We start from the raw sequence: 67,500 nt of genomic DNA, 5'->3' as shown, positions 1-67,500 counted from the left end.
GGGTGGGGGCAGGAGGAAAGAGGAGTGATTGGTGGAATGATGAAGTAAAAGGTGTGATAAAAGAGAAAAAGGTAGCTTACGAGAGGTTTTTACAAAGCAGAAGAGTTATAAGAAGAGCAGAGTATATGGAGAGTAAAAGAAAGGTATTAGTATTAAATAAAGGTTTAGTATTAAATTATTGTAAACAAATATAAAATATATATAGTAGGGTTAGGCTAAAATAAATTGTTCTAGTTATGAAAAGGTTAGGTAAGTTTTCTAAGATTATTTTGGTGCAAAATTAAAAATTTTTGCATTAACATTAATGAAAAAAATATATCTTTAAATGTATAAAAGAAAATTTTAGAAAGGACTTAATTTTAAATGAGTTCTTGCTAATTGACCAGTTTTACATATTCGGCACGACATATTTATATATATTTATATATATATTTATATATATATATATATATATATATATATATATATATATATATATATATATATATATATATATATATATATATATATATATATATATATATATATATATGTCGTGCCGAATAGGCAGAACTTGCGATCTTGGCTTAAATAGCAACGCTCATCTTGCCATATAGGACAAGCGGAAATTTGTGTATGCAATAATTTCGTCAAAATCATTCTAAACCTAACGAAAACAAAATATTTCACTGTGTTTGTTTAGTATTAAATTATTGTAAACAAATCTAAAATATATTTAGTTGGGTTAGGCTAAAATAAATTATTCTTGTTATAATAAGGTTAGGTAAGTTTTCTAAGATTCTTTTGGAGCAAAATTAAAATTTTTACATTAACATTAATGAAAAAAATATATCTTTAAACGTATAAGAGAAAATTTTAGAAAGAACTTAATTTTAAACGAGTTCTTGCTAATTGACCAGTTTTACATATTTGGCACGACACACACACACACACATGTATATATATATATAATATATATATATATATATATATATATATATATATATATATATATATATATATATACACCAAGATACTTACATGGAGAACTTATCAGGAAAGAGCTTAAAGTGGCTTGTGAGGATGAGTCCTTGACGAGGGGACCAGGAAGCAATTCTTAGTGCCTGGGTATGCTGGGTGCTGTACGGAAAGTGTACATATACGCTGCACCTATGAACGTGCAAGAAAACTTAACAACGAGTTAATGAACATGCGCAACACTTGGGTACCTTTAATGAGGAAGTGTTTCGCCACACAGTGGCTTCATCAGTCCATACATAAGAGAACGGTGAAGAACAGGAGGAGTTTGAGATAATCAGTCCCTCAGCCTTGAGTGAAGGCTGAGGGACTGATGACCTCAAATTCCTCCTGTTCTTCACCGTTCTCCTTTGTATGGACTGAGGAAGCTAATGTGTGGCGAAACGTTTCCTCATTAAAGATACCCAAGTGTTGCACATGTGTCTAATTTATCAACTAGTCGGTTCTCTGAACCATCCATCTACATACCAGTTAACGTAAAAAGTCTGGAAGGTCTTCCTGAATATAGATGAGACACGAAACAGAATATTTCGGTCCCTACTTTGGGATCATCTGCAATAAAGAATAATGAAAAAAAAAAGTATAATGGGAAGAATTTAGTAACGTAAGAATAGCAGCGTAGGGGTCTGAGCGTTCAAAGTTTTATTCTTGTTTATTTTCCAAGCAAGTGTTATCTAAGTACTTTACATATATGAATTGTTTTTGCTAAAGACCTAAGGATAAAAGTATTAAAATTTTGGCTACTTAATGCACAAAATTTACATCATGCAGCAATGGAGTTACCGAAACGATCGCAATGAATTGTCTGCAACAAGCAACATGGAGTTGGTCATGGAGAAGGTCTTGCGGAGTTGGTGCAGCTGCGGGAGGGGTTGGTTGGTGACAGCGAGGAGTCTTGTCGACCACACCAGGAGGCGGCCCTTGACGGAACACTCAGCGAAGGTGGCGAGGAAGTCTGTGTCATCACTCACCACCACCACCGTTACACTCCATGACTGTTGACGCAGCTGCTGATGCCAACAGTACGTGAAAGATAAAAACACTTTATTTTACTAATCTAAGCATTTATAGGCATCAAGATTATTTGCGATTTAGCATTTTTGTTAATTACAAACAAGTGACATTTGGACAGATATTAATTTTCGTAACCTACCGTTCGAGCGTCACTGATCATCTTAGATACAGCCTCCTGCGTCTTGTTAGTGAGGTCTGCACTATGCACTTTCACCTCCAGTATACAAACTCCCCACGGGAGTTGCAGCAGACCTGTCTGCTGAACCAGCGTATATAAAGCAAATTATAACAATATTTGTTGAACCATATGAATAGTGTCAGTAAATGTTGCATAAAATGGGTTTCTAGCGATCTACTTTTAACTAACATACAAGAGTAACATATACATCCTAAAATAGAGATAAGCCAAATTTAGCGCATATACACCCAGAGCCAAACCTCATGTTGCATATATCCTGTAATGGAAAGTGTAAATACACACCTTGAAGAGAGTAGCGGCAGAGGTGCTACCGTCTGTGAGCAGAATAATTATGCTGGAGGGATAAGAAACTGTTGCAAGCACATCACTTACAGCCATCCCAGCTACTGCTAAAGTTTGTGTGCTGTCTGCTGAAGAAAGGTTCTACTTGTCTTAATATTAATTCAGAAATATATATGTATATATGCATATATACATACATACATAAAGGAATAAATAATATTGAAATAATCCGAACCACTTAGCTGCCAACTTGCCAAATTGAGGGAAGGGGCGCTTGGCTGCGGCCAGGAACACCATCAGCAGCAGTAGCAACAGAGTTGTGGTCACCTTCATTCTTATTCGATTCTCACCGACTTGTCATTTAAGAGAGAACATGGTAAAAGCGGATTATTTACGTTATATATAATTTTTTAAGTGCGCTTACTTTGATGTACTTCGCACAATTACTACAAATATTTTTGTTTTTATTGTCGTTTAATGAAACTATGATTGATGGAAATGTCATTAGATTGTTAGGACGCAGCATTTGTTCTCAATACTAATGATTTCTTGAGTCATGTTGACGGCAGTGATGGGACTTGAGCTAGAGTTCGTCACGGCCACGCTAGCTGGAGATTCGTCTGTAAAAACTTGCATTTGTGGTCACAGTGGTGCCTGTGCTAACCTTCCTATGGTGTAGAAATATATCTAGTTGGATGAATCTTATTGTGGCTAGCTGGTCTAGTGGCTAACGCGACGGGCTGGAGTTTTGAGACTATGACCGCGGGTTCAATCCCGGCCGGGGGTATGATTTACTAATGATCAGATTACATAATGTGTCTTAGGGAAAAGTGAGGATTTTCAAAATATAAATCTTACATTCTAAATAAATATATAAGATTTAGATATCGTTGGCGATCGTTGTTTCTGTGATATTTCATTGTTAGATAAGTCACGTGAGGTGAACATTCAGTTTCTCTCTCAGTTCATCTAACACCTTCGTCCCTGGTGGCGAAGGACTCTCTATTCTAGGAACCGAAGCTTTCTTCCTCTATCATGAATGTCTCCCATTTCCCAGGCGCCGTATGACTAATTTCATGCATTCCACAAATTAAATATCTCCAAAGCTTCGTTTCTTTGTTTTTCTCTGCTATTACTGGTACAAAGATACCAGTTGTTTTGTACATCATACTGGAATTTATTCAAGTTCTTCTATATGAATAAGCCTATTAAATGTTTTGTATTCTGTAAGGACTGCTGAGGATTCCTCTCTGTCTAATGACACACAATTAACCCGCACATAGAAGAGAGGAGTTAACGACGACGTTTCGGTCCGACTTGGAGCATTTACAAAGTCACACGACGTCGTAAGCTCCTCTCTTGTATGTTCGGGTTATTTGTGTATCGTTCCAGTTACGGTATTGTGCCTTTTTTTGTTATTTGTTGCCTAATGACATTAGAATTGGTAGGCGAATCGAAATGACGCCCACGTACATTAAGCACATTCCTGTGTTTCATAATAGACCCTATTAGAACAATTATACTTTAAATTACCCTGTTTAAGAAATGTTTTCTTTCATCTATGTGTATCGTTGATGGGTACTTAAATGTCTGGATCAATGGGCGGGACACTCCTCTTCAGTGTAAACTTTGGTTGTGTCACTGTGCATTGATGTACAACGGATCGCAGAATAGATGAGGAACAGAAAGTATAAATCATATTACGGAATATGTGGTAAGATGAATTTGGCCACTTTGGCCTTAACTTTATCTATGTTTACATGCCAAAACTAAAAATGCTTCAGAGTATCGTGAAACAATATTTTTATCGATGTAAGACACTGTCTTTGCTGTAGCTAGGAGGCTACCTGGAGTCTACCTGGAGGTTATTCCGGGGATCAACGCCCTCGCGGCTCGGTCTACGACCAGGCTTCCCGGTGGATCAAGGCCTGATCAACTAGGCTGTTACTGCTGGCCGCACGTAGTCCAACGTATGAACCACAGCCCGGCTGATCCGGCACTGACTTTAGGTATCTATCCAGCTCCCTCTTGAAGGCAGCCAGGGGCCTATTGATAATTCCCCTTATGCTTGGTGGGAGGCTGTTGAACAGTCTTGGGCCCCGGACACTTATGGTGTTTTCTCTTAGTGTATCAATGGCGCCCCTACTTTTAATTGGGGGTATTTTGCATCGCCTGCCCAGACTTACTTTCGTAGGGAGGGATTTCTGTGTGCCGATTCGGGACCATTCCTTCTAGGATTTTCCAAGTGTAGATTATGATATATATATCTCTCCTGCGTTCCAACGAGTACAAGTGCTTCCAGGCGTTCCCAGTAGTTCAGGTGCTTGATACAACTTATACGTGCAGTAAAAGATCTCTGTACACTCTAGATCTGCAATTTCACCTACTTTAAACGGAGATGTTAATGTACAGCAGTGTTCCAGCCTAAAGAGAACAAGTGATTTAAAAAGGATCATCATTGGCTTGGCATTTCTCGTTCTGAACGTTCTCATTATCCATCCTATCATTTTCTTTGCACTTGTGATCGTGGCACTGTTGTGACCCTTGAAAGTGAGATAGTGGAGGTAGCAGAATTGTATCTGAGATCTGTATGTCGTGAACTGTGTGAGAATTATAAGGTATGAGAGGTAAAGTCTAATGAATGAGAGAGAGACTGGTGTGATTGTTTGATAGTGTAAATTGGATGTAATAAACAATGTTGAATAAGGTATATCCATTTACGATGGACAAAATAAGATGAAAGACATATTAAACGATGTAAAACTTGTGTAATGTTGGGTTCGCTAATCTTCTTAATGTAAAGCGAATAATACAGTTGCAAAAAATCCGTAAGCGAAAAAATAAAGTATAGCGGCTTGTTTTAGACTTTACTCTTGCCACAGACCACATTATACACAACTCTCATTACCAGTAGTGATGCCTCATAACATGTGCTAATATCATCTGTAACCTGGTGGACTAAACTATGTAAAAGTTACGAATTCTGTAAATACTGTGATATAAGGATAGTGTGCAATGTATTGTAATAAATACTAACACGTAAAATTGAAGTTTTATATTTATTTAGTGATATTTAAGCAATAGGAACCACCACAGTCAGCAGAGAGCCAGAAAATATATTAAAATAATTACTAAAACAATTCTAAAATAATTTCAACAAATCTGAAAGAAGCATGAAATACAACATTTATTTTTTTTTTTATTATCACACCGGCCGATTCCCACCAAGGCAGGGTGGCCCGAAAAAGAAAAACTTTCACCATCATTCACTCCATCACTGTCTTGCCAGAAGGGTGCTTTACACTACAGTTTTTAAACTGCAACATTAACACCCCTCCTTCAGAGTGCAGGCACTGTACTTCCCATCTCCAGGACTCAAGTCCGGCCTGCCGGTTTCCCTGAATCCCTTCATAAATGTTACTTTGCTCACACTCCAACAGCACGTCAAGTATTAAAAACCATTTGTCTCCATTCACTCCTATCAAACACGCTCACGCATGCCTGCTGGAAGTCCAAGCCCCTCGCACACAAAACCTCCTTTACCCCCTCCCTCCAACCCTTCCTAGGCCGACCCCTACCCCGCCTTCCTTCCACTACAGACTGATACACTCTTGAAGTCATTCTGTTTCGCTCCATTCTCTCTACATGTCCGAACCACCTCAACAACCCTCATACAACATATCAGTCAAAAATACTGTCGATTCATTTTAAGTCAAGAGGATAGACATAGATATTTAGTTTATAGTAATCCTAATAAGCTCATATATGTGATTAGGTGTTCTTGACTAGTAACGAACAGGTGACATGCAGGCTAAATATTAAGGCCCATGTTTGCCGAGAGGCTTTAAACCCAAGTAAATAACCTTTTTTGGTAATACTTTTTTAAATGAAGTAAAATATGGGCAAGAGATCTTTATTTAAAATACAATACATGAAGTTATATTTCTTCACCATTAATACATGAGTGGGTGTGGGTGGGTGTGAGTTGGACCTGGCTAGCTTGTGCTACCAGGTCTAATGTGCTCATTCCTTAAATGGAAGTGACCTGACTAGGTGGTCATTGTTCTAAGCTGGGGATGGCATGGACCTGCTTCGCATGGGTCAGTAGGCCTGTTGCAGTGTCCCTTCTTTTTTATGTTCTTATTAATGTAAATTTTAATCTGATTTAAATACAACTTCCAATTTTTCAATGATTTTTAGAGAGGATCTTAATCTTAAGTGTTTAAATATCTATTTATAATTCAGTTATTGACTGACATTCTTCTCTTATTTACATATTCAGACCTTTCAATTTAAAAAAAAAACATTCCCAATATACTTAGCACTTCAGGTATACCAGGTTATTAAGTAATTAAATAATTTTTTCCAGGTATACACAAATGCAGTTACATAGATTATCATACATAGAAGCATATGTGTAGAGAATCTAGGATAACCCAAAAATGTCAGAAAGTGACTTAGTGACAGGTACTAGAACATAATTTTAAAAATAATATCCAGAGTATAAGATGGTATTTTCTCTTCTGGATCAAATACAGCTACAAAAACGTGTTTTACACTTGACTGGATCGTGTAAATCATATATTCAGTAAACTTCTTTGGAAAATTGCCTTTCATAGCATATTAAAATGTAAACGCAAGAACATACAGTCGTTCAAGATTTTTAAATAAGCGTTTTTTGTTTGATTAATACATTTTAGAGGACTGATGTAAATTTGTCACATGACCACGGTGTAAACTGAGGAAACGAAGATTCTCATATGCCATGGGGAACTGACAACTGGCGAGTGGATTTCTCAACTCATCGTGGATTGAAGATGCTTTGCGCTTTCGTTGTTTTGTGTTGACATTTCCCTCCTGTTGCCAGCGTCTTACCCATCGACATACGGTAGTGACGCTTGTCTTTGTCTCTTGCGCTATGATACGTACTGGTACGCCTTCCACCCACAACCACACCAACTTCACGCGATCAGCCAGAGTAGTGGGCCGGAGCCTTTGACGCCGCCCCATTATCCTGTTTGGAAATGAAAAATCTTCGATATACTAGAGTCTGTAAAGGCATAGCGGTGGACCATGAAGGTATCCTGAATTATATTAGCTATATTTATGTCGCATTCACTGTACAGTAAATGCATTAAATTTGCGAGAGCTTTTTATCATTTTTACCATTTTTACGAGAATATGTTATCTTGAAAGTTTCTAAAGTCAGCAGAGTAAATCCGTATACAGCTGTTTTTATTTGGCATAAGCGACAAGTCGTTCATTAGCCTTTAGTTAATGCCACTAGAGTTGCGTCAGCTGTTGATGGACAATTTCTGCATTTTTAGGATTTTGTACCTCGTGGCTTCTATAAACCACAGTAACTGGAGTGTTACTACGTTACCAAATCTATGGTACCAAGAATTTCTTATTCAGGTGCTAGATTCTAAGCGCTGTTTGATTCTTAAGACGTTTGACAAAACACAACATAATAAGGAGAGTTGTGATGAATGGTTTGAAAAACCGACAAGTTGAAGATTGAGACACTTATGCAGCATATGGGAATCTTTATTCAGGAAACGTTTCGCCACACAGTGGCTTCATCAGTCCAATACAAAGAGGAAGGCGTAAGGAGAGGAGGAGAATGAGGTAATCAGTCCCTCAACCTGGAGTCGATGTGTCGATGGACTGAACACATCGACTCCAGGTTGAGGGACTGATTACCTCATTCTCCTCCTCTCCTTACGCCTTCCTCTTTGTATTGGACTGATGAAGCCACTGTGTGGCGAAACGTTTCCTGAATAAAGATTCCCATATGCTGCATAAGTGTCTCAATCTTCATAATAAGGAGAGAAAAGAATGTTATTATTTGTCCAGTACAATGAAATCTATTGTAATTCAGTGCTTACTTAGAAGAGATTAACGAGAAATAACTATATTCAAAACAACCTTAAAAAATATTAACACCTGAGTAGTAAAAATTATTATTGACATGTTTTAAACCTTTACCCTCATTACATACAATTAAAAAGCGCTATAATGCTCATTTGTTTAAATCTCGTTTATTATATGTTTCCCGTAGAACATAAAAAGAATAGTGACAGGCTGCATCAGTTTAAAATAATGTTTATAAACCTGCATGCTACATATATATACATGACAGTAAACCAAGAATTTTTGAGCAATGTTGACTGAAGTCGCTTTTGGGGCTCCCTCCAGGATTAAGGGATAAGAGACATATGCTTCATTAGTTTCATAGTATATGTAAAATTTATGTAGTAAATAACATTCTTAAATATGAGAAAGAAATTCATCGGTTTGCTTTTACAACTGACTGTCGGATATCTTGTTAACGAATATATTATGATTATATTGATTTCTAGGGATCGGGTTGATAAATGGGGTTTAAAGCTTGTCGACTACACGAGGGTCATTAATGCTGCGTATTATCTGTTCACCAACAGTCTAGAAGACATTAGTCCCTAAAGTAGAAGGAAGTAAACCTTCAATAGATATTCATTGAGTTATATATACATTTCATGGTGAATATATCCTGAAAACATAAAAACTGAAAGCAAGTACAGGTATATCATTAAGGCGATATTTTCTTTGTCAGGTGAAATGAAAAGAAATATTTTGACACCTGCTTTGTGAAGCTATGTCATTTTGATATTTGACACTACAATAAATGGATTTTTTTTGCCACTGACAAGCTCCTCTACGATAGAGCAAATATTCCGACGCTAAATGTCTACTGGAAAATGGGAAGCCCAAAAAATCATAAAAAAACATTCCACCATCTTGACGTTCCTCCACATACGTACATAGCGACACATACATTCATATGCCTGGAAAATAAGTTACGAGTACATGAAACCGAAGCTTTGTAGAAGGAAGTGGAAGATAACTTACCGATGTGACGACGATTGTCACCGATTAACAAGAGAGATGAGCTGACTCCTCACACGACCACTGGTGAAGTGAGTCACGTCGAGCAGAACACCGCTATTTATCCGCCAACCCTGCTAGTATGGATTGCTTGTCAATGGCAGGGATAATTTTTATACGGACAATGATTTGTTGTTCACACACCTTAGATATCATTATAAATTTGACATATCTAATGAACAGCGCTGAATGAGTCGTCAAATGAATGAGTTAAATCCATTAGCTTCAAGGGTTTACTAAAGTTATACCTTCTTATTTTTTAATTACTGAAAACGTATTGTATTTAATCAGGTTGAAGGAAAAAAGTATTGAGATAATATGCATATAGCTTTTGTTACTCTTATGTGAGACATAGTTCTGACAAAGAATAGCCGCCCAGTGACTCGTATCCTACGTGTATTATAAGGATTATGGAAAATGCTGAATATAAAACTAAATACTGAGTGTTCATAGACATTCATTTTTAATTTTTTTTCCTCCAGTCATGCATTCCTTCAAGACCAAAGACGAGGAGAGAGAGAGAGAGAGAGAGAGAGAGAGAGAGAGAGATCGTAGCCGCCGACCAGGAGTATACCTGGAGAGGGTTTTGGCCCGGTCGGTCGAACATTCCCAGCAATGAAAACCAGAGAGGGATTTTAAAATATGTAGCTATAAAAAATTTACATATAATATGTTTATTAGTATTGAGCATAATCCTCGAGGATTTTATTAAACACATTATTCTATACAAATTTGTATAATACATTTATACTTTGGGTTTATGAGAAGAAACTACATGTCACCATTGCACTTGTTAGAAATTATATAGATGATTTTCCCACCCACACACTGGGGAGAACTCTTGACACACGACAAATGATATTTTGAAGACTTGTGGGATTTTAGGAACACTGGGGTAGCAGACAATGTCCCTCCTTCAATGCCCTCCGTTTCAGCTCCCCAACTAACTCTGGAACCCTGGATTAGGAATATGTGGTTCCTGTATATTTTTGATAAAAATTTACGGCAGTAAAACTGGCTATTACGTGGGCTGTGTAATTATAAAGAATTTGAGTGGACTTGGCGGTTTTTAGTATTTTCTTGATCTACTGTTTTTCAATTAAGTACATTATTTACACGAGTGAAGAACATATTTCGTTACGAAGTTATTACCATGGTGATATATCCTAACGCCTTCCACAAGAAAAGCAATTAGAAAACTAGCCAGCATCTTGCTAACTTACTTGTTTGCTGTTCATAATACACAATGGGGGTCAATATGTCATCTCATTTATCTACCGCGTCCCGTTTTCCAACAAAACATTTTTATTCTGTTGTTTTATTTATCTGGACCCTTCCAGGTGAATTATACTTTATTCTTACAACAAAGTAAGCTAGAAAAAAAGAAATGTTATCAAGGAAATCATAAGGAAGAGAAAATGCATTTACAGTACTGCACTGTAGTTACTGATACCGTAAGTTTACGTCATTTATTTATAAGATAAATCATCTGTGTCAGTACCTACATTAATATTGCCTTACATGATATAAAACACTGTTAATGTTATATGTATTACTAACACTAGGCATCAGAAATGAAAAGATAATGTGAAGAAGAAACTCATATTTATTTATGACTATTGCATCTTTACGTTTGTTACATTTCTCTCCACTGCGAATCGAACATTTACGATCTGTAGTAATAATAAATTATTATTATTATTAACTGAGAATTATTACGGAGGTGAGGTCGGGCCACGACGTTACGTATCATTAGCTACGATATCATAATTTGAGGGTATTCAGATATTCACTTGTTATGGGGCGATAATTTCTAAACCCAAGACGATCAGGCTGAGGGTAAGTCCACCAAGCAAGACTACGAACATGCCCTGAAATACACAAAGTTAGATATGGGAAAGATATAGAATCAATGTATTAATTCATTTAGATATGTATCAAGTTTCTTTATATATATATATATATAAGTTTCATTAAAGATTACTTTTGTGTAATGATATTTTACCCAGAGGTTGCGGAAGCCGAGGTAAGTGTTGACAGTCATCTTGGTTGGTGGAAATGCACAAGATGTGGCGTTGGGCATGTTTGCTTGCGCCCAGTAGTCGTACAGTCCACTCTGAGTTACTGCCTTTATATTACATGGAAAATACAATACTTTGTATAAGCCTTCCTCAGATTAACAGCAATGCATCAGAGCATTGACGTAAAAAACATCAAAGAGATGGGGAGAAGAGGTAAGGGGTGACGTACTGTGTATCCATCTAACAATAATGTAGGTGTTACAACAAAAAACGAATTTGCAGATGGAAATTGAAATTTAGGATCAAAATATTTATGAAGTATGTCGACTTGATGTAAAACAAATCTATTTTAAAATTATAGGTAAACTGTTAATGACACTGCCAGTGGAAAAATGATTCTGCTTTCTTTTGCTTTTGGCCACTAAGGAGATTCCATAAAATCTAAACTCTGTCAGTGAAAAGATAAGTGTACTAGTATTATTTATTTATGATCTAAGCATTTTTGCCCTAGAAAATATTTGCAAAATTTTTCAGAAATATGCTAAAGAGGACGTTTCTCACATTTTAAATATACTACAATAGTTACGCATATTCTTGGGCTAACACCAAGGATGATGCATGATGCTTCACCATGCAGGTTACAACGACAAGTAAACTCAGAAGCACAGTCGAATACCTCTTACTGATGACGGGAATCAGAGGACTGTCTTTTGGGCCAATCATCGAAGACATGAATGGAAGGAACCTCGCTGCTGACGAGTAGAAGTCACATCGCCCTACCAAGGAGGAAATTCTTTATAACCTCAAAAAACGATGAAATATTACGAAAAATTAATGTTCTTATATTTAATTACATTAAATTTACCATTAAAAATTGCAAAAATATTGAACGCTTTAATTCTCAGTATTAATAACGGATATGCATACTTAAAAGTAAGTAAAGTCTTTCAAGATTTGATAAATATGAAGGAAGATGTCATAACAGTACTAAATGTACAAGTGTCAAGAACGGAGCAAAAGTACGGAGGAACGGAACAGAAGTGTAAGCAATGCAACACAAGTTTAGCGAAAGCACAACAAATGTGAAAAAAATGCAACACATGCGCGTACAACACTAAAGAGAAGACGACAACCCAAGTGGTACTTAAGTGATAGATTGTACAAGTGATTCTTATTCGTTGGTAAATATTCTATTAGGTTTGAGGGAATTATGAACATAAGTGAATTAAATAATACTTCACGATAGCTAACTCGCACAAGAGCCACCAGATGGTAAAATAATTAAAAAGGAAAATGAAGGACAATTCACTTTATATAAATGTAGATAATACCAAATGGTCGACGTAAATCGCAGTCAAGTCCCTTCAAACAAGAACAATGAGTATCTTGAAGCAGGTGAACGACTATTGTTCTAAGGAATTAGAGGTACCTAATTTCCCATGCACTGAACACTATTGTATACAGGTTTGGCGGTTCTTTATGTATATAATAATAATAATAATAAAAACAGCAATAATAGTAATAATACTAGTAATCAAGTTATAACATTACAGAGCGGAAGAAAAAAGGGTTGATTTTACGTGAACGTGAGAAATCTTGAGCCATTAAAACTTTCTCATAGCGATCTTCCGCTATCAGTACGTGGTGACCTCGACGCACTAAGACATCTATAACGGTGGGGAACTCCGTACCCCTCACGTACATGATGCGTCCTTTCTTCTCAGAGTCGGCAATCTCTTTGAATATTCCAGATTGTGCAGACTTGGAAAATCGAATCTAGTTAAACATATGTCGTACGACTTAAATTAAGCATGGAAAATAGGAAAAAGAAAAAGTTTGGTACCGTAAATTTGATTCATCGAACAAGTGACGTATATTAAGAAATGGACTCACGGCCTTGAACTGAAGTGAATATAGACCAGATTATATACAAGGAATAGTCTGCAGTTCATTCTTTCTAGTTATTTAATGAATGTAACAGTATAATATACTCTATGTTGCGGTATACTTCACAATACATATATGAAATGAAACGGCAACTTGAATTCCATTAAAAATAAAAGGCTTTATTTATTAATTTCACTGATCCTTACAAAAGATGTGTAGTATTATGCATCATATAAGTAAACAGGAATTAAAAAAAAATATATAACTAACAATCAATGTGTTAAACTTACAACGTCATTTTTCAGTCAATATTTATAATATATAGATCGTATTATCACTTCTGGGACGAATACAGTTAAAAGAATGCATGTTTTACACGTCACTGGACCGTGGTCTTACTTTATCAGTAACCATCTTAAAAATGTCAACGCAAGAACATTAAATGAACATTTTTTCTTTGATCAAATCATTTTAGAGGACTGATGTAAATTTGTCACATGAACACGGTGAAAACTGAGGAATCGAGAAAAGATTCCCATATGCCATGGGGAATTGACTGACGAGTGCATTTCTCAACTCATCGTGGATTGAAGATGCTTTGTGTTTCCGTTGTTTTGTGGTGACATTTCCCTCCTGTTGCCAGCGTCTTACCCATCGACATACGGTAGTGACGCTTGTCTGTCTCTTGCGCTATGATACGTACTGGTACGCCTTCCACCCACAACCACACCAACTTCACGCGATCAGCCAGAGTAGTGGGCCGGAGCCTTTGACGCGGCCCCATTATGCTGTTTGGAAATGAAAAGTGTTCACTAGTATACTAGATTCAGTAATGGTATAGTGGTGGACCATGAAGATAGGCTGATTTATATTATCCATATTTATGCCCCATTCACTGTACTGTAAATACATTGAATGTTTTAGATCTTTTTTCATCTTCACTACTTTTGCGAATTTTATGAAATCTTGAGAATTTCTAAAATCACCAGAGTAAATCCGTATATATTTTTTTTATATTCACATAAGCGATAATCCATTCATTAACTCTTCGTTAATGCCATTAGAATTGCTTCAGCTGTTGATGGGAAATTACTCGTTTTTAGGTTTTGTATCACGTGACTATAAACTACACAGTAACTAGTGTTACTACGTAACCAAATCTACGGCACAAAGAATTTCTTATTCAGGTGCTAGATTCTAAGCGTTATTTGATTCCCAAGACGTTTGATAAGACATAACACAACAGGGAGAGAATAGAATGTTATTGTTTGTCGAGTACAATGAAATAAGTTGCAGTTCATTGCCTACCTAGAACAAATTAACGAGAAATAACTACAGAACAATCTTGAAAAACATTAACATTTTAGTAGTAAGTATGTTATTTACACGTTTTAAATCTTTTGTCGCATTACATACAATGAATTAAAGCTATAATCCTCATTTGTTTTAATCTCGTTTATTTTACGTATGTTTCATGTAGAACATTAAAAGAACAGTGACAGGCTGCACCAATTAAAAATAACATGTGGCTGTGTGAGAGGATGTGGTGATGCAGTTATATAATGTGTTATAGCTATCTTATGTCAGAGTATACTGCTTGCTTTCTTTGTTGAAGTACTTGATTTACCTTTAGGCTTTGCCCTGGCAAACGGGATTTTACGTGATTGTACCGAGCATTTTATTGCTATATTATATAATGTGTATAGCCTATAGATGTGTGCGGAATGCTTATGACTTTTCTAGTTTTGTGACTCACTCTTAAGACTTGTGGTGAGGTGAGTATGTGTGACTGTAGGGAACTTAATGCACTGGGGAGTTAGTTGGGTAAGAATATGTACTTTGTTTTATCACGAGATTGTGATGTAGGTCTTTTCATTTATTGATTATTTGTGTAGGTTGTGAGTAACCGATATATTTATCGTAATATTCTTCTTATTGTATTGTGCCTTGATAGTATGTCACATTAATATTATGTAAATAGTGTATACCTGGTGGGATTATGGCTTTGTGTTATTTTTTTACATTATATTATTGACCAAGTTACAGGGGTCACCTGTATATTATGTCCTTGTTGTTGTTCTTGTGTAAATAGGATTAAGATTACCCATCTTTCTTAATGCTATGTTCTGTCATTAGCGATATTTTCTAGTGTATTTGTGTAACCTCTTTGTGTCTGTTAATATTGTGTTTGTTATTTTGCTATTGTATGTCCTGAGGGATTGTGATTCATAATGTTTTTATATTAAATGTATATCAACCCTTGTTTAAGGGGTTTTATGTTAAGCTATGTATTGTGTTTTAAATATATATATATATATATATATATATATATATATATATATATATATATATATATATATTAACAAGTCGGCCGTCTCCCACCGAGGCAGGGTGACCCAAAAAAGAAAGTAAATCCCCAAAAAGAAAATGCTTTCATCATCATTCAACACTTTCACCACACTCACACATAATCACTGTTTTTGCAGAGGTGCTCAGAGTACAACAGTTTAGTAGCATATACGTAGAAAGATACACAACATATCCCTCCAAACTGCCAATATCCCAAACTCCTCCTTTAAAGTGCAGGCATTGTACTTCCCATTTCCAGGACTCAAGTCCGACTATATGAAAATAACCGGTTTCCCTGAATCCCTTCACTAAATATTACCCTGCTCACACTCCAACAGATCGTCAGGTCCCAAGTACCATTCGTCTCCATTCACTCCTATCTAACACGCTCACGCACGCTTGCTGGAAGTCCAAGCCCCTTGCCCACAAAACATCCTTTACCCCCTCTCTCCAACCCTTTCGAGGACGACCCCTACCTCGCCTTCCTTCTCCTATAGATTTATATGCTTTCCATGTCATTCTACTTTGATCCATTCTCTCTAAATGACCAAACCACCTCAACAACCCCTCTTCTGCCCTCTGACTAATACTTTTATTAACTCCACACCTTTTCCTAATTTCCACACTCCGAATTTTCTGCATAATATTTACACCACACATTGCCCTTAGACAGGACATCTCCACTGCCTCCAACCGTCTCCTCGCTGCTGCATTTACCACCCAAGCTTCACACCCATATAAGAGTGTTGGTACTACTATACTTTCATACGTTCCCTTCTTTGCCTCCATAGATAACGTTTTTTGACTCCACATATACCTCAATGCACCACTCACCTTTTTTCCCTCATCAATTCTATGATTAACCTCATCCTTCATAAATCCATCCGCCGACACGTCAACTCCCAAGTATCTGAAAACATTCACTTCTTCCATACTACTACTCCCCAATTTGATATCCAATTTTTCTTTATCTAAATCATTTGATACTCTCATAACCGTACTCTTTTCTATGTTCACTTTCAACTTTCTACCTTTACACACATTCCCAAACTCATCCACTAACCTGTGCAATTTTTCTTTAGAATCTCCCATAAGCACAGTATCATCAGCAAAAAGTAACTGTGTTAATTCCCATTTTGAATTTGATTCCCCATAATTTAATCCCACCCCTCTCCCGAACACCCTAGTATTTACTTCTTTTACAACCCCATCTATAAATATATTAAACAACCATGGTGACATTACACATCCCTGTCTAAGACCTACTTTTACCGGGAAGTATTCTCCCTCTCTTCTACACACCCTAACCTGAGCCTCACTATCCTTTTAAAAACTCTTTACAGCATTTAATAACTTACCACCTATTCCATATACTTGCAACATCTGCCACATTGCTCCCCTATCCACTATCATATGCCTTTTCTAAATCTATAAATGCAATAAAAACTTCCCTACCTTTATCTAAATACTGTTCACATATATGCTTCAATGTAAACACTTGATCTACACATCCCCTACCCACTCTGAAACAACCTTGCTCATCCGCAATCCTACATTCTGTCTTACCTCTAATTCTTTCAGTTATAACCCTACCGTACACTTTTCCTGGTATACTCAATAAACTTATTCCTCTAATTTTTACAGTCTCTTTTGTCCCCTTTCCCTTTATATAAAGGGACTATACATGCTCTCCGCCAGTCCCTAGGTACCTTCCCCTCTTTCATACATTTATTAAACAAAAGTACCAACCACTCCAACACTATATCCCCCCCTGCTTTTAGCATTTCTGTCATGATCCCATCAGTTCCAGCTGCTTTACCCCCTTTCATTCTACGTAATGCCTCGCGTACCTCCCCCACACTTACATTCTGCTCTTCTTCACTCCTAAAAGTTGGTATACCTCCCTGACCAGTGCATGAAATTACCGCCTCCCTTTCTTCCTCAACATTTAAAAGTTCCTCAAAATATTCTCGCCATCTACCTAATACCTCCATCTCCCCATCTACTAACTCCCCTACTCTGTTTTTAACTGACAAATCCATACTTTCCCTAGGCTTTCTTAACTTGTTTAACTCACTCCAAATTTTTTTCTTATTTTCATTAAAATTTCTTGACAGTGCCTCTCCCACTATCATCTGCTCTCCTTTTACACTCTCTCACCACTCTCTTCACCTTTCTTTTACTCTCCATATACTCTGCTTTTCTTATAACACTTCTGCTTTGTAAAAACCTCTCATAAGCTAACTTTTTCTCTTTTATCACACCCTTTACTTCATCATTCCACCAATCACTCCTCTTTCCATCTGCCCCCACCCTCCTATAACCACAAACTTCTGCCCCACATTCTAATACTGCATTTTTAAAACTATTCCAACCCTCTTCAACCCCCCCACTACTCATCTTTGCATAAGCCTGCCTAATACCGTACTTAGTCTAAAAACATTATAAAGCCTTGATATTAACAAGTGAAGCAAGTTTATTCTTTTCTCTGAGGATGAGGGTCCCCAGTCCAGAGATGGTATGTCCCAATTATTTATATATATATATATATATATATATATATATATATATATATATATATATATATATATATATATGGATCGGGTTGATAAATAGGGTTTAAAGCTTGTCGACTACACGAGGGTCATTGCCACTGCGTATTACCTGTTCAGCAACAGTCTAAAATACATTATTTCCTAAACTATAAGGAAGTAAACTTTCAACAGATATTCGTAGAGTTATATATAAATTTCATTGTAAATACATCCTGAAAACAAAAACTGAAAGCAAGTACAGGTATATCATTAGGGCGATATTTTCTTTGTCAGGTGAAATGAAAGGAAATATTTTGACACCTGCTTTGTGAAGCTATAAGTCATTTTGATATTTGACACTACAACACATGGATTTTTTTTTTTTTTTTTTTTTTTGCCACTCGCAAGCTCCTCCACGATAGAGCAAGTATTCCGACGCTAAATATCTACTGGAAAATGGGAAGCCCAGAAAATCATAAAAAAACATTCTTGACGTTCCTCCACCTAGCCCTACGTACATAGCGACACGTATATTCATATTCCTGGAAAGTAAGTTACGAGTACATGAAACCAAAGCTTTGTAGAAGGAAGTGGACGATAACTTATCCATGTGACGACGATTGTCAGCTATTAACAAAAAAGAAGAGCTGACTGCTCACACGACCACTGATGAAGTGAGTCACGTCGAGCAGAACACGGCTATTTTTCTGCCAACCCTGCTAGTATGGATTGCTTGCCATTGACAAGAATTATTATTTTATACGGGTAATGATTTGTTGTTCACACACCTAGGATATCATTATAAACTTGACGGATCTAATAAATAGCGCTTAATGAGTCGTCAAATGAATGAGGGTTTCTAAACCCATTAGCTTCAAGGGTTTACTAAAGTTATACCTTATTTTTTAATTACTGAAAACGCATTGTATTTAATCCGGTTGAAAGAACAAAATTTATGATAATATACGAATAGATTTTGTTCCAGATGAGTTCTGAAGAATAGCTGCGCAGTAACTCGTTTTCTACGTGTATTATATAATTATGGAAAACGTTGAATATGAAACTAAATACTGAATGTTCATGGTCATTTATTTTTAGTACGTTTTCCTCCAGTCAAGCATTCTTTCGTGACTGAAGACGAGGATAGGGAGATCGTAGCCGCCGACCAGAAGTATACCTGGAGAGGGTTTCGGGGGTCAACGCCCCCGCGGCCCGGTCGGTCGAATATTCCCTACAGTGGAAGCCAGTGATGTATTTTAAAAAATGTTCTAAAAAATTTTCATATAATAATAATAATAATAATGATTATTATTATTACTGAGCATAAACCTCTAGGTTTTTATTATGCACATTATCTTATACAAAGTTTGTGCAATACAGTTATACTTTGGGTTTATGGGAGGAAACTATATCTGTCACCATTACACTTGTTAGAAATTATGTAGGATTGTTTACAAGAACACAATCTCGAATTAATCTTCCACCCACACATTAGGGAAAATTCTTAAGAACATAAGAAAGAAGGAAAACTGCAACAGACCTACTGGCCTATGCGAGGCAGGCCCAGTTCTCCCACCGGCTTAAGCCAATGCCTTCTTGACCCACAACAAATGATAACTTACTGATGCTGATGTATCTTGAAGAGTTGTGGGGCTTCAGGAACACTGGAGTCACAGTGTCCCTCCTTCATTGTCCTCAGTTTCAGCTCCCCAACTACGGAACCCTGGATTAGGAACATATGGTTTCTGTATATTAATAAAATTTATGGCAGTAAAACTGGCTGTTATGTGGACTGTATAATAATAAAGAATTTGAGTGGATATGACGGATTTTAATATTTTTTGATCTACTATTTTTCCATTTAAGTACATTATTTACATAAGTGGAGAACTTATTTCGCTACGAAGTTATTAACTTGGTGATACTTAACGCCTCCCGCAAGAAAAGCAACTAGAAAACTAGCCAGCATCTAGCAAACTTACATGTCTTGCGGTTCATAATACACACTGGGAGGCATACATTAATTATTGCACGATACATGCAGTAGATAATATTTCTCATTCTGCTACTGTGTACCATTTTCCAACAAAAACATTCTTATTCTGTTGTTTTATTATATATCTGGACCCTTCAGGTGAATTATACTGTATTCTTACAATAAAGTAAGCTAGAGAAAAGAAAATGTTATCAAGAAAATCAGAAGGAAGAGAAAATGTATTTACAGTAGTGTACTGTAGTTATTGATACCGTAAGTTTACGTCATTTGTTTACAAGATAATTCGTCCGTGTGTTAGTACCTACATCAATATTGTCTTATATGATACAAAACACTGTTAATGTTATATGTATGGCTAATACTAGGCATCAGAAATGAAAAGATAATGTGAAGGAGAAATGCGCATTTATGAGTAACTATTGTATCTTTACGTTTGTTGACAGATCTCTCGACTGCCAATGGAACATTTACGATCTAATAATATATTACTATTATTAATATAAAGTGTGAGAATAATTGTGAAGGTGAGGTCGGGCCACTACGTTTCGTATCATTATCTACGATATCATAATCTGAGGGTATTCAGATATTCACTTGTTATGCGGCGATAATTTCTAAACCCAAGACGATCAGGCTGAGGGAAAGTCCACCAAGCAAGACTACGAACATGCCCTGAAATACACAAGTTAGATATGGGAAAGATATAGAATCATTGTTTTAATTTATGTAGATATATATCAAGCTTCTTTTTTCATATAAGTTTTGTTAAAGGTTTTTGTTGTATAAAGATATTTTACCCAGAGGTTGTGGAAACCGAGGGAGGTGTTGACAGTAATCTTGGTTGGTGGAAATGCACAAGATGTGGCGTTGGGCATGTATGCTTGTGTCCAGTAGTCGTACAGCCCATTCTGAGTTACTGCCTTTATACTACATGGAAAATACAATACTTTGTGTAAGCCTTCCCCAAAATAACAGCAATACGTCAGAGCACTGATGTTAAAAATAACATTCAAAAAGGTGGGGAGAAGAGGTAATGGGAAGACGCACCGTGTATCCATCTAACAATACTGTAAATGTTACAACCAAAAAAAAAATTGCAGATGGAAATTAACATTAAGGATCAAAATATTATTGAAGTGTGTTTACCTGTTGTAAACAAATCGCTATTAAAATGATAGGTAAGCTGTTACTGACACTTCCAGAAGAAATATGATATTGCCTTTTTGCTTTCAGCCTCTAGAGAGATTTCATAAAATCTGCACTGTATGTCAATTGAAAAATATGTATGCTTGTACTATTTATGATTTAGGCATCTGTTTCCGAAAAATATTTGCAAACTTGACATTTCAAATATACTACAAGCAGGATGATACGTCGCTGTTTCATGGAAACTCAGGAGTACACACAAGTACCTTTTACTGATGATGGGAACCAGAGGACTGTCTTTTGGACCAACCATCGAAGACATGAATGGAAGGAACCTCGCTTCTGACGAGTAGAAGTCACATCGCCCTATCAAGATAGGGACATTCTTTATAACCTCAAATAGCGTAAAAATATTACGTAAAATTAATATTTTTTATTTTAAATTTATCAGTAAAGATAGCAATAAGTTGAACGTTTTAATTCTCATTACTAATATTTGATATCAATACTTGAAGGTAAATAAAGTGTTGAAAGATTTGATAAATGTGAAGGAAAGTGGAAATGTCATGACTATTAAATGTACAGTAAGTCCTCATTTAACGTCGTTTACTTCAACGTTATTTCGTTATAACGTTGATGAGAAAAATAAGTCGATTCCAGGCCATCCATCGTGCATCGGTGTAACTCTCCATGTTCGTTAATGACCATACAAATGAAAACTGCTTATTTGAAGATTTAAAGGAAAAACAGGGCTTTAGTATTGAAAGTGAAACCGTCGTGGCAAGTCATGGTTGACTTGAGCATTTTAAGAAACTTTCAAACCTCTAGAACATACATACCCCTCAAGGAAGGTTCCTTGACGCTGGTGAGGGGCTCTTGATCTAGGGAATTGTATCTGTGCTCCGGTTCCCTGAATTAAGACTGAATACCTTCCATCCCCCCCACATGCGCTGTATAATCCTACGGGCTTAGCGCTTCCCTGTGATATTAATAATAATAATAATAATAATAATAATAAAACATACAAATAACCGCTGAGTCTGCGAGTGCCGACAAAGAAGCCGCAGCTGCTTACCCAGCTTTGCTATTGTCGGTTTCCTCCCTTATGGCTATTTGTATTAGGTTTTTATGATCTGCAGTGTGTTTTATAATTCTGAAAAAGTATGATACCCAAAATATTAAAAATGTCAATAATAGAGTATAGCGAGCCAGAGCGACATACTCCACAGTCACGGAGTCTGCAGCACTATCGTCCTCCCTCTCAGCTCTCCCTTGCCTTAGGAACTAAACCCTTGTTGATATCAATTAGCCTCTGATAAATTGGTTTCGTTATACGTCGTTTCGCTTAAAGTTTCCAAGACAATGTATAAGTGTTAAAACAAAAGTACGGAGAATACAAGTGTGAGGAACGCAACACAAGCGCGTGCAACACATGAGTGAAGAATACAACCCAAGTGTCACAGATGAAGGACAAATCACTATATAATTATAGATATTACCCTTCACCTGCATCAGGTGTATTGATGCAGGTGAAGGGCTCCTACTGATCCTAAGAATTGGAGCTGCCCTCTCCTTTGGATCAATACCACCCAATTTCCCCTGCACTGCATACTCCTTGAAGTTTAGCGATTCTTTTTGAATACAATAACAAAATAATAATACTAATAATAAAAATAGTGAGAATAATAACAAAAATAATTGGGAGAATAATACTACTAATAATAGCAATAGTAATAATAATTACAATTATATTAATAGCAATCAGGTGGTTTGGGATATGGGACATAAGAAAAAAGTTTAGATTCTACCTGTACGTGAGAAATCTTGAGCCATTAAAACTTTTTCATAGCGATCTTCCGCTATCAGTACGTGGTGACCTCGACGCACGAAGACGTCTATACTGGCGGGGAACTCCGTACTCCTCACGTACATGATGCGTCCTTTCTTCTCGGAGTCGGCAATCTCTTTGAATATTCCAGAGTGTACAGACTTGAAAAGATCAAATCTAGTTAAACATATGACTCAAGAAATCGTAATGACACGATTGCAAACAAACCATACCCCCGGCCGGGATTGAACCCGCGGTCATGGAGTCTCAAAACTCCAGCCCGTCGCGTTAGCCACTAGACCAGCTAGCCACAATAAGATTCATCCAACTAGGTATATTTCTACACAATAGGAAAGTTAGCACAGGCACCTCTGTGACCACAAATGCAAGTTTTTACAGACGAATCTCCAGCTAGCGTGGCCGTGACGAACTCTAGCTCAAGTCCCTTCACTGCATTTGTGGTCACAGTGGTGACTGTGCTAACCTTCCTATGGTGTAGAAATATACCTAGTTGGATGAATCTTATTGTGGCTAGCTGGTCTAGTGGCTAACGCGACGGGCTGGAGTTTTGAGACTATGACCGCGGGTTCAATCCCGGCCGGGGGTATGGTTTGTTTGCAATCGTGTCATTACGATTTCTTGAGTCATCTTGACGGCAGTGAAGGGACTTGAGCTAGAGTTCGTCACGGCCACGCTAGCTGGAGATTCGTCTGTAAAAACTTGCATTTGTGGTCACAGTGGTGCCTGTGCTAACCTTCCTATGGTGTAGAAATATACCTAGTTGGATGAATCTTATTGTGGTTAGCTGGTCTAGTGGCTAACGCGACGGGCTGGAGTTTTGAGACTATGACCGCGGTTTCAATCCCGGCCGGGGGTATGGTTAGTTAAACACATGACATACGTCTTAAATGAAATCAGTTGTACGACAAATTTGATTCACCGAACAAGAGACATACATTAAGAAATGGACTCACGGCCTTGAACCAAACAAGGAATGGTTGGTCCGCAGTTCATTATTTCTTGTTATTTAATAAATGTAACAGTATAATATACAGTATACATCGCAATACATATATGAAAGGAAACAGTAACTTGAATTCCTTTATGAATAGAGTAAAAGTTTTCTTCGTTTAATGTACTGATTTCGCTGATCCTTACAGAAGATGTATAGTGCTATGAATCATATGAGTCAACTGATTACTAAAATGGCTGTATCCGTCAAGGAAGGAATGTGAATGATTGCCTTGATGCTGGTGAATGACTCCTGACTCATGGAATCAGAATTATCCTTAACTTTCTAGGATTAAACCTGATTACCTACTTTTCCCAGGCACTGTATAACCCTAAGGGTTTAGCGTTTCCTCACTGATTTAACACTAATATAATTGCTGTACAGACTAGTGTACAATCTCACAATTTTAGTAAAGAAAACGTTTATATGAACTCACTCGATAATATTGCACGTAAACATTATTGGCCTCCCATATCATGGTGACGGAGTGGTCGTCGAGGACATCCCTGAGAGACTGGTAGGGTTGAGGGATGTATCTCACTGCCAGGTTAGACATGAGGTTACCAGCGTAGCTCTTAGATATCACAAACATGACTATCAACCACGTTGCTAACAACAGCTTCTCCCACCAAAGGCAAGAAGGTATCTGCATGGCTGCCAAAGTGAGATATGATATATTAAATTCGTGAATAAATGGGTATAATTACGAGTTTAAAATAATCCGTAAAAAAAATTATAAATACCGTAGCAGCAACTATACCAATTAAGTAAACTCCAGAGGGGGAGTTTATTCTTATAGGCACAAATTTAGGAGTACATATTCGCTCGCGCACACATTTGTTTTAGAAGAGTTAGTTCTATTGTTATAATCTACATTTCTGTAGGAAAACCGAAATATCTTGCCTTGCTGTAAGAAAATGCCAATATATCCGAAAGCCACGTCCAAAGATGACTGCGAATTACTGGAGGTTTGCAAACCAGACAGTGGGAACAAAAAGACTGTAACCAGCACCAGTAGCAGAGCTGCCAGGGTGGCCGCCCACACTGGGAGCGTCAGGGGCAGCACGAAGCTCCAGGGGTTCACCTCCGGCAGCCCCCGACCACCCATTATCCTCGCAGTTTCAGTTATTAACTCCCTTGTAAAGTCCACCATTTCTGCTCTGGTGGCGCTAACGCCGAAGGGCCCAAGACCAATATCCGCTTCCTGCAAGAGTCAGTTTTAGGATAGTTAAAATACTTATATTCTAACTTCATTTAGTGCTCAGGAATAAAGTACTTTTTATAAATGCATAATGTGGTGTTCAGTAAAACAATAATGGTCTGTGATTCTTCAGGAATAAATAAACTCACCCCCCTGCCCACCATACCAACCATACCCGTCCATGAACCGTCTGCCAGTTTGGCTCCCCATGACCCGTCGGGAGGACGCACGTATGTGTACCTAGTGAACATCAAAGTAGGTAAAACGTCTTACACAGAAGCTTAAGTATACTGTAAATATTTTAGTTTTGCTGAATCTTATATATAACCAATAGGAACTGAATTTGAATTTTGCGGTTTTAGTTTTAAACAAATGAAACCTCCCCAAACTTTTGGATTCATTCGTTAAATATGTGATGATTGATGCATCAAGTAATGATGAACAGTAGGAAGAATACTGAGTCTTCAAACAAGAGGCTAAATAATTCATAAACAAAATGGAATCTTATTTTCAACTTCAGCTGCAAGAACCTGTTTACTAGTTTCAGTAAAAGCAAAATTGTGTAAATTTCGAATAACTTAAAGTTCCATCATCTCATACGTTATGGTAAACTAAGAATTTATCATTGAGATGAAAATAAACTACAGGACAGCTTACGTAAAGTTCATAGACCTTGCGAGTATATCAAGCAATTTCACCATCGGACCTGTGAAGGACGGATCAGTTGTCAAGCTCCTGTCTTTCACTAAGGCAATGTGAGGCTCAAACTCCTCTGCTGCTACCACAAGCGTCGGCCCATTGACTAGTCTGAGAAAACAAAGCATGTCAAAATTTATAGGTAAAATTCAAGCGATGAGCGTCTCTCGTTTTAGTGTTGAATATATTGGATTATACTTTCATCTGATTTCGTCTGACTTCCTCTCCATTACTGGTATGTATTTATATATACATACAAACCACATGCATCTTCAAGAGCTATGCAATGTTGCAAGACAGCAACAGATAGGAGGGCAAATTCTATAAGGCAAGGCAGGTGTCAGTGGTAACGCATAGCTCCAAAAGGCACACAAGAGTGTGAAAGATCTTGAGCTAAAGATTTCTATCCCCATGTGGCTTGTTGTGGATTGTTAAGATCTCTTGTTTGCAAGGAAGGGTGACCCAAAAAGAAAAAAAAAATCTTTCAACATTAATCACTTTCACCATCACTCATACATAATAACCTGTCTTTGAAGAGGCGACCACGTACGACAGTTCAGATGTCCCTCCGAACTGCCAATATCCTAAACCCCTTCTTTAAAGTGCAGACACTGTACTTCCCATTTCCAGGACTCAAGTCCGGCTAACCGGTTTCCCTGAATCTCTTCACAAAATATTACCCTCCTCACACTCCAACAGATCGTCAAATCCCAAAAACCATTCGTCTCCATTCACTCCTATCTAACACACGCACGCTTGCTGGAAATCCAAGCCCTTCGCCCACAAAACCTCCTTTACCCCCTCCCTCCAACCTTTTCGAGGCCGTCCCATACCCCGGCTTCCTTCCCTTACAGATTTATACGCTCAAGTCATTCTTTGTTCCATTCTCTGTAAATGACCAAACCATCTCAACAGCCCCTCTTCAGCCCTCTGACTAATACATTCAATAACTCCACACCTCCTAATTTCTACACTACGAATTCTCTGCATAATATTTACACCACACATTGCTCTTAGGACATCTCCACTGCCACCAGCCGCCTCCTTGCTGCAGCGTTTACAACCCAAGCTTCACACCCATATAAGAGTACCATTATTCTCTTGTACATTCCCTTCTTTGCCTCCATGGATAACGATTTTTGTCTCCACAGATACCTAAACGCACCACTCACCTTTTATCCTTCATCAGTTCCATGGTTAACCTCATCCTTCATAAACCCATCCCATATATATTTACAGTTACTTACATGGAGAACTTATCAGGAAAGAGCTTAAAGTGGGTTGTAAAGGCGAGTCCCTGACGAGGGGACCAGGAAGCAATTCTCAGTGCCTGGGTGTCTTGGGTGCTGTACGGAAAGTGTACATACACGCTGCACCTATGAACGTGCAAGAAAACTTCAAAACGTGATAATGTGAAAAGCTGGGAAGATGTTGCTCAATATCTAGACAATAAAGCATAATCGCTCAGAAAACCCACATTTTGAATATAGATAAGAATCTAAACAATATTTCGGTCCCTACTTTGGGAACATCTGCAATAAGGAATAATGATCAAAAGCCAGTATAGTGGGAAGAATTAAGTAACTGAGTATAACAGCGTAGATCGGAACATTCAAACTATTATTTCTTGCTTATTTTCCAAGCGAGAATTATCTCAGTGCTTTAAAATATGAATTATTTTTACTAAATACTTAAAGGTAAAAGTATTTAAGTTTTGGCTATTTAATGTACAAAAGTTACATCATGCACGACCGTAGTTACCGAAACGATCGCACTGAATTCTCCACGATAAGCAACATGGAGTTGGTCATGGAGAAGGTCGTGCGGAGTTGGTGGAGCTGCGGGAGGGGTTGGTTGGTGACGACGAGGAGCCTCGTCGACCACACCAGGAGGCGGCCCTTGACGGAACACTCAGCGAAGGTGGTGAGGAAGTTCGTGTCATCACTCACCACCACCACAGTTACACTCCATGACTGTTGACGCAGCTGCTGATGCCAACAGTACATGAAAGATGAAAACTATTTATTTTTACAAATCCAATAGTGCAGCATGAAGAAAAATGTATTTGAGAAAAATTATTAAGCATTTATAGGCATCCAAGATTATTTGTGAACTAGCATACTTGTTAATTACGGAACAATGACAGTTGTACGGACAGTCATTCGTAACCTACCACCCTAGCCTCACTTATCGCCCTAGATACGGCCTCCTGCGTCTTGTTAGCGAGGTCTGCACCATGCACTCTCACCTCCAGTACACAACACCCCCACGGGGGTAGCAGTAGACCTGTCTGCTGAACCAGTGTAGATGAAGCAAATTATAACAAAATATGTAGAATCATTTGAATAGTGTAAGTGAATGTTGCAAGAAATGGGTTTTTAGCGATCTACTTATTAACTAACGTGCAAGAGTAACACATCCTAAAATAGGGATAAAACCAAACTCAACGCATATACACCGAGACCCAAACCTCATGTTGTATTCCCCTCTAATGGTAAGTGCAACTACACACCTTTAAGAGAGTAGCGGCAGAGGTGCTACCGTCTATGAGCAGAATAATTATGCTGGAGGGATAAGAAACTGTTGCAAGCACATCACTTACAGCCTTCCCAGCTACTGCTAAAGTTTGTGTGTTGTCTGGTGAAGAGAGGTTATACTTGTCTTAATATTAATCCATAAATATATATGCATATGTACATATATACATACATACATAGACATAAAAGGATGATAAAGAATATTGAATTAATCAGAACCACTTAGCTGCCAACTTGCCAAATTGAGGGAAGGGACGCTTGGCTGCGGCCAGGAACACCAACAGCAGTAGAACTGTGGTCACCTTCATTCTTATTCGTTCTCGCAGCCTTGTCACTTGAGAGAGAACATGGAAAGAGTGGATTACTCAATTACTTTTTATATTTTTTTCTTTAAAAGTGCGATTTTGTTGCGATTTTAGCAATGGACATTTTTGCATTTATTGTAGCTTAATTAAACTAACTGAAATGTCATTGGAATGTTTGGACGCAGTGTTTGTGGCAGCCCTAGATGCCTAGCTTCTCCCTCCGAGCCCCGTGGGGGCGGGGAATGGGACTTGGCCTGGGGACAGCTGGTCCCAGAAGATGAGGAGGCACTTGTACCTCCTCCCATGGCAGACATTGGTCTGAGACACTTCCACTGCAAGGAGCCAAGGCCGAGCCACCTCTTGGAAAGTGCCCGGACCGGGCGATTATACCGGCGAATCTATAACAGCGTTTGTCAGGAGAAAATGAAGATTTTCCAAATATCAAACTATACATTCTAAAGATTTCGATATCGTTGGCGACCATTATATCTCAGTGATATTTGCGTTTTAGAAAAGTTACGTGAGGTGAACATTCAGTTTTTATCTCAGTTCACCACACACCTTCGTCCCTGGTGGCGAAGGACTCTTGATTCTAGGAACTGAATCCTCTTCCTTGAACCAATCCTGAATGTTGGTGTGGGCATTTTAGTATCACTAAGCTGTAAACTCAATGTACTTGTCTCTCATGACCAAACAAGAGAAGGGACGGCGACTCGAGCAGTGCATTTAGCACGTCCAGCGTTGTAATAACTCGGCCATAAAAGTGCTAGTACGATAATTATGCAACACTTCTGTAACCCTATTATCTCGTCCAACTCTCCCACAGGTTTCATGACACATCTAATATCATATCCTCATATCCCTCAAAGCCATATAACCAATAAACCATAATAACGTAACGAACGATTTTCAAGGAACAAACATAACAGAGCTGTAACCATTTAGAAGAAAGGGTTATAATAGGATGATTTTACAACCAGTCTTTTTGTGTCATGGTTCTGTCTGCACTTCATATTTATCCATTCGTATTTGATGACTGGATGTAAAATACGTATTAAACTCTGTTAAAGTTGTGTAATGCTGGGTTCACTAAGCCTCTTAATGTAAAGAGACTAATAAAGTTGCTAAAGATCCGTAAGATAAAAAAATTGGGTACAGTGGCTTGTTATTGACTTTGCTCTTGCCACAGACCACATTAAACATCTCTCATTACCAGTAGTGACGCCTCATAACATGCGCTAATATATTCTGTAAATACTATGATGTAAGGGTAGCATGCAATTTATTGTAATAAAGAACATCAATAATTGAAGCTTAATATTTATTTAGTGACAGGAACCACCAGTCGGGAGATAGCCAGTAAGTACATTATTTATAAAAATAATTAGAACAATTATAAAAAAATACTTCAACAAATCTGAAAAATGTATGAAATGCAATATATCAGTCAAAAAAACTGCCGATTCATTTTAGATCAAGTGGACAGAAACTAAGAAATGGAATCCACACTTTGTATATATTCTGAAATGCTCCATATAATGTGTGCACTGAGGAAGGGTGCATATACACGTGGAAAGGTATATATCTCAGTACATATGCACTTACAGTAATCCTATTAAGCCCATATATGGGATTAAATTATTCTTGACCCGTGGTGAATAGGTGACATGTAGCCTAAGTAAATATTTTAGACCCCTGCGTGTCGACAGGCATTAAACCAAATTAATGAAAACCTAAAGGAGAGAGCTCTTTATTTAATGTTAATTATACAGTGCAAAGTTTTGTTTTGTCAGCTTTAATATTTTTAATGTTTTATATACAACTTGCTATTTTAAATAATTTTTCTCTATAATTTTTAGTTATGTTATAGGAATACGTATAATGTTCAAGCAACTATTTATAATTCAGTCACTTAATTAGTTTATTTACTGGAATAAAATTTCATGACGTTCTTTTCTACACATTTAGATTTTTAAATTTAAATTACAGGTAAGACAGGTTTATAGATAAACTATAAAATATACAGGTACTAAAACAGTTTTAAAATTGCTTCCAATAGTAAAAGTTGAAAAAGAAAAAAAACTAACACAAATATATAGACCTAATTTTTACAGGGGTGGACCGGTAAGCCAGTTTACTGAATGAGCGTTTTAGCTTTGATTAATATATTTTAGAGGATTGATGAAAATTTGTTAATTGACCACTGTGAAAACTGAGGAATAGAAGAAAGATTTCCATATGCCATTGGGAATTGACAATTGGCGAATCCATTGCTCAACTTATCGTGGATTAAAGATGGTTTGCGCTTTCGATGTTTTGTGTCGACATTTCCTTCTTGTTTCCAGCGTCTTACCCATCGACATACAGTAGTGACGCTTGTCTCTGTCTCTTGCGCTATGATACGAACTGGTACGCCTTCCACCCACAACCACACCAACTTCACGCGATCAGCCAGAGTAGTGGGCCGGAGTCTTTGACGCCGCCCCATTATCCTGTTTAAAAACGAAAAATATTCACTGGTATACTAGATTCAGTAATGGTATAGCGGTGGACCATGAAGATATGCTGATTTATATTATCCATATTTATGCCCCATTCACTGCACTGTAAATACATTAAATTTGAGATCTTTTTTCACCTACTTTTGCGAATTTTATGAAATCTTGAGAATTTCTATTCACCAGAGTAAATCCGTATGTAATTTTTATTCAGATACGAGATTTTAAACGCTATTTGATTCCTAAGACGTTTGACAAGACAACACAACAGGGAGAGAAACGAATGCTGTTGTTTATCCAGTACAATGAAATGAGTTATAGTTCATTGACTATTTAGAACAGATCAACTAAAAATAACTATTCAGAAAAACCTTGAAAATATTTCGACACCTGCTCTGTGGAGCTATAGGTCGTTTTGATATTTCACTACATTACCAGATTTTTTTTTTTTTTTTTTTTTTTTTGGCACTCACAAGCTCCTCCTCGATAGAGCAAATATTCCTACGCTATCTATTGGAAAATAGGAAGCTCAGAAAATCGTACACTTCTTCACTTAGGCCTATCTACGTAGCAACCTACAAATTCTTCCTTAGGTACAGGCCTGGACCTAGAGAACTATTCATGTATAGCAGCTGTGAATCAGCTCTTTTCATTTACCCCGTCTCCCCGAGGTGAGTGCCCGGCTTTCATGTACATTGCTGCCCTCTTATCCGACCACTGTTGTGTCCAGATCAGATCATGAATTGCGGGCTTGACATCCATCACCCATAATAACGCCTAGTAGCTGGGTCAAGCCCTGGCACTTTCTTTGATCCTAATAACTTCCCAACATAATTCAACTACCCTTTCAAGGCTGTCTTACCAGTCCACCCAGTAAAAAGAATATCACATTGGAAAATATATTAGTTGTCTCAACCACACAATAGTGTCCCTGAATATATTTATTGCACGACACTTATGTAAACATAAGAAATACATAAATAGATGAATTTCACTATCAAACTTTATATATGAATCGTTATTGTTTTTAAATGAGAAAACACTGGAGGTAAATTCAATTCAACTTTTTCAGTCATTATGCTGGTTAAATAAATTTCGACCACATGAAACCAAAGTATTTTAGAGGGAAGTGGAAGATAACTCACGGTTGTGACGACGATGGTCAGCGATGAACAAGAGAGATGAGCTGACTGCTCACGCGACCACTGATGAAGTGAGTCACGTCGAGCAGAACACCGCTATTTATCCGCCAACCCTGCTAGTATGGATTGCCATCCCAATGCTTAATTATCCATGGGAATGACATGGATAATAATTTGTTCTACGAATAATGATTTGTTGCACTTACACACACACACGTTAGGTGAGTACACAAACACAAACACACACACACGCGCACGCGCACACACACACACACACACACACACACACACACACACACACACACACACACACACACACACACACACACACACATTATAAATTTGACAGATTTAATGAACAGCGCTGATGAGTCGTCAAATGATTAAGGATTTTTAAATCCATTAACTGAAAACGTATTGTATTTAACCAGGTTGAGGGGTGAAAAGAATTATTATTCCGATTATGAACAAATAGTTTTTGTTATTCGTATGAGACAGGTGAATTATGACAAGAAGAATAGCCAACCAGTAACTGTTATTCTTCGTGCAACATATTATGGGAAATGTTGCACCTACAACTAAAGATTGAGTGTTTGTGGACATTTGACTTTCAAAATATTTTCCTCCAGTCAGCCAATGCTTCAAGACCTAAGACCAGGAGAGCGAGACCATAGCCAGCTACCAGGAGCACGAACATTCCCTGCAATGGATACCAGAGACGGATTAATTAAACCCTTTACCAAGCTTGTATCAAAACAAGGCAAAAGTACTCATATATCAATGAATTTGATCCAGCATGCAATTGCTAGCTATTGTTGTCTGTTAATCATTATACATAAAATATTATTGTCATTACTATCATTAAATTTAATTTTCGATTTTTTATTACCCATACAAAGATTGTCGTGCATGAGAAAGTTATACTTTGGGTTATTGGGAAAAAAACTATGTCGGTCACCATTGCTCTGTCAGCTCACTTGGTATTGGAGAATTTGTATCAAATTATCGTTAAGCTCAAAACCGAGCCCCAAAATTCTATATAACATTATTATTTCATCATTTTGTGCAGGTAAAATATTGTTTAGCAAGGTGATCTTTGCAGTCGTGAATAACTCATGAAAAAAATAAGAGTTAGCTTAGCTAACTCTTATTTCTGAGTTAACTCTTATTTAGGAAAAAGTAATTATTAATGTCAATAAAGCATTGTTAGAAGTGAATATAAATTAACAGCGATTAACAAAATTCTTTTATTGATATGGTACATTATTAGTACTGGTAGTATAATCATCTGAAAGATTTAATTTAAGGAGAACAGTTCCAATTCCCTGGTTCAAAATTCCTTCACCAGCATTAGCGTACACGTTGCTTTTTTTTTAATGTAGTCATAGCTAAAATAAAATATTTATAAAGGTATTTATTAAATTTTCTTAACGTAATTTAGTTTGAGTTACATTACCGAGAGATTAGTAAGAGAGAGCGAGGTATTGACAGTTGTCTTGGTAGAGGTGTGAGCACAGGAGGTGGAGTTGGGAACACTGGTTTTCATCCAGAAGTCGTACAAACCAGCTTCTTTCACTGACTTGATCCTGCCATACCCACCACGACACAAATATACTATGGTATTTGAAGTGGTTACATAAATGGAGATGAAGACAAGGGTGATAATATGCAAGAACTCTACTGTATTGTGATACTTTGTTTAAAAAATACGGAAAGGAAGCTCTCCTGTGACTTAAGTAAGCCAGCTGAAGGTCTCTGCCATGTGACAAAAACTCCATGGAGCAAGTCATTATATGACTGATTTTCGTAAAAGGAGAAACTTTCTATTTTTTCCTGACAAAATAGAACTTTCTTGATATTGGTAATTTTAAAGATAACAGTATCAGAAATATATAGAATATGAGACATGATTTGCTGATGAAGACAGCGATGATAAATGAAATAGTGATGACTATAATTTCATTGCTAACAGCGGGGAAAGTTAAGATAGATTATTGAATTCATTTCACGTAGGCAGCCGGATTAAAGCAAAATTACCACGAAGGAGCAAACCCGTGATAGCAAATTCTCTTGAAGCCGAGTTTCTTAATGCAAAATGGAACAAGACTATGATAATAGTTAGTGAGCTAATTTAAGATTGATTAAACTATTTCACCAGTGGAACCACATTCACTTTTAAAAAGTAATTATAATTACCTGTTGCTTAACACCGGCACCAGAGGACTGTTCTTGCGTCCTACCATGGCAAACATCAGAGGTAACACCCTCTCTTTAGATAAGTAAAAATCGCAGCGTTCTGTGTGATCCAAACAAATTAAAGTAATATCCCCAAATATGAAATTTAAAAATACACTAGCTACTATTAATTTATTTTTCATAAAGTATTTAAGGGCATTAAACGTAAGAATATTTTATAAAATTATTTTAGAAATATCTGTATAGCGAACAAGATGGAAAACAGCCACAGGGGGAGTTGAATGATAGCTCTAGGCCTTTCATGTTGCAATCAACACATCAGGAGCTTACAAAGTTGCAGAAATTAGTAAAAGATCTCAGCAGATTCATTCAGTGATGCTCTTCCTAAGAGCGTCCCTCTGAACGAATCTCCTGAGATCTCTCTAGTTTCTACAATATTGTGAGCTCTTGATGTGTTGATTGCAACACGAAAGGCCTAGAGCTATCATTCAACTTCCCCTGTGACTATATATATATGCAAAACATATATATATATATATATATATATATATATATATATATATATATATATATATATATATATATATATATATATATATATATATATATATATATATAGTAGGTTGGTAGACAGCAACCACCCAGGGAAGTACTACCGTCCTGCCAGATGACTGTGAAACAAAAACCTGTAATTGTTTTGCATGATGGTAGGATTGCTGGTTTCTTTTTCTGTCTCATAAACACGCTAAGATAACAGGGATATCTTGCTAATCCTACTAACACTTTGGTCACACTTCACAGACACGCACATGCATATATATATATACATACATCTAGGTTTTTCTCCTTTTTCTAAATAGCTCTTGTTCTTTTTTATTTCTTCTATTGTCCATGGGGAAGTGGAAAAGAATCTTTCCTCCGTAAGCCATGCGTGTCGTATGAGGCGACTAAAATGCCGGGAGCAATGGGCTAGTAACCCCTTCTCCTGTATACAATTACTAAAAAAGAGAAGAAGAAAAACTTTATAAAACTGGGTTGCTTAAATGTGCGTGGATGTAGTGCGGATGACAAGAAACAGATGATTGCTGATGTTATGAATGAAAAGAAGTTGGATGTCCTGGCCCTAAGCGAAACAAAGCTGAAGGGGGTAGGAGAGTTTCAGTGGGGGGAAATAAATGGGATTAAATCTGGAGTATCTGAGAGAGTTAGAGCAAAGGAAGGGGTAGCAGTAATGTTAAATGATCAGTTATGGAAGGAGAAAAGAGAATATGAATGTGTAAATTCAAGAATTATGTGGATTAAAGTAAAGGTTGGATGCGAGAAGTGGGTCATAATAAGCGTGTATGCACCTGGAGAAGAGAGGAATGCAGAGGAGAAAGAGAGATTTTGGGAGATGTTAAGTGAATGTATAGGAGCCTTTGAACCAAGTGAGAGAGTAATTGTGGTAGGGGACTTGAATGCTAAAGTAGGAGAAACTTTTAGAGAGGGTGTGGTAGGTAAGTTTGGGGTGCCAGGTGTAAATGATAATGGGAGCCCTTTGATTGAACTTTGTATAGAAAGGGGTTTAGTTATAGGTAATACATATTTTAAGAAAAAGAGGATAAATAAGTATACACGATATGATGTAGGGCGAAATGACAGTAGTTTGTTGGATTATGTATTGGTAGATAAAAGACTGTTGAGTAGACTTCAGGATGTACATGTTTATAGAGGGGCCACAGATATATCAGATCACTTTCTAGTTGTAGCTACACTGAGAGTAAAAGGTAGATGGGATACAAGGAGAATAGAAGCATCAGGGAAGAGAGAGGTGAAGGTTTATAAACTAAAAGAGGAGGCAGTTAGGGTAAGATATAAACAGCTATTGGAGGATAGATGGGCTAATGAGAGCATAGGCAATGGGGTCGAAGAGGTATGGGGTAGGTTTAAAAATGTAGTGTTAGAGTGTTCAGCAGAAGTTTGTGGTTACAGGAAAGTGGGTGCAGGAGGGAAGAGGAGCGATTGGTGGAATGATGATGTAAAGAGAGTAGTAAGGGAGAAAAAGTTAGCATATGAGAAGTTTTTACAAAGTAGAAGTGATGCAAGGAGGGAAGAGTATATGGAGAAAAAGAGAGAGGTTAAGAGAGTGGTGAAGCAATGTAAAAAGAGAGCAAATGAGAGAGTGGGTGAGATGTTATCAACAAATTTTGTTGAAAATAAGAAAAAGTTTTGGAGTGAGATTAACAAGTTAAGAAAGCCTAGAGAACAAATGGATTTGTCAGTTAAAAATAGGAGAGGAGAGTTATTAAATGGAGAGTTAGAGGTATTGGGAAGATGGAAGGAATATTTTGAGGAATTGTTAAATGTTGATGAAGATAGGGAAGCTGTGATTTCGTGTATAGGGCAAGGAGGAATAACATCTTGTAGGAGTGAGGAAGAGCCAGTTGTGAGTGTGGGGGAAGTTCGTGAGGCAGTAGGTAAAATGAAAGGGGGTAAGGCAGCCGGGATTGATGGGATAAAGATAGAAATGTTAAAAGCAGGTGGGGATATAGTTTTGGAGTGGTTGGTGCAATTGTTTAATAAATGTATGGAAGAGGGTAAGGTACCTAGGGATTGGCAGAGAGCATGCATAGTTCCTTTGTATAAAGGCAAAGGGGATAAAAGAGAGTGCAAAAATTATAGGGGGATAAGTCTGTTGAGTGTACCTGATAAAGTGTATGGTAGAGTTATAATTGAAAGAATTAAGAGTAAGACGGAGAATAGGATAGCAGATGAACAAGGAGGCTTTAGGAAAGGTAGGGGGTGTGTGGACCAGGTGTTTACAGTGAAACATATAAGTGAACAGTATTTAGATAAGGCTAAAGAGGTCTTTGTGGCATTTATGGATTTGGAAAAGGCGTATGACAGGGTGGATAGGGGGGCAATGTGGCAGATGTTGCAAGTGTATGGTGTAGGAGGTAGGTTACTGAAAGCAGTGAAGAGTTTTTACGAGGATAGTGAGGCTCAAGTTAGAGTATGTAGGAAAGAGGGAAATTTTTTCCCAGTAAAAGTAGGCCTTAGACAAGGATGTGTGATGTCACCGTGGTTGTTTAATATATTTATAGATGGGGTTGTAAGAGAAGTAAATGCGAGGGTCTTGGCAAGAGGCGTGGAGTTAAAAGATAAAGAATCACACACAAAGTGGGAGTTGTCACAGCTGCTCTTTGCTGATGACACTGTGCTCTTGGGAGATTCTGAAGAGAAGTTGCAGAGATTGGTGGATGAATTTGGTAGGGTGTGCAAAAGAAGAAAATTAAAGGTGAATACAGGAAAGAGTAAGGTTATGAGGATAACAAAAAGATTAGGTGATGAAAGATTGAATATCAGATTGGAGGGAGAGAGTATGGAGGTGGTGAACGTATTCAGATATTTGGGAGTGGACGTGTCAGCGGATGGGTCTATGAAAGATGAGGTGAATCATAGAATTGATGAGGGAAAAAGAGTGAGTGGTGCACTTAGGAGTCTGTGGAGACAAAGAACTTTGTCCTTGGAGGCAAAGAGGGGAATGTATGAGAGTATAGTTTTACCAACGCTCTTATATGGGTGTGAAGCGTGGGTGATGAATGTTGCAGCGAGGAGAAGGCTGGAGGCAGTGGAGATGTCATGTCTGAGGGCAATGTGTGGTGTGAATATAATGCAGAGAATTCGTAGTTTGGAAGTTAGGAGGAGGTGCGGGATTACCAAAACTGTTGTCCAGAGGGCTGAGGAAGGGTTGTTGAGGTGGTTCGGACATGTAGAGAGAATGGAGCGAAACAGAATGACTTCAAGAGTGTATCAGTCTGTAGTGGAAGGAAGGCGGGGTAGGGGTCGGCCTAGGAAGGGTTGGAGGGAGGGGGTAAAGGAGGTTTTGTGTGCGAGGGGCTTGGACTTCCAGCAGGCATGCGTGAGCGTGTTTGATAGGAGTGAATGGAGACAAATGGTTTTTAATACTTGACGTGCTGTTGGAGTGTGAGCAAAGTAACATTTATGAAGGGATTCAGGGAAACCGGCAGGCCGGACTTGAGTCCTGGAGATGGGAAGTACAGTGCCTGCACTCTGAAGGAGGGGTGTTAATGTTGCAGTTTAAAAACTGTAGTGTAAAGCACCCTTCTGGCAAGACAGTGATGGAGTGAATGATGGTGAAAGTTTTTCTTTTTCGGGCCACCCTGCCTTGGTGGGAATCGGCCGGTGTGATAATAAAAAAATAAATAAATATATATATATATATAAATATATATATATATATATATATATATATATATATATATATATATATATATATATATATATATATATACATAAAAACCTGTGACTGAGAAGTCTTGAGCGATGAAAACTTCCTCAGTGAGCTCCTCCAAGATGAGGACATGATCGCCTCGCCTGATCAGTTTGTCCACACTCTCAGGAAACACTGTGCTCTTTTGATACACATTCCGTCCTTTCTTCTCCAAGTCGGCCACAGCTTTGTATATGCCAGACGTCGCGCTCTTTAAGCACATGGCTAATATTGAATGTAGGTTCTGGTCTGTTTTTTTATGGAAATTCTCCAGTGGAGCTAATTGTATTTTAGGCAGATAGGGAAGTTTTATTTGGTAGCCTAGCCTAACATTATCCAATCTAGCTTAACCTAAATTATTTTGGGTTGCGTTAGGCAAAGTTTGGTCCCCCCTCCAAAAAATTTCCTCCTTGTACACAGTATATAATTAGTTACATTGCACAACTTAATGTTGGGGAATTTACATGAAAAAACACCAGGATAACACACTTAATTTGGGTGAATTTGAATAATAAGGTATCGTTAAGTTCAGAAACGAGAACCTTCATTCAGTCTTCGAATTTCGAAAGTAAAAATTGAATTTTAGAACAATATAAAAATATATTTTTGTGCATAAGAGCAAGTTTTTTTTTTTTTGTTAAGTTTATTAATTGCTCAAGGGTCATTAATAAAATAACGGTCTGCTAATTAACTAATTTACACCATTTTCTTACATTCTACAAATTACATATAATATTCTTAATATACAGCACAAAACAACTTACTCGAAATGTCTGAACATACGCTGACTCTGCCTCCCAGATCAGTGCTACTGAAGGGTCATCCACAGCGTCCTGGAGTGTGTGATAGGGCTCAGGGATGTGTCTCACAGCTAAGAGGGACATGAGGTTACCAGAGTAGCTCCGTGTTAACACCAGTGTCGTCACCAACCAGCCAGCCAGCAACATCCTTTGCCACCAGCTTCCTTTCTCCACTAAGACATCTAGAAAGGAATAAACCTTCCATGAATAGTATAATATTCTAAACAGAGTCGTGTCGGTTCTTATACGAGAAAGAATTAGGGTGTGCGAAAAACGTATTACAGCATTATACGTTTAAAAATGTTATTATCTTATTATTGTTAATTATTACGACCTTTGGGAAGCATACCTTGTTGTAATAACACACGTAGGTAGTCTAGAGCACTATAAGAGGTCGTTTTCTCTGAGCTGATATGCATGTAAGAGGAACATTTTGATAGAAGGAGTAGTATGTTGAGCAGTAGGAGCAGCGCCGCCAAGGTGGCAACCCACACTAGCGGTGCCAGGGGCAAAACGAAGCCCCAAGGGTCTATCTCTGGCCGGCCTCGACCTCCCATGATCCTGCCATAGTCAATCACTATTGGCCTCGTGTAGTCCACCACTTGAAAACGAACAGCGGTGACGCCAAACGGACCCAGACCAAAATCGATCTCCTGCGTTAGCGGGTGAAAAATTATTTAGCATTAAGAAATGCTACATTTCATGTAAGGACTATTTTATGGCTTTGTATAAAGCAAAATGCAGCATAACTTATAGTAGCAAAACAGTCGATAATAGCTTGGTGGTCAGTAAACAGGATAATAGGCCAATTAATCTCTGATTTACCTAACCTAATTGGAGTTTTTTTTTAACAATAATATATAGTGAGGTAGAAGATTAGCACTAAAAATAGAATTTGACAAATTAAAAACACCTTTTGCTTATTTCAATAATGTCACCATATACTAAAGTTTCTCTTAACAATTCCTGCTATATTTTGTACGTATATTACATGTCCCATGAAGATTTGTAAATTAAGGCTTAATATTCTTTTTCAGGAGCTGTCTGTTTTATCCCAAGAACCTTTACCTTTCTGTAGACCATTCCCACCATGCCTATCCAGGTCCCGTCGCGTAGTTTAGCTCCCCAGGCGCCGTCAGGAGGCCGAACCATCCTGTAACTAACGTTAAACAGATAGTTTCAGTCTGAATTTAACAGCTTCGCACTGAATATTGATTTCTGCGAGTTTGTTTTTCAAGAATAACAAGAAAATACCGTGACTGGAACAATAATGAAACTTATGACACGTTTCGCTCCGATTTGGCCCATTAACTGTTTAGTAACTAAGTCGGATAGATACGTCGTTATAAATTTTATTCTCGTATGTGAGGGCTGTGTAAATATATTTTTATATATCTGTTGTTTCTTTACTTGTACCACATTTAATATTAAGAATATTAATTAAAATTAGTTAAAATTAACATTATTATAGTAACAGTAGACATTTGTAATCTGTGTATATTCCTACAAAAACACACGTAATGAATATGGGAAATCACATGCAGTGATAACTGAAAAAAAAATCTTTGCTAACGAGAAATTGATGCTGTGAGCAAAAATTTCTAGGAGTTTGAGCATGGGTCCAGAGAAGGTGACTTGTGTACCCTGGGGTGTCTCGTAGCTGTCAACAGAAACGTGAGGCTCATATTCCTCTGCCGCCACCACCAGTAACGGCTTCCAAAGGAACCTGCCGGTAAATTACCCACTACAGTAAGTACTAGGTTGGTAAGCGCTTACTACTGCTGGAGGTAGAAGGTTGATTACACACTAAATGAGATACTAGTAAAGTCACCATTACACGAAATATTAGTCATTCAAATACAGATCTTTAATATACATCTAAATACAGCATCTTAAGATAGCTCACCTGTAGAATTTGTCAGGGAAAACAGGAAGTTGGGATGTAAGAACAAGGCCTCGCTTTTTCGTCCAGGAAGCAACTTGTAATGCCTGAGTATCTCCCGGTGTATATGGAAGGTGTATATACATATTACACCTGTAGCAAGTAAGAAGAATGTTAAATAAAATCTTTAAATAACTGACTTAATTATGATTCATGAATTATTTGATTAATCGCCTATAAAATACATAGACTCATAATTTCTAATGTTGAAAGAGTTGGCAGTACTGCAAATGTCTTGCGACGTCTTTCACGAGAAGCAATACAGAATTTGTCTGTGAGAAAGTCCCATGGAGTTGGTGCAGCTGCGGGAGGGACAGGCGGGTGAGAGCGAGGAGCCTATTCGACCACACCAAGAGACGACCCTGAAAGGAGCACTCAGCGAAGGCCGCGAGGAAGGCTGCGTCGTCACTCACCACCATCACCGCAATGCACCAAGACTGTTGACGCAGCTGTGGATATAACATGCCTGGTAATAGTTGTGTAACTTAGTTCTCAGAAGTAATGTGAGAGTGACGTACCCTCCTCAGCAGTAATTAAGAGACTTAACCACCTCAGGAAAACAGAGAGAATGACATATCGGCTTAAGCATTATGGGTCATGAATCCACCTCAACAGTAAAGTAAGAGAAACATACCCACCGAGCCTGGTCGACCTCCCGGCAAAGCTGAGCCTGTGTCAAGTTAAATTCTTGCGTATTTACAGCCACCTCGTACACAGCTATACCCCCTGGGGGTTTCAAGTTACCAATCATCTAAAAGAAGCATACAGAAGCAAACATTTTATAATTTGTATTTTTCGTCTTTTTTTTCTTTTTAAATGCAAACAGAATTCATTCTACGACAAAAGCCCACCTTAAAGATAGTATGGGGCGAAGTTTTGCCATCTACAAAGAGAATGAGTGAGCAGAGGGCAGTAGACTCAGCTTTCAGTACAGTATTCACTGCCTCGCTTCCAGCTGTCAATGTGTCTCGTTCTCCTGATATTAAAAGGTAGGTTTCCTGTTTTAGACTAGACGAATGAGATCATAAATTTATTCTTTTGAATTTATCATGGATAAAAGTGACTAGTAACGAAGTGCATTAAGGTGTTAGTTTATTCGGCAGAAAACGGGTAGTGTCAGCTCAGAGAAAAGGGAAAGTGTCTTCTCACAGAAGTCCTAATCGTTTAGATGCATTAAGGCTGCAATAATGTTTTATTAAATCATAAATATAACAAAATTTCGAGACATAAAACTTATGAAGGCAAAAATTAATAATCAATGAGTTATTAATTTCTTTAAGTAATAAACCAGGGTTTAAATTTAAGCCCTGAGTTCAGTTGGCTTTTAAAATAGTTTTCGGAAACAGACGTACTTAATGTTGTTTAGTTGAGGTTTTCGTGTAGTTTGAAAAATTAAAAGATATCTGTGAACACAGTTTTTTGAGCTGTTGGAAAAAAGTAAACTTACACACAAGCACTCGCACACCTACCCAAGCACTCACGAACTCATGCACACATTTACACATGCATACATAAACACAATCTTAGAAAATGTGCTCGTGCAAATTCTGCGGGTGTACTAGTTTGTCTGAGAAACAGGCTAATCTCCCTCAGGAGAATTATAACCTCTTTCGGATCAGTCGATCAGTCTCCACTAGGCGTATGATACATTGCTTTCAATGGTTTGTGTAAATTTTAGACAAACAATTGTCAGAGTGTAACTGTCAGCTTACGATAACGCGGCAGGTGCGTGCCACCCGTAAGCACAGCAGTGGTCAGGAACACGATCAGCGACGCCACACCCATCATTGCTCAACGCTTCCTGCCCAGAATTAAAGAAATGATGATAATAGTATGTAACCATCAAGCTGTTAGGACGTGCCTAACTGTGTGCGTAATATACACATTGTTTTGCAGATAAAATATCTCGCATGTTAATGGTATACCTGGAGTATACCTGGAAAGGGTTTCGGGGGTCAACGCCCCAGCGGCTTGGTCTGAGACCAGGCCTTGTTGTGGATCGGGGTCTAATCAACCAGGCTGTTACTGCTAGCCACACGCAAACTGACGTACAAACCACAGCCCGGCTGGTCAGGTACTGACTATTTACCTGTCCAGTGCCTTCTTGAAGACACCCAGTGGTCTATTGGTGATCCCCCTTATGTGTGCTGTTAATACATTAAAAATCTATATTTATTTACAACTAAGTTTCCTGATCAAATGTATTCTGAAATGACGTAGACTAATCAATAAAGTTTCGGTCACTGCACTATTAGATAAAGGTATCCTCATTTGTCATAGTCTACCTCAGTGCTAGCAAAAAGGAATGGTATAGATCGCGGCCTGATTCTAATATAATTGAATGTGAGTACTGAAGATATGAAGCCAGTTAGACGTGACATTCACACGTTACCCCGTGGAAACTAATTAAACAAACATCTTCAATAAAAACTGTTTACACAACCAAAAACCCTGTAAATGCAGATCGAAAGAGGCAAGTATCAATAGAGCCAAGTCATCAACAGAGCCAAGTCATCAGCAGAGCCAAGTCATCAGCAGAGCCAAGTCATCAGCAGAGCCAAGTCATCAGCAGAGCCAAGTCATCAGCAGAGCCAAGTCATCAGCAGAGCCAAGTCATCAGCAGAGCCAAGTCATCAGCAGAGCCAAGTCATCAACAGAGCCAAGTCATCAACAGAGGCAAGTCATCAACAGAGGCAAGTCATCAACAGAGGCAAGTCATCAACAGAGGCAAGTCATCAACAGAGGCAAGTCATCAACAGAGGCAAGTCATCAACAGAGGCAAGTCATCAACAGAGGCAAGTCATCAACAGAGGCAAGTCATCAACAGAGGCAGTCATAAACAGAGGCAGTCATAAACAGAGGCAGTCATAAACAGAGGCAGTCATAAACAGAGGCAGTCATAAACAGAGGCAGTCATAAACAGAGGCAGTCATAAACAGAGGCAGTCATAAACAGAGGCAGTCATAAACAGAGGCAGTCATAAACAGAGGCAGTCATAAACAGAGGCAGTCATAAACAGAGGCAGTCATCAACAGAGGCAAGTCATCAACAGAGGCAAGTCATCAACAGAGGCAAGTCATCAACAGAGGCAAGTCATCAACAGAGGCAAGTCATCAACAGAGGCAGTCATCAACAGAGGCAGTCATCAACACAGGCAGTCATCAACACAGGCAGTCATCAACACAGGCAGTCATCAACAGAGGCAGTCATCAACAGAGGCAGTCATCAACACAGGCAGTCATCAACACAGGCAGTCATCAACACAGGCAGTCATCAACACAGGCAGTCATCAACACAAGCAGTCATCAACACAGGCAGTCATCAACACAGGCAGTCATCAACACAGGCAGTCATCAACACAGGCAGTCATCAACACAGGCAGTCATCAACACAGGCAGTCATCAACACAGGCAGTCATCAACACAGGCAGTCATCAACACAGGCAGTCATCAACACAGGCAGTCATCAACACAGGCAGTCATCAACACAAGCAGTCATCAACACAAGCAGTCATCAACACAGGCAGGCATTTTAGCTCATCTTCCCTAATTAAGATAAATACAAAACTCGATGAAATAAAACAACACAGTTTGTGTGAAGCAATCTTAGTACAGAAGAAATTTCAGAAGGCAGAGAATAATTTATATTTGGACCCATATGTCTGCTGGTTCACAGGTCCTAAAAACTAATCAAATTCTAATTCTCTTAGGACAATCTTTCTTTTAATAAACAGAGTTGCGTCGTACAAAATTTGCTACAGCAGGATTTTAAACAAACCACAAAATACAGGTCTTTGTATTTTTAATTATCTAGACACATGCACGCAAAAGTATTAATAGACATTAGAAAGCATGACACACACACACACACACACACGCACACGCACACAGACACACACACAGACACACACACACACACACACACACACACACACACACACACACACACACAAACTCGACCCTTGCAACTACAATTAGGTTAGTATACGTATACACGCGCGCGCGCGCACAAGCACGCACAAGCACGCACACGCACACGCTTACAGAGGCGGAGTGTTCATCACACAGGGCTGATAAATTGATGGTCCCTAGTTTAAACCTCTCAGAGGGAAGCGTTAGTTTTTGTTACGTTTAACCTGTTATTTGGAGTATATTATATTCCAACTAGCTTGTGTAAAAATACAAATACCTAGCCAACACGGTTATATTTTCTATCGAGTTGTTTTGGACTTTTTCAAGAAAAACAGTACGATGCGATACCTAACTCGCTCGGACTAAAATATCAAGTTACTTACGATTTACAAAGAATTTTCGGAACACATTTCACTTTATCATTGTTTCCATGCTATGGGTAATATTTCCCTGGCATCTCACATAGGCAATTGAATAAGTCTTTGTTCACTGGACATAAACTTTCGCGAAAACTCGACTTCCCATAATTTTTGAAAGCAGAATTTGCCCCAGAGCATTCAAAGCTGGATCGACAAACGGGGTTCAGGTCATAAGAGCTGATTTCATTGGTATATAGTGTTGGATAGTACTGTTTGGTTTCCTGTGGATAGTAGCGTATTTCTGCAGCTGGCCGGTGCTGGAGCAAGTGGAAGTCATGGCTCACAGTGGAATGGTCCATCGTTATTTCTGGTCTTATATATTCTCTGTTTGCAGCCGAAATTCGGGGAGGCCTTCCACTTCGAGGTCGGGTATTGACGTTACCTTCTCGCTTCCAGCGTCGTATCCACCTGCAGACGGTAGTGACACTAGTTCCACTCTCTTGGGCGATAAGTCTGGCAGACAGACCACACTGCCACATCCACACGAACCTTGCGCGTTCACACAGTGTGGTGGGTCGGAACTTGTACAGCCGCTCCATAGTTCTGTGTGGAGATCAAACAATGGTATTCACATGCCTGGAGTCTCGTCAGGAGTAATGATGTGGAGTGGTGGTTGCCGTAATAAATAACGTGAAATGTTGATAAAATATTGATAAAATGTTTATAATAGTTTATATGATTAAGCTTTATCTCCTCTAGCACAAAAAATAGAAGTGAAACTATTTCTTGTTTTAAATTTCCCCTTAGAAGAGGCATTTTGTGCTCACGAGACTACTAAAAGAGCAATGAATGATGCAGAGGAGTGGTTATATATATTTACATTTCTTTTTTTGTATATGTTATGTTCATACAGCAAGCTAATTTCAAAACCTTTCTTTCCAATAATTAAGATTTTATAATCAAAAATGTAATCCGCGTAATAAAAATGGTCAAATCCTTTCAGTTATTTAAAAAATGTAATTATTGATATCGTTAATGTGGTTTAAAATCTATCGAGTACAGGAGGGTAATTAAAGCCGTTTCTAAACAGTTCACCACCAGTTATGATTATTTCAATCCCAGCATATTTACACAGACACATTTCACGGTGTATACACGACTAAGATGGTCAGCTTAACCGAATAAAGTATATGGACCATAGAGTATGGAAAACTGAGTTGAGCCGAAGAGCCAGAAATAAATAAGCATGGATAAGGAGAGAGAAGCCCAGCGGCATGTCATTTGTTCACAACTAGAGATTAAACTCTTAGAAGTTATATACTGTGAGATAAACCTTAAGGTGAATATATCTTGTTTCCCTTCTCCGTTGGGCTTAACGGTGATCGACCGGTATGGAGGCTATGAGGCCAGGAGCGGCCCTTCATAAATTTAGTTGCCCTGACACATGGTCACTTGTCAGCTAGGAAGGGACGAGTAAGAAATCAACCTATGTCTACCTAACTGCTAAGAAATATGAAAGTGTCAGTGTAGTGTAAGTGTAGATAGTGTGTGCGAACATGTGGGGATCGTAAAAGTGTAGTGTATGGTTTAAACTAATGTTAGACTTTATTAAAAATAAATTATTTTCCGAGAAAGGCAGAATATGTTATAGGTGAAACATGGAAAAGAGGTCCATTGAGTATATGAAGAGGCAGGCAGGGTGATAAGTTTACATATGGCGTGGGATAGCTGGAAGGAACTACGAGTCATTAAATAAGACAAAGGAAAACGTTACCTACATTTATATAAATATGTACTGTTACGAAAATAAACTTTCAACTTAGTCAAGTTTGTCGCTTTGAGGGAGTGAATCAGAGTTGATTGTGGAGAATGTTGTAAACGAAAAAACCTCTCGTTTACGCAGACAAAGTAGAGGGCGACGAGTAACACCATAGAGGAGGCAGAAGGTACAGATGGGAAGGATTCTACTGCAGGTACATCTTTGTGGAAACTGTTGGTCCATATTATACACAAATAACCCGCACATAGTAAAGGGGAGCTTACGACAACGTTTCGGTCCGACTTGGACCATTTCCAGTCTCACTGACTTCGTAAACGGTCGAAGTCGTACCGACACGTCGTCGTAAGCACCCCTCTCCTAGGTGCAGGTTATTTGTGTATTGTTCCAGTCACGGTATTGTGCCTTTTGTTATTTATGGTCCACGTAATGTGGAGGTAGGTTAATAGTTATGGGGAACCGAGTCAGAGGAGGGCAGTTAGCACGGTAGGAGGAAGGACAGTCCGCAGTCTGGTGGGTTTTACCTTATTGGAAATAGAAAAGTTGGTTTACTAAATTTTTCACATAAAGCTTGTGGATTTCTTTCCCTAACAGAACAGTGGCCAGGCTTCCGTGGGACCCAGGAAACCCCCTTACAGCGCCTAGGCTAGGTCATTGCCTAAGAGGTTACAATGCTCAAGGACCCAAATCAAAGAGATGGACATGACAGATTAGTCTAGCTTATTAATAATGTTGCCCAGTATCTTGTTCCACTCTGTGGCTTCAACCGCATATCTGTCAGATCCTGTTGGACGGATTGGTTAATAGGATTTTATACCAATCGATTACGCAAGTCATTAAGGCTGCACGAACCTGTTCAGTACCAATCATGCATAATGTGAACTCTTGAAAAGTGATTGAAGTAATCTCGAGGTATGTATACCGAGAGGGTTAAGTTATGCAAGATTCTTAAGAAGCAGGAAAAGTATTTTCTGACACTGGGCTTTGTCATGTGATGATCTGCCAGGTCATCTGACCGAAGCCTGTCGCAGGCTTACCAGTCAATCTATTTAATACACACACACACACATATATATATATATATATATATATATATATATATATATATATATATATATATATATATATATATATATATATATATATATATATATATATATTATAGGGGATCAAGATCCCCTTCACAAGCATCAAGGCACTTACCTCCCTTCTAACATTTTCTTTTACGTTAATGTAAAAATATCAAGAGAATATACTAGCAATAAAACTGAGAACTAAGATCTTTAGTAGTAACATAGGTTCAGTTTTACTCGAAAACTGGATACAGTTGAGGAAGTAAGTTATGTACTCAACAGTGAGCACATAAGTGTTGCAGAAAATATTTTAGCACTGGAGAAAGGAATTTGTTAAAATACCTACTTTTTCATAGATGTAAAAATTAATAATTAATAAAAGTTCTAATAAACTAAGCACTTTAATCGAAAAACAAACGTTGACAATTAAATCCAACATGTCTTTATCTAAATCTAATCATATAGGGCAATTATTAGTACACTTACTGGCTCCGGGAAGGAGTGTCAAGTGAGCCGCTTGTATCAGTGACACAGGTGTAGAGAGCGTGAAGACCAGGTGAGGAATGAGCCAGATGAAGCATAATCTTCTGATTTTATAGGGATGATGCGCTTGCGCCAGTATCAATGACCCATTGATTTGTTTTGTCGTGGGTAAAGAGAGAGATCTGTAGAGAAACTGATGCCTTCCAGGTCATTAAAAATGAAGTTGCTAGTTGACCGAGGAAGTTTTGGGCTGATGAACTTGGCACCTCCATTTAGATGTTAATAGAGACAGTGACGAGTCTCGGACAGACACACACACACGCATACACACAACACAGAAATGAATGAATGAGTGTGTGTGTGTACTCACCTATTTGTACTCACCTATTTGTGGTTGCAGGGGTCGAGTCCTAGCTCCTGGCCCCGCCTCTTCACCGGTTGCTACTGTGTGTGTGTGTGTGTGTGTGTGTGTGTGTGTGTGTGTGTGTGTACGCTCCCCTATTTGTGGTTTCAGGGATCGAGTTACAGGTCCTTGGTCGTCCTCTTCGTTGGTCGCTAACAGGTCCACTCAATCCCTGTTCCATGAGCTGTCGTATCTTTTCTTAAAGCCAGGTATGAATCCTGCCTCCACTACATCAGTTTCCAGATGGCTCCACTTCCTGACAACTCTATGATTGAAGAAATATTTCCTAACATCCCTGTGAGTCATCCGAGTCTTCAACTTCCAACTGTGACCCCTTGTTGCTGTGTCCCATCTCTGGAACATCCTGTGTGTCCACCTTGTCGGTTCCTCTCAGTATTTTATAAGTCGTTATCGTATTCCCCCCCCCCCTCTCTCTCTCTCTCCTGTCCTTCAGTGTCATGTCGATTTTCCTCAACTTCTCCACGTAGGACATGCCCCTTAGCTCCGGAACTATTCTTGTTGCAAACCTTTGTACTGTGTGTGTGTGTGTGTGTACTCACCTAGTTGTACTCACCTAGTTGAGGTTGCGGGGGTCGAGTCCGAGCTCCTGGCCCCGCCTCTTCACTGATCGCTACTAGGTCACTCTCCCTGAGCCGTGAGCTTTATCGTACCTCTGCTTAAAGCTATGTATGGATCCTGCCTCCACTACATCGCTTCCCAAACTATTCCACTTACTGACTACTCTGTGGCTGAAGAAATACTTCCTAACATCCCTGTGATTCATCTGTGTCTTTAGCTTCCAACTGTGTCCCCTTGTTACTGTGTCCAATCTCTGGAACATCCTGTTTTTGTCCACCTTGTCAATTCCTCTCAGTATTTTGTATGTCGTTATCATGTCCCCCCTATCTCTCCTGTCCTCCAGTGTCGTCAGGTTGATTTCCCTTAACCTCTCCTCGTAGGACATACCTCTTAGCTCTGGGACTAGTCTTGTTGCAAACCTTTGCACTTTCTCTAGTTTCTTTACGTGCTTGGCTAGGTGTGGGTTCCAAACTGGTGCCGCATACTCCAATATGGGCCTAACGTATACGGTGTACAGGGTCCTGAACGATTCCTTATTAAGATGTCGGAATGCTGTTCTGAGGTTTGCTAGGCGCCCATATGCTGCAGCAGTTATTTGGTTGATGTGCGCTTCAGGAGATGTGCCTGGTGTTATACTCACCCCAAGATCTTTTTCATTGAGTGAGGTTTGTAGTCTCTGACCCCCTAGACTGTACTCCGTCTGCGGCCTTCTTTGCCCTTCCCCAATCTTCATGACTTTGCACTTGGTGGGATTGAACTCCAGGAGCCAATTGCTGGACCAGTTCTGCAGCCTGTCCAGATCCCTTTGTAGTTCTGCCTGGTCTTCGATCGAGTGTATTCTTCTCATCAACTTCACGTCATCTGCAAACAGGGACACCTCAGAGTCTATTCCTTCCGTCATGTCGTTCACAAATACCAGAAACAGCACTGGTCCTAGGACTGACCCCTGCGGGACCCCGCTGGTCACAGGTGCCCACTCTGACACCTCGCCACGTACCATGACTCGCTGCTGTCTTCCTGACAAGTATTCCCTGATCCATTGTAGTGCCTTCCCTGTTATCCCTGCTTGGTCCTCCAGTTTTTGCACCAATCTCTTGTGTGGAACTGTGTCAAACGCCTTCTTGCAGTCCAAGAAAATGCAATCCACCCACCCCTCTCTCTCTTGTCTTACTGCTGTCACCATGTCATAGAACTCCAGTAGGTTTGTGACACAGGATTTCCCGTCCCTGAAACCATGCTGGCTGCTGTTGATGAGATCATTCCTTTCTAGGTGTTCCACCACTCTTCTCCTGATAATCTTCTCCATGATTTTGCATACTATACATGTCAGTGACACTGGTCTGTAGTTTAATGCTTCATGTCTGTCTCCTTTTTTAAAGATTGGGACTACATTTGCTGTCTTCCATGCCTCAGGCAATCTCCCTGTTTCGATAGATGTATTGAATATTGTTGTTAGGGGTACACATAGCGCCTCTGCTCCCTCTCTCAATACCCATGGGGAGATGTTATCTGGCCCCATTGCCTTTGAGGTATCTAGCTCACTCAGAAGCCTCTTCACTTCTTCCTCGGTTGTGTGCACTGTGTCCAGCACTTGGTGGTGTGCCCCACCTCTCCGTCTTTCTGGAGTCCCTTCTGTCTCCTCTGTGAACACTTCTTTGAATCTCTTGTTGAGTTCTTCACATACTTCCCGGTCATTTCCTGTTGTCTCTCCTCCTTCCTTCCTTAGCCTGATTACCTGGTCCTTGACTGTTGTTTTCCTCCTGATGTGGCTGTACAACAGTTTCGGGTCAGATTTGGCTTTCGCTGCTATGTCATTTTCATATTGTCTTTGGGCCTCCCTTCTTATCTGTGCATATTCATTTCTGGCTCTACGACTGTTCTCCTTATTCTCCTGGGTCCTTTGCCTTCTATATTTCTTCCATTCCCTAGCACACTTGGTTTTTGCCTCCCTGCACCTTTGGGTAAACCATGGGCTCATCCTGGCTTTTTCATTACTCCTGTTACCCTTGGGTACAAACCTCTCCTCAGCCTCCTTGCATTTTATTGCTACATATTCCATCATCTCATTAACTGGTTTCCCTGCCAGTTCTCTGTCCCACTGAACCCCGTTCAGGTAGTTCCTCATTCCTGTGTAGTCCCCTTTCTTGTAGTTTGGCTTCATTCGTCCTGGCCTTCCTGCTTCTCCCTCCACTTGTAGCTCTACTGTGTATTCGAAGCTTACAACCACATGGTCACTGGCCCCAAGGGGTCTTTCATATGTGATGTCCTCGATATCTGCACTACTGAAGGTGAATACTAAGTCCAGCCTTGCTGGTTCATCCTCTCCTCTCTCTCTTGTAGTGTCCCTTACGTGTTGGTACATGAAGTTCTCCAGTACCACCTCCATCATCTTAGCCCTCCAAGTATCTTGGCCCCCATGTGGGTCCAAGTTCTCCCAATCTATCTCCTTGTGGTTAAAGTCACCCATGATCAGGAGCTTTGCCCTGCATGCATGAGCTCTTCTGGCCACTCTAGCCAGTGTGTCAACCATCGCTCTATTGCTCTCGTCGTACTCTTGCCTTGGCCTCCTGCTGTTCTGTGGTGGGTTATACATCACTGCTATTACCACCTTGGGACCTCCAGAGTGAAGTGTTCCCACTATGTAATCACTTTCTTCTCCGCTATCTTCTCTCTCCAGCTCATCAAAATTCCAGCGATTTTTGATCAGCAACGCCACTCCTCCACCCCCCCTGTTCCCTCTGTCTTTCCTCAGGATTTGGTATCCCGTTGGAAAGATGGCATCTGTTATCATACCTGTAAGCTTGGTTTCTGTGAGAGCTATGATGTCCGGTGATGCTTCTTTGACTCTTTCTTGCCACTCCTCCCACTTATTTGTTATTCCATCAGCGTTTGTGTACCATACCTTCAGTTTCCTTTCCAACACTGTGGTTTGGGGGGCCTGTGAGGGTGGGAGACCTGGTGGCATACTGTGGGGTTCTATAGCTTGGTGTTGGGTGGAGGCTGTGGGTATGGATTGTAGGGTGTGTTGGGATGGTGTGATAGGTTGTATGGTTCTGAGAGTAGTTGTGTGTGTGCTTGCCCTTGCTGTTCTGTCCTGTGTGTGTGTGTGTGTGTGTGTGTGTGTGTGTGTACATATTCAATGTACATATAAATCGGAAATTAATCCAACAACTATTAAATTTTTATTTTATTTTTTTAATCGTTTGTAGAGACGTGATGGATGACGAGCTACAATTACAAAAAGCAAATTGAAGATTAAGACATGTGTATTACACAAACCTATAATAAAAACAAACAAGGGAGCTGATTTAAATTACCCACACACACATTTTAATATATATATATATATATATATATATATATATATATATATATATATATATATATATATATATATATATATATATATAATATATATATATATATATATATATATATATATATATATATATATAAATATATATATATATATATATATATATATATATATATATAATATAATATATATATATATATATATATATATATATATATATATATATATATATATATATATATATATATATATATATATATATATATGCGAAACAACAACTCTGAAAGAATATAGAAATTCCAAGCGCTTTCGTGACTACTCACATTATCAAGGAACTATGAAAGTAAAGCATCCAAGGAAGCTATATAAGGGGGTCTGGCCAACACCTCACTATCAGATCCCACAACGGTTAAACACCTGACGCGCGCCGGCCCAACTGGACAGGTCCTTTGCACAACTCACCAACAAACTATTCTACCCAAGAAAATTTAAAAATTATTATTTGTCCAGTGTATTATTAAATTCTTCCCAAATTCTATTAATTATAAATGGATCTAATTTACATAAACCAAAGGTTTATATAAATTAGATCCTGTTTACTGTGATCTTATTGCATATATATATATATATATATATATATATATTATATATATTTATATATATATATATATATATATATATATATATATATATATATATATATATTATATATATTTATTTATTTATTAGATGAGAGGGAGACCACTTCCCGGTAAAAGTAGGTCTTGGACAGGGATGTGTAATGTCACCATGGTTGTTTAATATATTTATAGATGGGGTTGTAAAAGAAGTAAATGCTAGGGTGTTCGGGAGAGGGGTGGGATTAAATTATGGGGAATTAAATACAAAATGGGAAGTGACACAGTTACTTTTTGCTGATGATACAGTGCTTATGGGAGATTCTAAAGAAAAATTGCAAAGGTTAGTGGACGAATTTGGGAATGTGTGTAAAGGTAGAAAGTTGAAAGTGAACATAGAAAAGAGTAAGGTGATGAGAGTATCAAATGATTTAGATAAAGAAAAATTGGATATCAAATTGGGGAGGAAGAGTATGGAAGAAGTGAATGCTTTCAGATATTTGGGAGTTGACGTGTCAGCGGATGGATTTATGAAGGATGAGGTTAATCATAGAATTGATGAAGGAAAAAAGGTGAGTGGTGCATTGAGGTATATGTGGAGGCAAAGAAGGGAATGTATGAAAGTATAGTAGTACCAACACTCTTATATGGGTGTGAAGCTTGGGTTGTAAATGCTGCAGCGAGGAGGCGGTTGGAGGCAGTGAAGATGTCCTGTCTAAGGGCAATGTGTGGTGTAAATATTATGCAGAAAATTCGGAGTGTGGAAATTAGAAGGTGTGGAGTTAATAAAAGTATTAGTCAGAGGGCAGAAGAGGGTTTGTTAAGGTGGTTTGGTCATTTAGAGAGAATGGATCAAAGTAGAATGACATGGAGAGCGTATAAATCTGTAGGGGAAGGAAGGTGGGGTAGGGGTCTTCCTCGAAAAGGTTGGAGGGAGGGGGTAAAGGAGGTGTTGTGGGCGAGGGGTTTGGACTTCCAGCAAGCGTGCGTGAGCATGTTGGATAGGAATGAATGGAGACAAATGGTATTTGGGACCTGACGATCTGTTGGAGTGTGAGCAGGGTAATATTTAGTGAAGGGATTCAGGGAAACCGGTTATTTTATATAACCGGACTTGAGTCCTGGAAATGGGAAGTACAATGCCTGCACTCTAAAGGAGAGGTTTGGGATATTGGCAGTTTTGGAGATACATAGTGTATTTTTATACGTATATACTTCTAAACTGTTGTGTTCTCTACACATATGCTGCTATGTATGATAATTCTATGTAACTGTATTGTGTATACCTGAATAAATTTACTTACTTACTTACTTATTCTGGGCACCTCTGCAAAAACAGTGATTATGTGTGAGGTGAAAGTGTTGAATGATGAAAGTATTTTCTTTTTGGGGATTTTCTTTCTCTTTGGGTCACTCTGTAGACAGCCTGTACTGTCTTCACAGACAGCCCATGCTGCCTGCCAGCTTAGTTCATATTTCGCGCCATGCTGGTGCTGCCACCTATAGGCGTTGCCACTTCAGCCTGCCTGCCCTTGCCACGCTCTCACTCTGGCTGCTCACGTCACTCAGTCAACAAGGCCTACTCCTAGCTCTCTCTCGTGGGATGGCCCTGCCCGGGCCATGGGCACAACACACAAGCCTGTGTACCCACCACGACTTAAGTAAGAAGCCTCCGAAGTTTATCATTGAACCACCCGCTTTCAGCCCTACCAAATAAATCCTTGTTCAACAACTGCCTCGGTGGGAGACGGCTGACTTGTGGAAAAAAAAAAAAAATTATATATATATATATATATATATATATATATATATATATTTATTTATTTCGTGCCGAATAGGTAAAACTTGCGATTTTGGCTTAAATAGCTACGCTTTTCTTGCCTTAAAAATTACTTAATTGTGTTTATTAAATTCTTGTAAACTTACCTAAAATGTATTTAGTTGGATTAGGCTAAATAAAATGGCGCTTGTTATAATATGGTTAGGGAAGTTTTCTAAGGTTCTTTTGATACAAAATTAACGTTTTCATTAACATAAATGAAAAAATATGTCTTTAAACGTATGAGAAAAATTTTAGAAAGGACAATTTTAAAAGTTCTTGCTAATTGACCAGTTTTACCTATTCGGCACGACGTTAATGTATATATATATATATATTTACACAAAACCACGGGCGGAGTAGAATCATAGCTCTAGGCCTTTCGTGTTGCAATCAACATATCAGGAGCTTGCAATGTTGCAGAAAAGAGGATGTCCAATCAAATACGATCCCAGGGGACGTCTTCACAGAGAGAGAGAGAGAGAGAGAGAGAGAGAGAGAGAGAGAGAAATTTATATTACATATACATGTATCTATAAGTATTGAAACTATATTATTAAAACACTGAAATATGAGGATGAAGAAAACTATTATTGAGAGCATTAACATGCTAGTTCACCTGTTTATAAACGGGGCCAACAAATTTCTGACAAATATCTGTTTTTACACTCGCTATATATATTTTTAATGTGTTCTACCTAATGATATATAGTCAGTTGTGTGACTAACTCCGTGACATCTTGCTCCAGTCAATAATTGCCTCAAGACCAAAGACCAGGAGACCCAGACCGTAACCGGAGACCAGGACCACGAACATTCCCTGCAATGAAAAAAGATTATTAGAATTAAAAAAAAAATTACTTAGGATTTCTTTGCATACAAAATTAGTAATAGCAATAATAATAGTAACAGTAATGAAAATAGTAATAGTAATAATAGTAATAGTAATAATAGTAATAATAGTAATAATAATAGTAATAATAATAGTAATAATAGTAATAATAATAATAGTAATAATAATAATAATAATAGTAATGATAATAATGATAATAGTAATGATAATAGTAATGATAATAGTAATAATAATATAGTATGGTAATAATAATATGGTAATAATAGTAATTAAAATATTATTCACATTTATTAATTATAACAGTAGTAATTTATGCAATAGTAGTATTTAAGTTTTTGATAAAATCATTATTCTTACATATTTCATTATTTCTATAATGAAAATAGTGAGAAAGGGTACCGAGTAATCCTCTACTCTTTATTGTTTACTGGCTAAATTACTGACCGAGAGGTTAGTAAGGGAGAGCGAAGCTTTGACAGTCGTCTTGGTAGAGGTGTGAGCACAGGAGGAGGAGTTGGGAACACTGGTCTTCATCCAGTAGTCGTACAATCCAGCTTCTTTCACTGACCTGATCCTTCCACGCACAACGTAAATGTAATATTACTTGGTTACAGAATTAAGAACAATGTTTACAGCAGTATTATCTCTTATTAATATATGATGACTTTCTAGGAAACAATGGTGTGTTGATATTTTGTTTACTAAATGGGTGGCGAGTCTACCATCTATTCTAACGAGACAGTTTCATAAGGTCGACTGGTAATCCAACGGAATGCCTCAGCCATATGACCAAAATCTCCTCCGAGAGGGTCACCACATGAAGAATCACCTCAGAAGACATTTTCCTGTTTCTTATGACAATAAAACTACCATAATTATTTTGAGTTTAGATACAACTGCAGTGAAGATGAAGGTTAAAATGATGGTGGTGGTGGTGATGACAATAAATATGAAGCTGAATAACAACTAAAGACACATTGGCTCATTGAAGTGAGTGGCTAATGTGAAGAACACCTATTTATTCCAGGTCAGCAGAGCGACTGTGGAGGATCAAAACCCATGAAGCTAAAACTAAGAGAATTTCTTAATTCATGTTTTATGAGGTGGTAAAAAAGAAAATGCTGAATAGTTAAAAAGTTAAAAATCTTCACGTTTACTAAATTCCTAATAGAATATAGTTACGCATAAACTGTTCACTGTTGAATAATATTCTGAAATTTATTTAGCAGTCTATATATGGTCAGAATACTGGAAGTGGGAAAGCAATGTGTGCACTCCAAAGGCTGAGTGGGAATGCGGTTTAGAAGATTGATTGGATAATGATGTCCGTGTACATCTGGCAAGAACGTTAATGATTAAATTACAATGAATGTTTCCCACCTAATTTGGTGGGAAAATGATGTGGCTAAATATTAAGTTAGTCACATGCGATGTAATATTTACCGAAATGAAACCATATAAGCTTTAATGAGATAAACGACATTACCTGTTGCTTAACACCGGCACCAGAGGACTGTTCTTGCGTCCGATCATAGCAAACATCAGAGGCAACACCTTCTCTCTAGACAAGTAAAAATCACAGCGTTCTGTTGGATCCAGAAGCCTTGAATTAATAGCAGACTAAGATATTCACAGATTAACTACTAACTTCATGTGGGTTCCTACCTCTCACTGTGAAAGTAAATGTGTAAAATTCTCAGTTATTTCAAAAGGAAGCTGAAATTTACACAATGATGATCAGTAAGACAAAAACCTGTGGTTGAGAAGTCTTGCGCTATGTATACATTCTCCGAGTTCTCCTCCAGCACGAGTACATGATCGCCTCGCCTCACCAGTGTTGGAGCTCTCTCAGAGATCGAACTAAACGTCAGGTAAACATTTCTCCCTATCTTCTCCAGGTCCGTCACCGCTTTATATATCCCAGACGTTGCTCTCTTTAAATGTATTTATTAATAATACATCACATAATATAAATACCAAAGATGAGTATCTCTCAGGTTTTATTCAGTGTCCAACTTTCTGCAATGGTTTATACAGAGAACTTTATACGGAGATTTTTCTTTAGAGATTTTTATTAGGGATTAATATTAGGGATTAATATTAGGGATTAATATTAGGGATTAATATTAGGGATTAATATTAGGGATTAATATTAGGGATTATTAGGGATTATCAGGGATTAATATCAAGGGATTAATATCAAGGGATTAATATCAAGGGATTAATATCAAGGGATTAATATTAGGGATTAATATTAGGGATTAATATTAGGGATTAATATTAGGGATTAATATTAGGGATTATCAGGGAGAATGGATTAATATCAGGGATTAATATCAGGGATTAATATTAGGGATTAATACCAGGGATTAATACGAGGGATTAATACCAGGGATTAATAAATATTATGAATAGACTAAAATTCCAATATATTCGATAAAATTTGCAAAGTTGTACAAACAACCGCAAATCAATCCGCACATTCCATTAAGTGCGATACCCCAGTGTTGAGAGTTTGAAGTCTTTCTTAAATAGCATTCTAAAGTTACTGCCTGAACATCAGTATCTTACTGTTATTGATGAACAAACTGCATATTGGTTTTTATGCAGTAAATCGAGAATGTTTTATTAAACTTTCAAACTTAAAACATTGGTGTATCTTAAATGAAGATTGTTTTAACCGTGTTGTAGGTGTCAATATGCCAAATGTATTTAAAGAAATTGGTGCAGTAAGAATTAGGGTATCACAGTTAAACTCGCCACACCCATCTTTTGATTCCACTTAATGATCCAAATGGTCATAACCCAAACAGAAGGTATATTATAATTAACTTGGTGTGAAACCTCTTTGCTTCATGAGGGACGTACGTCTTTTAAGGGCGAGATCGATGACAAGAATGGGGAGGGAAAACATTAAGTTAGGTGAGGCACAGTTTGTCAGGAAACAGGACAAGTGTTTCCTGACGCGGGTCTTAGTCATATGATTGTCATGATTAGAACCATTCTCAATTACATCACTGAATGTATTTATGATAATTTTCACAAAAAGCAACACAGGTTATGTAAATAAATTTGTATTATACGAATTAAGAAGGCAATTTAACTTAAAATTTAATGTAACATTCATAAGCAAAAAAACTTACTCGGAAAGATTGAACATAAGATGAGTCTTCCTCCCAGATCAATGCTACGGAGGGATCATCCACAGCATCCTGGAGAGTCTGGTAAGGCTGAAGACTGTATCTCACAGCCAGGAGGGACATAAGGTTACCGGAGTAGCTCCTAGTTAGCACCAGCGTCACTGTCATCCAGGCTATCAGTAACATCCGTTGCCACCAGCTGCCCTTCCTAACGAACACATCTGCAACGAAATGATCATTTAGTGATTAATCTCTCGACATTTTGCGAGTAGCTACCCATAAGAAAAACAAAAGGTGATCTAAGAAAATTTTATTCTGACTTAATAGCATACCTTGTTGTAATAAGACACGCAAGTAGTCTAAAACACTGTATGATGCAGTAGTCTCTCGGTTGATATGCAGATAAGAGGAACATTTTGAGAGAAGGAGCAGTATGAGACAGAGGAGCAGCAGCGTCGTCAGGGTGGCAGCCCACACTAGCGGTGCCAGGGGCAACACAAAGCCCCAAGGATCCACCTCCGGCCTTCCCCGCCTGGCCATGATCCTGGCGTAGTCAATCACTATTGGCCTCGTGTAATCCGCCGCTTCGTAACGAACAGCGGTAATGCCAAATGGACCAAGCGCAAAATCAACCTCCTGTGCCGATGTTTTAAATATTTAGTTCCAAGAAAAGAAAAAACTGAGCTTCCCACAAAATAATCTATTTTTCGATATATTTAGAAATTGTCACTGATGTACTGAAGTTTATCTTAGCGTAAGCTACATTTATTGAATATTATCATCCCGATATATATTTATTAACTTGCCATAAGAAGAATAATAAATTAAAACTTGAGGGCTTTTTGAACCACTTCGATGACCAAAAGCTATGAACCCTTTTTTAAACACTCACTTTTCTGACAACCATCCCCACCATGCCAATCCAGGTCCCGTTTGGCATTTTAGCTCCCCAGACTCCGTCAGGAGGCCGCACAATCCTGTACCTAACAAGACACGAACATTAAATTTTAATGACAATCTTGTCGAATGTTGCCTTGTTACTATGCCCAGATAGCGAAATATTATATAGAAACCTGATTTCTGATATTAATTGATTCTACACTAAAAAATATGTGCAACTAATAAGATATGATACACTAAAAATGTTTTCTAACGAGAAATTGATGTTGAGTGCAAATATTTCCAGAAGGTTGATCATAGGTCCGTAGAACGTGACTTCTGTATCCTGGGGCGTCTTGCTGTTGAATAACACATTAACGTGAGGCTCATACTGGCCTCCAGCCACCACCAGTGATGGCTTCTGAAGGAACCTGTGGGAAGACCACACTTCTGTAGGTGGTGCTAGGTTAGTAGAACCACACTTCTGCAAGAAGTACAAGGTTATTGGGGCTTTAGGGAGGTATGATGTTTGTCAGGAAACAGGACAGATGCTTCCTGACGCGGGTCTTAGTCATTGATGACCCACTGCTGCTGGAGCTTTTGGTCATCTGACAGAGGATTTTCACTGGCTTACCAGTCCACCTCTAAAAATTAGGGTTAACTGCATATAGCAATAGGACTTTACTTCAACGGGTGTCATTAGATCGAGTTAAGAGTAAAAAAAGACCCTTACCGCTATAGTATACAAAATATAATTTTAAAAGGAGCAGTTTTGTGGAAATTTGCATGTAAATTTTTAAATACACATTTTAGGAGAGTTATTTCGTATACAGCCAGCCATGTAAATACTGTAATTCAATTAGGCACAACATCTTCGGTAACTCACTTGTAGAACTTGTTAGGGAAGAGAGGAAGGTGGGTTGTAAGTACGAGGCCTCGCTTGGGCGTCCAAGAAGCAACTCGTAATGCCTTGGTATCTCTGGGTGTATATGGTAGGTGTATATACATATTATAGCTGTAGCAAGGAAAATAATATAGCCGTTACTGTAACTAAAATCAACTGTCACAGCTGATTCCAATTCTGTGCTTTTATTGATCAAGTAACTTACGTTAATTCCAAATAAATATAAGTTAATAAAATATTTGAAAAACCTCTTGTATAATGTTATAGTTGAATTTAAGTTAAAATTTAGAAGAGATTGTTATTATAATCAGCAGACATCAAATAATCATAACAGTTCCGAATAAATACGGGTCATCTATATGACAGACCCATTGCAGGAGACACTTGTCCTGTCTCCTGACGAATAAGACAAAAATAATCATTTTCTGGTACACATCGAGACAGTTACTGTAAATATCCTGCGACGGTGTTCACGAGAAGCAGTATAGAATTTGTCTGTGAAAAAGTCTCGTGTAGTTGCTGCAGCTGCTGGAGGGAGAGGCGGGTGACAGCGAGGAGCCTATTCGACCACACCAGAAGACGACCTTCGAGGGAACACTCAGCGAATGCCACCAAGAAGGCTGCGTCGTCACTCACCACCATCATCCTCAAACACCGCGACACCTGCCGTAACTGTGGATGTCAACAAGGGTGAGGCTGATGTGATCTAGTACCTGTTCCCTGACTTGCCATACTGGCCTTTGTAGTAATGCGAAAATTACGTATCAGTGTCATTTGTAATGAGTGGGGCGATGTGGTTACTAACTCGTTTCCGAATGATATACCAGCCTCAGTAGTAATACAAGAGTGACGTACTGATTTAGTAGTAATTTGAAAGTTATAACCCGCCTTAGCATCAATGTGAGAATGTATTCTTCACAGCGGAAATGCGAGTGACACATTCGGCTGAGCAATATTGTGAGTGACGTACCCGCCGAGCCTGGTCGACCATCCGACACAGTTGCGCCTGCGTCTCGTTATAGTCTTGGTTGTCCCCTGCCACAGCGAACACAGCAATACCTTCCGAGGCTTTCAAGTTCCCAATTATCTTAAAAAAAATTAGAGAGGCAGATATTGTATAATAATGTAATGCTCTGTTTGCTCGTCATGTATGTACAAGTACATCTTACCCTTCAAACGTAATGCAGAAAGAGAACTCAATATATTACAGAAATGCACCTCGGAAACTGAACGAGAAGAAGTTTTGCTGTCAACGAAGAGAATGAGTGAGCAGAGTGCTGCAGAATCTGTTGCCAGCACAGCATTCACTGCCTCGCTTCCTCTTGTTAATGAGTCTAGTTCTCCTGATAAGGAAAGAAGGCCTTTTTTACAGTTGGAGAATTCTATGATAAGAATTTTAATTTTTTCACTATATGTAAAAAACTGGATTGCTTATCCAGCACAAACTGTACGGACTTCTTAAGGTCAACGCTACATGTATATCATCAGTCAAGAAAATGTTGGTCACTAAAACAAAATTAAAATATGAATTGGACAAAGCAAGGAAACAGTGAGAGGAGTGAACCACCAGATAAAATCTACAGGCCAGTGGAAACTATGCAATTGCCTGATCTAATTCTTTTGCAATGTATAGTTCATAAGTTAATAGAACCAATAATCAAATGAACAGTAACACCTAGGGAGAAGCTCTTTTGTTAACCCTTTGACTGTCGCAACCCCCAATCCTGAGGTGTCTCCTGGTGTCGCAAAATTTAAAAAACAAAGAATTTTTTCTTATGAAATGATAGAGAATCTTTTCCCGATTGTAATGACACCAAAAAAACGAAATTTGATGGAAAACTGACTGAATTATGCTCTCGCGAAGTTAGCGACCTCGGCGCTGTTTACAAATCGGCGATTTCGCCCACTTTGAGCCCTATTTTCGGCTAATTCCATTGTTCCAGTCGCCCAAACTCATAGCTATTTCTTTAGAACTCCATTTTTTCTATCGATTGAGTACAAGAAACTGCCCATTTACTAATTTCAACTACCTAATAATGTGGTCAGAAATTTGCAATTTGGCCAATTTCACGAAAACTAAAAAATATGACAATTTCAAAATAAGGTCCAGAATGAACAATGCAGCCATTCCTGGCTCTAAAATAACATCTTTGCTCATCAGTCATGTCTCCAGGCCCCTCTGATATTACTCTTGCTTTCTATTTTGAATTTTTATTCAAATAAAAAATAGAAGACTTACTATTATGCAGGCTACTGCAATACTGTAATAATTGTATAAATAACATCAACCCATTCATGACTGTATATTAGAATGGCTAGTTGGACATTTATTGGACAATGGCATCATTTGTTTACTTTTGAACATTGGCAAAAATCAAACATTTCCCCTACTTTGAGCTTCATTTCTAGGTTCTTTTTATAGTAAAAGCAATCAAAATCACCTCTATTTCTATAATATGTTTTCCATTCTATCAAATGTGACCATGAAAACGAGAATACAACCATAAATACCATACGAAAATAGACCACAAAGTCAGCATTTTAATTAAAAAAAACGGTCGGAGTCTTTTTTTCTCATTATGCACTGCGTGCTCCAGGATTTTTTTTTATATGGTGCACACTGACCACACAGACCCATTCTCTTACATGTGGGCCTACCAGCTTTCTCCTGCTTGATTTGAAGTCGCTAGAATTTATGAGTATATACACGTCAAACACGGTACCTCGTAAGACGTATATATACGACCGCAACAGTCAAAGGGTTAACCCTTTGACTGTTGCGGTCATATATATAGCACCGATTTAGAGATTAATCCTGTTTCACAACTTGTTGGACTTCTAAAGCTGGATGACATAAATAACATAGGATGGAGAAGGATGAGTGGAATGCATATTTTTGCAATGCAAGAAGGCATCTGATAATTTCGTAGATAGGAACAAATAAAAAAATTATAGTAAATCAAAGTATTCCTAGTGTAGACGAGATGAAGAGGCATAATAGATAATTGTAACAAGTATGAGGGAATTACATGTTGGAAGAGAAAAAGTCCTACATAAAAAGGATAATATACATTTTTAAATGGATGGTCATCATCTAAGACCCGCGTCAGGAAACACTTGTCCAGTTTCCTGACGAATCTTACCTATTCTACGATAATAAAACCTGAATAAAAAACTCTTCAATGTGATCTTCACAAACTACAGGAAAGTGGTCAGGAAAATGTATTAAGAAGGAATGAGAATAGCACTTACATTGAACTACTGTTACAGGAGTCATTTATGAATCCTAGTAAAGCATGGCAAAAACAAAAAAAAGAAAAATTAACGAGACTAGTTCCAGGACAAAAAGGGTTGCTCAGTGAGGAAAGTATAAAAATTTTATGCAATGATAATGCAGGACAGACATATTAGGGAGACATGATAATGATGCAAAAAAGATATTAAATGGATTAGAAAGGGTGGATAGGGAAAGACTGCGCGAGAGACTGGTATGACGGTAAAGACAAAAATGAACATAGGGAACGTCAGGAAATACCTCTTCAACCTCATGATGGTTAGAAAGTATTTGAGGAAAACTATGCACAGCTTTAAGAATAGGTATAAGGCAAATAAGGATATAAGCAGATAAGCTTGGTTCCACTCAGCCAGGAAGTAGTGCCAGGAGCTAAAGAACAATCCACGAAACTAAAAGGGAGTAAGAGTGAACATATATTGTCAGCCAGGAGTTTATATACGAACATCGAAGTGAAAGTGAGAAAGGAGAAAGTGAGCCATTTCCCCTCAACACTGATAGAACTGATTAGTTCCGAGTGTCTACTAGGAGCATAATGCAGCACTTTAGATAAACTATTGTGAGTGCAAATGTCAGCTTACGATAGTGAAGAGGGTGCATGTCAGCCGTGAGCACAGCAGTGGTCAGGAACACTATCAGAGACGTCACTCCCATCATCTCTGGTAACCTCAGTGCTCTGCATTATAGAAATTATTAATGACACTAATTGTTAAATCGACTGCGTTAAAACTGCCATATGTATCTGCTTTTATTACGGTTTATAAATCCGTTCTTATTGTTTTAATATCAAAGTAATGTTAGTACAGTGGAAGAATGCTTATAAAGCAGGTAAACTTGACCAAGGTTCAGCCAGGGATTGAGACCGTGTGGCCACATTGGCCACCCTAGTGTTGCCTGATAGTACAGGGTAGGCCCTGTAGGGGGCCGCAGAACTAACATTGTTCTATTTATCTATATTCTATGTTGAGTTCTGGACGTCTGAATGATGATGAAGCTAGCATTGGTGTTTATGTTCCTTAAAAAAATTTTCCTAGTATCCTTTAGCCTTAAAAATATAGCTAAAAGGACGTTTTAATTACCATCATTCAGAGGAAACTGTCCTACGGTTGTCGACAATCTCAATCACTAAGTGTATAATTTTTCGTTAAATGAGCACAATTAAACATTTCAGTAACGTTTTAATGCATTGTAAATACAGGTTAGGTTAGGCAAGATCTGTCAGGAAACAGGACAAGTGTTTCCTGACGCTGATCTTAATCATAACCCGCCGCTGGAGTTTCTGGTCATTTACAGAGGCCTTCCGCTGGCTGGCCCCCTCCGCCCCCTTTAAAAATTTGGGTTTTGAGTAACCATTTCTTACATTGCAAATACAGATGAATATACACATTTCCAAAATATTTACAGGAAAATGGGTTGCAAAACTACCTCTATGTTCAATTTTTATTGCAATATTTTTTGGCATATTAAGATTCAGACATGGGATTATATTATTTTAAACTTTTCTTATTGTAAAAACCCAAAAGCAAACTTAATGAATTCATAAGTTAAGTAATTACAGAGCTTCGTAAGCGTGCACACGAACACAAATATTCGTAATCACACGACTTATTTGGTACTGATCTATTTAGAGTAAATTTTCTTAAAATAACACGATACATTGTTGCACCATTATTTGCACGCGATTTTAATGTTATTTTTCTGGAAAAAGCATGTCAACAGAATAAGCCTTTGTTCACTGCACAAACTCGCCCGAGAAATCGTTTTCTCTGTTTATTAAACTGAATCTGCTCCTAACCATCCGAAGTTATGTCTACAAATGGGATTTGCGTAATTGGAGACTAATCGACTGCCGTTTAAGGACGGCCAGTTCTTTTTGTATGTCTCTGAAAAGCAGCGACGATCTACAGCTGATCGGTGTCGGGGTATACAGACGTTATGGCCTGAAGACAAAAGTTCTTTGGCAATGTTCGACCTTATATATTCTCCGCTTGAAGTCGTAATGCGAGGTGGTCTTCCGAGTCGAGGTCGAGTATTGACGTTACCTTCTCTGGTCCAGCGTCGTATCCACCTACAGACGGTAGTGACACTGGTGCCACTCTCCTGGGCGATGAGTCTGGCAGACAGGCCACACTGCCACATCCATACAATCCACGTGCGCTCAGACAATGTTGTGGGTCGGAACTTGTACCGTCGCTCCATAGTTCTGTGTGGAGATCAAACAATGGTATACACTTGCTTGTCTTGCGTCAGAAGTATTGAGGTGGAGTGTTGGTTGCCGTAATGTATCACAGAT

General features: G+C 38.3%; 4 protein-coding genes across 5 annotated transcripts in view; all 4 read right to left on the bottom strand.

Moving 5' to 3' along the window:
• LOC138854135 (probable glutamate receptor) overlaps window positions 1–7,522 on the bottom strand; it is a 13,307-nt gene extending 5,785 nt beyond the window's left edge. Inside the window, exons 1-5 of the mRNA XM_070095361.1 lie at window positions 7,291–7,522; window positions 2,513–2,640; window positions 2,171–2,287; window positions 1,807–2,024; window positions 1,021–1,143 (exon numbers count right to left, since the gene is read on the bottom strand). Of these exons, the coding sequence (XP_069951462.1) occupies window positions 1,021–1,143; window positions 1,807–2,024; window positions 2,171–2,287; window positions 2,513–2,640; window positions 7,291–7,522 (818 nt within the window). The remainder of the gene's footprint in view (window positions 1–1,020; window positions 1,144–1,806; window positions 2,025–2,170; window positions 2,288–2,512; window positions 2,641–7,290) is intronic.
• Window positions 7,523–20,808: 13,286 nt separating this feature from the next.
• LOC128695326 (probable glutamate receptor) lies at window positions 20,809–31,439 on the bottom strand. The gene is given in 15 exon segments (XM_070095360.1): window positions 20,809–20,898; window positions 21,024–21,153; window positions 21,639–21,738; window positions 23,181–23,361; window positions 24,649–24,866; window positions 25,116–25,416; window positions 25,563–25,653; window positions 26,071–26,220; window positions 27,357–27,479; window positions 27,877–28,097; window positions 28,286–28,399; window positions 28,622–28,746; window positions 29,247–29,349; window positions 29,513–29,575; window positions 31,305–31,439. Coding segments are annotated over 15 exon segments (2,145 nt in total).
• A 1,762-nt stretch (window positions 31,440–33,201) lies between these two features.
• LOC128695325 (probable glutamate receptor) lies at window positions 33,202–42,553 on the bottom strand. The gene is made up of 11 exons (XM_053785826.2): window positions 42,437–42,553; window positions 42,028–42,251; window positions 41,767–41,895; window positions 41,434–41,586; window positions 40,929–41,019; window positions 40,210–40,513; window positions 39,825–40,042; window positions 39,091–39,271; window positions 34,788–34,887; window positions 34,048–34,177; window positions 33,202–33,291 (listed from the first exon to the last, which is right to left on the bottom strand). The coding sequence occupies exons 1-11, from the start codon at window positions 42,551–42,553 to the stop codon at window positions 33,202–33,204; spliced, it is 1,737 nt and encodes a 578-aa protein (XP_053641801.2).
• Window positions 42,554–56,745: 14,192 nt separating this feature from the next.
• Window positions 56,746–65,878, bottom strand: LOC128695324 (probable glutamate receptor). Of its 2 annotated transcripts, none has more exons than XM_070095339.1 (13): window positions 65,789–65,878; window positions 63,134–63,258; window positions 62,886–63,002; window positions 62,364–62,587; window positions 61,898–62,026; window positions 61,287–61,442; window positions 61,025–61,115; window positions 60,465–60,768; window positions 60,136–60,353; window positions 58,746–58,926; window positions 58,479–58,578; window positions 57,437–57,566; window positions 56,746–56,959 (listed from the first exon to the last, which is right to left on the bottom strand). In XM_070095339.1, exons 1-13 carry the CDS (start codon window positions 65,862–65,864, stop codon window positions 56,864–56,866), a joined length of 1,947 nt encoding a protein of 648 aa, XP_069951440.1. In that variant the 5' UTR covers window positions 65,865–65,878; the 3' UTR covers window positions 56,746–56,863. The 2 variants fall into 2 exon arrangements, with proteins under 2 accessions (XP_069951440.1, XP_069951441.1); XM_070095340.1 differs by having other exon boundaries at window positions 61,898–61,990.
• Window positions 65,879–67,500: the final 1,622 nt, after the last annotated feature.

The sequence above is a fragment of the Cherax quadricarinatus genome, chromosome 50 (assembly GCF_038502225.1).
Source record: "Cherax quadricarinatus isolate ZL_2023a chromosome 50, ASM3850222v1, whole genome shotgun sequence".
Classification (NCBI taxonomy): domain Eukaryota; kingdom Metazoa; phylum Arthropoda; class Malacostraca; order Decapoda; family Parastacidae; genus Cherax; species Cherax quadricarinatus.
Note: the sequence above shows the minus strand (reverse complement) of the source record. Positions and strands in the feature narration are given on the sequence as shown.

Coding starts and splice junctions, on each gene's coding strand:
- LOC128695325 (XM_053785826.2), bottom strand. CDS start 42,553: ATGATTGGTAACTTGAAACCCCCAGGGGGTATAGCTGTGTACGAGGTG. Junction 41,587..41,766: donor TTCCCTGACAAATTCTACAG/GTGAGCTATCTT, acceptor ATTTACCGGCAG/GTTCCTTTGGAAGCCGTTAC. Junction 41,020..41,433: donor GCTCACAGCATCAATTTCTC/GTTAGCAAAGAT, acceptor GTTTAACGTTAG/TTACAGGATGGTTCGGCCTC.
- LOC128695324 (XM_070095339.1), bottom strand. CDS start 65,864: ATGATGGGAGTGACGTCTCTGATAGTGTTCCTGACCACTGCTGTGCTC. Junction 63,259..65,788: donor CATGCACCCTCTTCACTATC/GTAAGCTGACAT, acceptor TTTCCTTATCAG/GAGAACTAGACTCATTAACA. Junction 62,027..62,363: donor ACCGTCGCAGGATATTTACA/GTAACTGTCTCG, acceptor TCCTTGCTACAG/CTATAATATGTATATACACC.